Source organism: Trifolium pratense, linkage group LG7 (genome assembly GCF_020283565.1).
Source record: "Trifolium pratense cultivar HEN17-A07 linkage group LG7, ARS_RC_1.1, whole genome shotgun sequence".
In the NCBI taxonomy this organism is placed as follows: Eukaryota; Viridiplantae; Streptophyta; class Magnoliopsida; order Fabales; family Fabaceae; genus Trifolium; species Trifolium pratense.
In genome coordinates, this window is record NC_060065.1 from 3,961,815 (window position 1) to 4,031,816 (window position 70,002).

The 70,002-nt window shown below is 34.5% G+C and overlaps 11 protein-coding genes across 15 annotated transcripts in view; 7 read left to right on the forward strand and 4 right to left on the reverse strand.

Annotated features, from left to right (window-relative positions):
* Window positions 1–1,118: 1,118 nt before the first annotated feature.
* LOC123893951 lies at window positions 1,119–2,317 on the reverse strand. The gene is made up of 2 exons (XM_045943792.1): window positions 2,291–2,317; window positions 1,119–1,679 (listed from the first exon to the last, which is right to left on the reverse strand). Exon 2 carries the CDS (start codon window positions 1,671–1,673, stop codon window positions 1,119–1,121), a length of 555 nt encoding a protein of 184 aa, XP_045799748.1. The 5' UTR covers window positions 1,674–1,679; window positions 2,291–2,317.
* A 1,662-nt stretch (window positions 2,318–3,979) lies between these two features.
* LOC123893952 lies at window positions 3,980–4,815 on the forward strand. Its single transcript, XM_045943793.1, has 3 exons — window positions 3,980–4,104; window positions 4,240–4,678; window positions 4,771–4,815. Exons 1-3 carry the CDS (start codon window positions 3,980–3,982, stop codon window positions 4,813–4,815), a joined length of 609 nt encoding a protein of 202 aa, XP_045799749.1.
* An 8,876-nt stretch (window positions 4,816–13,691) lies between these two features.
* Window positions 13,692–14,918, forward strand: LOC123893993 (BURP domain protein RD22-like; the record flags this gene model as incomplete). The annotated part of the gene is made up of 1 exon (XM_045943848.1): window positions 13,692–14,918. A coding segment is annotated over one exon (969 nt), but the record flags the coding sequence as incomplete, so codon positions are not given.
* Window positions 14,919–16,435: 1,517 nt separating this feature from the next.
* LOC123898232 (protein ANTI-SILENCING 1) lies at window positions 16,436–28,546 on the forward strand. Its single transcript, XM_045949133.1, has 11 exons — window positions 16,436–17,244; window positions 18,963–19,131; window positions 19,651–20,543; window positions 24,979–25,005; window positions 25,103–25,195; window positions 25,868–25,946; window positions 26,098–26,188; window positions 26,974–27,070; window positions 27,178–27,294; window positions 27,380–27,464; window positions 28,220–28,546. The coding sequence occupies exons 1-10, from the start codon at window positions 16,900–16,902 to the stop codon at window positions 27,431–27,433; spliced, it is 1,965 nt and encodes a 654-aa protein (XP_045805089.1). The 5' UTR covers window positions 16,436–16,899; the 3' UTR covers window positions 27,434–27,464; window positions 28,220–28,546.
* A 5,368-nt stretch (window positions 28,547–33,914) lies between these two features.
* Window positions 33,915–37,213, forward strand: LOC123899352 (protein ALTERED PHOSPHATE STARVATION RESPONSE 1-like). The gene is made up of 4 exons (XM_045950463.1): window positions 33,915–35,129; window positions 35,379–35,554; window positions 35,656–35,879; window positions 36,279–37,213. The coding sequence occupies exons 1-4, from the start codon at window positions 34,199–34,201 to the stop codon at window positions 37,060–37,062; spliced, it is 2,115 nt and encodes a 704-aa protein (XP_045806419.1). The 5' UTR covers window positions 33,915–34,198; the 3' UTR covers window positions 37,063–37,213.
* A 1,204-nt stretch (window positions 37,214–38,417) lies between these two features.
* Window positions 38,418–39,321, forward strand: LOC123898140. Its single transcript, XM_045949030.1, has one exon. The coding sequence runs from the start codon at window positions 38,661–38,663 to the stop codon at window positions 39,012–39,014; it is 354 nt and encodes a 117-aa protein (XP_045804986.1). The 5' UTR covers window positions 38,418–38,660; the 3' UTR covers window positions 39,015–39,321.
* Window positions 39,322–44,187: 4,866 nt separating this feature from the next.
* LOC123898068 (two-on-two hemoglobin-3-like) lies at window positions 44,188–45,630 on the reverse strand. The gene is made up of 4 exons (XM_045948919.1): window positions 45,370–45,630; window positions 45,144–45,274; window positions 44,530–44,674; window positions 44,188–44,436 (listed from the first exon to the last, which is right to left on the reverse strand). The coding sequence occupies exons 1-4, from the start codon at window positions 45,588–45,590 to the stop codon at window positions 44,337–44,339; spliced, it is 597 nt and encodes a 198-aa protein (XP_045804875.1). The 5' UTR covers window positions 45,591–45,630; the 3' UTR covers window positions 44,188–44,336.
* A 6,375-nt stretch (window positions 45,631–52,005) lies between these two features.
* Window positions 52,006–53,775, reverse strand: LOC123898589 (glycine-rich cell wall structural protein-like). Its single transcript, XM_045949581.1, has one exon. It carries the CDS (start codon window positions 53,436–53,438, stop codon window positions 52,272–52,274), a length of 1,167 nt encoding a protein of 388 aa, XP_045805537.1. The 5' UTR covers window positions 53,439–53,775; the 3' UTR covers window positions 52,006–52,271.
* A 4,732-nt stretch (window positions 53,776–58,507) lies between these two features.
* Window positions 58,508–62,738, forward strand: LOC123898486 (serine/threonine-protein kinase AFC3). 2 transcript variants are annotated; one of them, XM_045949456.1, is made up of 12 exons: window positions 58,508–58,880; window positions 58,961–59,087; window positions 59,642–59,668; window positions 59,755–59,908; window positions 60,002–60,050; window positions 60,466–60,580; window positions 60,755–60,846; window positions 60,936–61,083; window positions 61,596–61,660; window positions 61,746–61,843; window positions 62,020–62,122; window positions 62,221–62,738. In XM_045949456.1, exons 1-12 carry the CDS (start codon window positions 58,791–58,793, stop codon window positions 62,356–62,358), a joined length of 1,206 nt encoding a protein of 401 aa, XP_045805412.1. In that variant the 5' UTR covers window positions 58,508–58,790; the 3' UTR covers window positions 62,359–62,738. The 2 variants fall into 2 exon arrangements, with proteins under 2 accessions (XP_045805412.1, XP_045805413.1); XM_045949457.1 differs by lacking the exons at window positions 58,508–58,880; window positions 58,961–59,087; window positions 59,642–59,668; window positions 60,466–60,580 and having other exon boundaries at window positions 59,670–59,908.
* A 1,424-nt stretch (window positions 62,739–64,162) lies between these two features.
* On the forward strand, window positions 64,163–68,043 carry LOC123893729 (pentatricopeptide repeat-containing protein At2g20540). Of its 2 annotated transcripts, none has more exons than XM_045943529.1 (3): window positions 64,163–66,313; window positions 67,509–67,595; window positions 67,703–68,043. In XM_045943529.1, the coding sequence occupies exon 1, from the start codon at window positions 64,459–64,461 to the stop codon at window positions 66,037–66,039; it is 1,581 nt and encodes a 526-aa protein (XP_045799485.1). In that variant the 5' UTR covers window positions 64,163–64,458; the 3' UTR covers window positions 66,040–66,313; window positions 67,509–67,595; window positions 67,703–68,043. The 2 variants fall into 2 exon arrangements, with proteins under 2 accessions (XP_045799485.1, XP_045799486.1); XM_045943530.1 differs by having other exon boundaries at window positions 67,512–67,595.
* A 1,025-nt stretch (window positions 68,044–69,068) lies between these two features.
* LOC123897772 (tRNA (guanine-N(7)-)-methyltransferase) overlaps window positions 69,069–70,002 on the reverse strand; it is a 1,540-nt gene continuing 606 nt past the window's right edge. For all 3 annotated transcript variants that reach the window (XM_045948550.1, XM_045948548.1, XM_045948549.1), the window contains exon 2: window positions 69,069–70,002. This exon is cut by the window's right edge. In XM_045948550.1, the coding sequence (XP_045804506.1) occupies window positions 69,315–70,002 (688 nt within the window). In that variant the 3' untranslated portion in view covers window positions 69,069–69,314.

Here is a 70,002-nt window from a genome sequence, read left to right on the forward strand (position 1 = left end):
ACCGGTTTGCTAACTGCAAGAATGAAAAAATTATCTTTTATTTTTTTTGAAACAATGAAAAAATGATCTTGGAAATTTAGATACGTAGATATAGATAAATCCATGGTGCACATGTGAAATAAATCTTTTATCATACACAAGTTTATTTTGACCATTTTTGGATCAATTAAATCTCGTCATCTTGGTTCAAAGGAGATGTGACATGACATATTGATCCAATAATGAAACAAACTTGTGCACTTGTCTCACTTGTGCATATTAGATAAAGCAATATTAGATAAAACTGGTAAGTTAGAGTATCAGGGGACATGAAATGCAACATCAAATGAATCACATTTCTATTGCACAAAGTAGGTCCACAAAGTAATGTAGTTATAGAGTATCAGGGGAAATGTATATAGCAGAGCTTCAAGCTCGTAAAAAACAACTCATACTGAACAAAATTAGTAATATCAAATCATACTAAAAAAAATCATACTAAACAAAATATACTGCATATCAAATATATCTCTAAAATATGAACAAACCAGTTACCAAAATATCCCTAAAAAAAATATTAACAACTAGTTTCCAACACAGTTCTGCACATCTCCCTTAATGAATCTCAACTAAATCAAAAGCAACAACTCAAGGGAAATGTAAATAGCAGAGCTTCAAGCTCTTGAAGAACAACTCATTCTGAACATCAATTATATGGCTAAAATATGAACAGACCAGTTACCAATTATATCCCTAAATGTATATAGCAGAGCTTCAAGCTCTTGAAGAACAACTCATTCTGACCATCAAATATATGGCTAAAAATATGAACAAACCAGTTACCAATTATATCCCTAAATGTATATAGCAGAGCTTCAAGCTCTTGAAGTGCAACTCATTCTTAACATCAAATATATCGCTAAAATATGAAGAAACCAGTTCCCAATTATATCCCTAAAAAATATTAACAACCTGTGCCAATTCTTCATATCATTTTCCATGAATTCCCAGAACAGTTCTACACATCTTCCTTAAGTCCCTCAAGTACCTGCTTCACAATTAACGGGACAGCAGCCGCAACGATTCTGGGGACAGCTATATCCGCCATTCTGTTGGCCATTAGTTGAGCTGCATCTGGTTCAACAGGTGGATCCACCTGCATTTTGCTGAGCATGTGGACCAACATTATGCTGTTGAGCATTGTCCAGCTGAGGAACATAAACCCTGCCTTCCTTTACCAATTTACTATACTTAGTAGCAAGCGCTTTCCAGGACCGATGAGTAAAAGTATTAGAAAACTGTTCATCCAGTTTTATGGTTTCAAACCTCAGCTGAACCGATTGAATGTATTGGTAGTGATTGGCAGCAGTTAAAAGGAGGTTTTCTTCCCTAGTTGTCCAATTTTGTGGACGAATTCGAGGCTGGTTTGGAACATTAACAACAAGTTGGTTTGGAACATTAACAGCAAGTTGGTTTGGAACATTAACCACAGGTTGAGGATGGTTTGGAACATTAACAGCAAGTTGGTTTGGAACATTAACCACAGGTTGAGGATGGTTTGGAACATTAACAACAGGTTGAGGCTGGTTTTGAACAACTACTGGAGCTAGGTCCTGAATATTATGAGCCTGACCTTGGTTTGGAACATTAGCATTTCTGGCCATGGCCAATGCTGCTCCATAAGGAAGCGTCATGTAGTCCTATATAATCATCGATCAACATCAATTAGATTCGCTTGAACAGGAAAAAAAATAAATAAATGCTGTGTATAATTAAACTAAACCTAAAATAAATAATTCACAAAAACTGCAATTAACAATGAGCGATTCACTTATTAATATACACAGTTACTAAAATCAATGATTCAATTCACGATTTAGAAAAACTTAACCTAAATTAGTAACAACAATTCCTAAACATGCATGTCTGATCTAAACATTTCAAAACAATTTTGTTACTTCAGAGATATCAAAATCCGAAACTACAAAAATGAGCGAAGTTCACAAAAACTGCAATTAACAAAGAGCGATTCACTTATTAATATACACCGTTACTAGAATCAATGATTCAATTCACAATTTAGGAAAACTTAACCTAAATCAGTAACAACAATTCCTAAACATGTATGTCTGAATCTAAACATTTCAAAACAATTTTGTTACTTCAGAGATATCAAAAACCGAAACTAAAAAAATGAGCGAAGTTCACAGATACACAAATTGACCTAAAAATCAATAACTCATAACATAAATTCAAGAACTCAAATTCAACCGATTAAATGTGAAAGTAAATGAACAAGTTTCAACTATACCTGAGTGAGGGAGAGGGAAAAAGAGTAGCGAGAAAACGGAGAAGTAGCGAGAAAACGGAGAGAGTAGCGAGAAGACGGAGGAGAGAAAGAATTGAGCGCCAACTGTTATAATTTTGGTTTGATTACGAACGGTGAAGTGTTATTTATAAAGCGGGCAATGGGCCGGGTTAGAAGCTTTGGGTCCAAAAACGCCACCCGGCCCAAAACTACAGAAAAGTCCATCTCAAAAATTTGTCTCGTACCGTATGTTATAGCATATTTTTATTGGCTATTTTTTTTACTATCACCATAAGTTTAATCTGGTTCGGGTATCAGTTATGAGTTATGACATCAAATGGTTTCTGCCTCCTCCCGATCAAAGTTGTGGGGATCGGATCGTGATCCTACCTACCAAATTTAGTGTCAATCAGTCAATCATCACTGAACCAACTAACGATTGATATTGGCTATTTTTATTTAGTACATTTTAACTTTTTTTTTCCATTTTATTTAGCATTTATGTTAATTATTTTGAATTTTTTTATCGATTATAATTTGTCCAGTCAGTTTTTTTTTTTTTTTTTTTACAATTTGTCCTGTATATGATAACATACTTTATGCGGCGTATGATTTATTTAATACACTATAATTAATTTTTTTCCTATTTAAATTGAAAGCATGTATTCAATCTAAATGCGAGTAGAATGGAAATTCCTACATTTGATAATTTTGAATTAGATCATTAATTTAATAAATAAGTGAACATTTTTTAATGCTTCAAAAAAAAAGTGAACATTTTTTAAAAGAAATCATTTTTCTTATCATTAAAAAATTGTAATAACCAAATAGTACTATTTTTTTATCAAAGATTTAATTGATATGCACTGACGATGTAAAATAATTTTATACTGTCAACCAATATCAACCACGTTTTCCGTCACATCACCTCACTTTCTTGATATGACATGGCAAAATAATGGTTGTTTATTGGACGATTGTGTAAAACTATTTTACACTGTCGGTGCATATCAATTAAACTCTTTATCAAAACTGTCAAAAATATAAAATTTGATATTTTTAAGTTTTTATTCCTCATAATAGTCAATTTTGAATATTTTTATGAACAAATATTAAAAAATTAGTGTAATGCTTACAAAAAAATGAAATTGTGTTTTTTCTTATGATATCTTTAAAATACAATAATCGGCTAATACTTTTTCAATTCATAAAAATAATCGATAATTTATCAATTTAATGATTTAATGTACTGGTACATCTAAATTATTCAAATGTACCGTAAAATCATCGAATGCATCAACTTTGTTTCAACAAACTGTTGTTATATTTGAGACAATTTATTTCATATATGATAGTTATTTTAAAATTTATATAAGTTATTTTGACTCAAATGTCAATAAGTGCATTGGTGAAGCCATAAATTTTATTGAGCCTAGGCAAAAATTTAATGGAGGTTTGGGGGTTAGACAGTTGAGGGAGTTTAACCTAGCGTTGTTGGGTAAGTGGTGTTGGAGGCTGTTGGTGGATAGAGAGGGTTTGTGGTATAGAGTTTTGGTAGCTCGGTATGGGGTTGAGGGCGGTAGACTTAGGGAGGGTGGTCAGAGAGGTTCGGTGTGGTGGAGGGAGGTAGTGCGTATTAGGGAGGGTGTGGGTGAGTCAGGAGGTAGTTGGTTCGGGGAGCATGTTTTGAGGATGGTGGGGGACGGTTCTGATACTCTATTTTGGACTGATCCCTGGTTGGATGGGGTATCGTTGAGGGAGAGGTTTGGGCGTCTTTTTATGTTGGCAGAGACCAAATTTCTCTCGGTTGCAGAGATGTATGCTTTAGGTTGGGGGATAGGCGGAGAGGCGTGGAAGTGGCGGAGGCAGTTGAGGGCGTGGGAGGAGGAGTTGTTGGGGGAGTGTCAGACTTTACTTCTTGACATTTCTTTGCAGGATCAGACTTTGGATAGGTGGCAGTGGCGCCCAGATCCAGACACAGGTTATACTGTCAGGGGAGCTTATCAGATTTTGACTTCTCAGGCTTCAGTTACGTTGCATGTTGCGGAGAATCTTATATGGCATCCTCAGGTTCCGTTGAAGGTGTCCATTTTTGCTTGGCGTTTATTGCGGGATAGATTGCCCACGAGAGCCAACCTGGTCAATCGTGGTGTTTTATCTTCTACAGCTGACACATGTGTTTTTGGTTGCGGAGTGGCTGAGTCGGCACATCATTTATTTCTTTCATGTAGCTTCGCTGGATCTCTATGGGACTTAGTTCGCGGTTGGGTTGACTTTTCTCCAGTGGTTTCTACTACTTTGCGTGATCATTTTGCCCAGTTTACAGCTTCTGCAGGTGTATCTCGAGCGCGGCGGTCCTTTATGCAGCTTCTTTGGCTCGCTTGTGCTTGGGTGATATGGACAGAGAGAAATCATCGATTATTCAAAGGCTCAACAAACACATCTCATCTTTTATTGGACAAGATCAAGCTTTTCTCTTTTAGGTGGTTGAGGATGACGAGTATCACGTTAGCTTTAAACTACCATAGCTGGTTGTCTAGTCCATTGTTGTGTTTGGGTTTTGTTTGATCTGATTGTGATTGCATCTATTTAACTCTATTGTAAACTTGTTGTAGTCTACTTCGGTACGCCTTGTGCTGGGGAGGCTGTTTGTGTTAATATATTCCATTTTAGTTTCTTAAAAAAAAAAAAATTAATCTAACAAAAAATTCCCAATTTTGAACTAAATTTTTTTATATTTTGGAATGGAAGAGGGCCGAAGCCCAAAAGAAAAAGATTACATCATCATCAAAACAGCCTTAATAAATTACGGGCAAACATCACAAAACTGTAAGTCCTCTGACAAGGTGAAAGCCAATTCAGCTAGTCCAGCACATCTATTGGTTTCCACGTAGCTGTGGCTTCTGTTAACTTCCCAATTAAGCTCCAGCAATTGTTTTATACACTGTATCAGCCTATACCCCATTGCATTGCCTCCATCTCCATTCTTGATACTATTGATGACAGCATGAGAATGAACACAAATTTCTACCTTTTCAAAGCCTTTAGCTTGTGCCAGCTTCAAGCCTTCAAAAACACCCCATAATTCTGCAACAAAGGCACTGCATTGTCCTATATATTTGGAGAAGCCTCTAGCCATTCTTTATTTTCACCTATAATCAATCCCCCACAAGGCCACAACCAGCTCTGCCATCTTGTCTTCATGCTCCATCTCCATCCGTATTAATTTTGACCCAACCCGAGTTGGGAGGAGTCCAGCCAATATTCACAAGAGATTTGCATCCCCTATTCATGTTTCTTCCCTCCTGCACAGCCATATTGTAATCGCATGCAATTTTTCGGATCCATTGCCACAGTTCCGGCGGCCTTGAGACATATTATTGTCATGACTCTCCTTGTTTCGCCACATCCAAAGAGTATGACATGTTACTGCCCACAAAGAACTCCACTTGATTTGATCTTTATCCACCACACTACCCTAAGAGTTTTAGTTTATCTCATTATTGAACAAAAAAATTTAATTTATTCCTAAACTAACCCCTAAAAATCTTATTTTTGCTCTAGTATTGACCGCTAGTATTGATAACTATTTTATTCGTAAACTAAAAGTTAATTAAGATTACTATTGCAAATATATATATATATAACACAAAATAAATAAAATAAAAAATTATAAGAAAAATACAAACTTTTTATAAATACTAGCGGTTAGATATGCGCGTTCCGCATGCAAACGTATGGAAAAAAAAAAAGCCTTATGTTATGGTGAGTTGTTAATAAAAGATATTTGCTGTTAAAATAAAAAAATATCTTATGTTATGGTGAATTTGTTAATAAAAGATTTTTGCCGCTAAAAAAAAAGTCAAGGATATTGTTGGTATTATGAAAAGTCCACACCAAAATTTTGTGTATCCTCTTTATATATAGGTATAAATAATCACCGAGGTAAGATTTTTTTTTATACACCAAGGTAAAATAATTTAAAATAATATATTTGTGAACCTTTAATTTAGGCTATTTTTTGGTAACAAATTTAAAATAAAAAACTTTTTTTAGTAGGCTTAAATAATCAATTTGTCCATGTAAATTCGTGAGTTTTTGATTTTCATCCCTCTATCTTTTTTATTTTTAAAAACAACCCTTGAAAGAGCAAATATTTTTGGTTTTGGTCCCTAGAGTCAAAGTTTGTTAAGAAAAAACGCATATGCGGCAAACAGATGCTGACGTGCTAACATGTGACATGACAAGTTAGGATGACGTGTCAAAAATTATGCCCAGTCATCAATTTATAGAGACCAAATCCAATAATAAAATTACAAAGATGGACCAAATCTAAAAAAACGAAATTAAACAATTTTTTTTTCATATTCTTATTTCTTTAAACCATTAAATTGACACATATTTCTCTAAATCCGTTAACCTACATCTCGTATCAATATTTCACTCCAACCAACATTCACAACTTGTTTTTACAATCAATATAATGAATATTTATAATCTATATCTTATTGTCTCGTTTTTACCTGTGATACTAAAAATAAAATCACAGAAGTGTTTTTGATAGGGAACCAATTTCTAATAGGCAAGATCGAGAGTGGATCTCTCGAGTCTAATCTAGGAATGACAATTGGTAGGGTATGAGTAGGGTACTATAGTATCCATCCTCATACCCGCAGTTTGAAAAAATACCTGTACCCATCCCTATACTCCGTGGGTAACAACCTTTGTACCCGTCCTCATACCCTATGGGTACCTAGGTACCCATACCCGTTCCCGTTACCCGCAATTTTACTAAAAATAAATTGATCAATTATAAAATATTATATCGTTTTAATAAATTAATTTTTTTAAAAGATTTTAATGTTGACTCGTCAAAATTATAAACAAAATTTTTACTAACCTCATGTAAAGTTCATTTTCTTCTTGACATATTCACATTGTGTTTGTATTATGTTTTTTTTTTTTTTTTTTTTTTTTTTGGTCAGGTAGCCTAGTGGCTTGAAATTCCACCTTTAAAGATGGATAAGTGGAGTGTCCAGGGTTCGAACCCTGGCTCCTGCATATAAAATGCTGATGTCCCAACCAATTGAGCTAAGCTCATGGGGACTGTGTTTGTATTATGTTATAAATAAATTTTTTTATTAAAAATTTGTAATAGTTTAATAGTGTTGTATTTTTTACAATTGATATACATATGTAATTATATAATAATATATATAAAATAAATAAATATATATTATGCGGTTATGGGGCGGGGTGGGTACTAAGGTATGTATATATGTACCCGCACCCATACCCGTTGTTTTTTGCGGGTAATTATCCATATCCGTGTCCGTACCCAAAATGCGGATTTTTATCTTACTCATTGTGGGTATTTTTTTGTGGATGCCCACCGGGTATGGGTCAAATTGACTCTAATCTTAAATGGAGGCTGTCAGTATTGATCTGTACCTTCCAATTTTTTTTTAATGATATGAACTGTAACTTAAAAAAAAGGACTGGAGGGCTGATACGTCATAGGAGGAAAACTTGACGAGAGGGAATATGCTCTCATGCAAGATCTATCTAATTGAAAAAATAAAATAGTAATTTGTAAAGATGACATCTAATTGTGGAAATTATTGGAAGCTTATTTGAAAAAAATAAAAGTGTTTGATAAAAAAAATTCTCACGAGCTTATAGTTTTTTACAGTTTTTTTCATTTTTAATCTTTAATTATTATTTTTTATAAAATAAAAAACTACCTAATAAAACAAAAAAAATCGCGAATATTGGACGAGTTGATTATTTAAATCTTTACCTATATATAGAGATATACAAAAAAAAAATTGGTATGAACTTTTCATAATACCAACAATACCATTGATTATTATTATTTTTTGAGCAGCAAAAATCGTTTATTAAAAAACTCATCATAAACATGTATTTTTTTTTTAGCAAAAATCTTTTATTAACAAATTCACCATAATATAATACATGTATTTTATTTCAAAAATCTTTTATTAACAAATTCACCGTAAAATAAGATATGTTTTTTTTTTAATATTTTTTTTACATAAATTTACATAATAGACACGCGTTAAAATTTGAGATCGATCAATCGAGTATAGTACCTTGTTTTTCTTCTTCCTCCTTGAATCCTGCCTGCGGATGCAACATATTTCCTGAATATGGAAAGGAAGAGAACAAAAGCAACAAATTGTGTGAAATTTAGTGTTTATTTACCCGATGAGTGTTGGGAACTTGTATTCAAACACTTGATGGATGATGAAAACTGCTACTCTCTCTCCCTCGTCTCGAAACAGTTTCTCTCCATCACTAACCGTTTCCGATTCTCTCTCACTATCAAATACTATCAAACAACAGAACAAGTTCTCTACTTGATCCGAAGATTCCCCAACCTCACTTCCCTCCATCTCTGTGGTCAGTGTTGTGGCGATATCGATAACATTCTCCACCAAATATCTACTCTCACATTCAATCTCACATCACTCAAACTCTCAAACCTAACAACCATGCCTACTAATGGCTTACTTGATTTCTATCACAATTATAGAACTTTAAACAATCTCCCTTGTTTCTTAACCTCTTTCACTTGTTCCTACACAGATTATCTTAGCGCCACTCACATCTTCCTCATTATTGATTGTTTCCCGAATTTGCAACTCCTTGATTTGAATCGTTGTGATCACATATCTAATCAAGGTATTTATTATGTTTTACAGAGATGTCTTAACATTACACATCTCAACTTATCCGGCTGTTCGGGTTTGAAGCTACATACAATGGTGAACTTTCAACTTCCTAAATTGGAGGTGTTGAACTTGTCACGTTCAACCGTTGACGATCAAACACTCAATGTTATTTCAAATAGTTGTCGTGGGATTTTGCAACTATTACTTAAATATTGTCATTATGTCACACACAATGGAGTTGACTGCGTGCTACAAAATTGCACACAACTCAGAGAGATCAATTTGAACGGTGGTGTTAAAGATAACATGGTTCATTTAAATTTTGACTCAATGGTATTTTTAAGGCCATCGTTGACAAAGATAACTCTTCCAACTGGGTTGTGTTGGGTTCGATAGCTCAATTTACAGATGTGTATTTTTCTCTTTTGTCTATGCGGATATATAATTGCCCAATTTTTTGTATAACATATTTTATATAATGCACAATACTATAATTTAAGCAGATTGCTGTTATATGCAGTTCTAAATTGTATTGCTTTTGCCTTGAAACAAATATGTATGTGCAAGATTTGTCTTAAAAGTCGAAACAAATGAGGTCACAAATCTTTTACAATTTTTTTCCATCACATTAGGATAGACTCAAATAAAGGGTGTCATGTTGCAAAAACTTCATGTCTCTATTTTCAGACAATAGTTCCAACTTAATTATGGATCTTATTATGCAAATACAAAGTTGGGGTTTCGTTATTAGTGATATTTATTCATGATCTACTGTACTAATCTAGCCATGATGGTTTCCCTTACTGATTTTTAGATAGGTTTTATGTTGAATTTAAGATTTATTACATTGTAAGAACTAAAGTGAGATTCAATTTATTTTAGAACTGACATTTGTTACACATGGAATTTATTTTTTGCTTGGTATAAAATAAAGCCGTGTGGAGTATGCAACTATGCTTCAAAATATTGCATAACATGTGGAGTATGCAACTATGCATGAGCGAGTACTTTGGTTTATTTTTGGAAAGTTTCAGGTCCTGCTCTAAGCCAGTGACAAACTTCGAAGTATGTATGTGTAGGATCCGAACCGTCGATTAATTATACTATAATGTTGACCTTTAACATTTGATGAAAATCAAAGGTCTGAGGATCTAAACCCGTATGTAACTGTAAAGAGAATGAGAAACCTGGATTTTGGATTGGTTCCTCAAAATCAGGTGAGACTTATCCATGAAATCATCTTATTTTGGTTCAGCTTTTAGGTTTAAGGGAAATTGTGAAAAAGGATACAATACAAGACAGTTAATATTGCTCTAAAGCCTAATTGAGTGAACAAGCTAATTGTATTGGATTTTGCCTAATGTAGTGTGTAGAGTCAAAAAAAATAAATAATTGGTTATGACACGAGAAGCAATATGATTCAAGGCAAGGCAATAAAAAGCAATACAATTTAGAATTAGAACTGCATATAACAGTAAACTGCTTAAATTATATAAAATATAATATACAATGCATATAGAAAAACATGTTAAATTTCGAAATTGAAATGTCAGCCAGCAAACAAGGCATCCTTGACATGAAAAGAGTTCCATCTCTCTGTCCTTCAAACCTCTCATTCCTTTTACCTCCCTTAGCTCGAACCAATTGACCTATCGAACCCAACACAGCCCACATGGAAAAGTTATATTTCCCAATGATGGCCTTAATGATACCATTGAGGCAACATTAAAATGAACTGTGTTAGGTTTAACACCGTTCAAATTGATCTCTGTGAGTTGTGTGCAGTTTTGTAACACAGAATTGACTCCGTTGTGTGTGACATAATCACAATATTTAAGTAATAGTTGCAAAATCCCACGACAAATGTTTGAAATAACATTGAGTGATTGATCGTCAACAGTTGAATATGACAAGTTCAACACCTCCAATTTAGGAACTTGAAAGTTCATCATTGTAGGTAGAAAGATAGAGCATCCGGCTAAGTTGAGATGTGTAATGTTAATACATCTCTGTAAAACATAATAAATACCTTGATCAGATATGTCATCACAACGATTCAAATCAAGGAGTTGCAAACTTGGGAAACAATCAGTAATGAGGAACATGTGAGTGGTAGAAAGATAATCAGTGTAGGAACATGTGAGAGAAGTTAAAGTTTTAATATTTTGAGAGAAATAAAGTAATCCATTAGCGGGCATGGTGCGTAGGTTGGAGAGTTTGAGTGATGTGAGATTGATTAATGAGAGTGTAGAGATTTGGCGGAGAAGGTTATCGAGGTCACCATGGCCGCCACAGAGATGGAGGGAAGTGAGGTTGGGGAATCTTCGGACGAGTTTGAGAGCTTGTTGGGTTGTTTGATAGTATTTGATAGTAAGAGAGAATCGGAGACGGTTAGTGATGGAGAGAAACTGTTTCGAGACGAGGGAGAGAGAGTTGTAGTCTTGATCATCTACGAGAAACTTTTTGAATATGAGTTCCCAAAACTTTCTTGTTGTTCTCTTCCTTTTCATCAATTTCATATTGTAACCGCCGGTAGGATACTATAGGAATCAAGGGAGGAAAGAAGAAAAATAAGCTAATACTCGATCGATGGATCTCAAATTCTTTTTTTTTTGATTTATAGTACTAGTATTTATTTGTGGTTACAAAAAAAAAACCTTCTTTTGCGTAAAAAAAAAATAAAAAATCTTTTCTTTTAAGTTCGTTACGAAAAAATAGGCTAAATTAAAATATATATATATATATTTTAAATTATTTTACCTTGGTGCATAAAAATAAAATATATCTTACCTTGGTTAATATATTTATCAAATTTATGTAATTTGGCTTAATTATGATTTGTTTCTTCCGGCACATTCTATATATATTTTTTTTTTATAATTGGTAAACTTAATTTATTTTATTAATCAAATGATTATTAATTAAAGAGGAATTGCTTAATAAAAATATAACTATTAGACATAAAATATTTGTAAAAAAAAAAAAACGATTAGATATAGAATAGATGGCCTTACAAAAAAAATGAGTACCGATATTTATTTATGATTTGACAAACCTAACATAAAAGTTAGAAACTGGAAATAATGACTTACTATGAGATATGAGATTTTTTTTTGAACTAATGAAATATGAGATATTAAAATACTAAAAGATATTAAAATATTAAACTCAGATATTAAAATAGCAATAAATTCAGATGTAAAATTTGAAAGGTTAAAACAAAACTGTATTTTAAGTCTAAATATAAAAAAGTGATAAATTAAATTAAGAATTCTAACTCCAATTACTCGATCAACCAAATTATTTGTCCACATAAACTTAGCTCATTATAAATATTGCACTAATGCACATGATTTGAGTTTAAACTTCGGACAAATCACTTATTCAAGTGGATTTTTTGATCACTAAATTACTTAAAAAAATATTTAATTCACATATTGTTTTTTTTTTTTTGACAAATTAATTCACATATTGTTAGTGTACTTACAATTATTCGTAACTGACTAAGTGTATGTTTGTTTCGGCGGTGAGAAGCTCCAAACGTGATTCTACAGCCTTGAAACGCGATTTCATCATTTTTTTGACTGTTTGGGACAAATTAAAGATCAAATTTCTCGTGTATTATTTCAGTAGTTAGAATACGAACCTATACACTTTCGTATTACAAAATCCAAATTTATTTCAAGGACAAAATGGTCAAGACGGGGGCCTGAGAGTAATATAGGGGGTCTAAAAAGCAATTGTCCATGTTAAATGGGCTACTAATTTAATTAAGGCCAGACAAGTTCTCCACTAAAAACTTTTTTATTTTAGCTATATTATTTTTTTATAAACTAAAATATTTTCATGCACAATTGTATAAACCAATTATGGAGATAATAATTGTGAATTGGTTAATAGGTTGACACTTTTCAAGTTTCATATGACCTAAAAAAAAGTTGACACTTTTCAACAAATTATTTTCTATAAGCACCGATGATCGAACTCTAAATTAAGTGGTTATAAATTTCTCTTTGATCTATATTTTGATGTAACACAAAAATATAATTAGTATTAATAATTTAATTTTTACTTGTTCTTGCTTGAATTGGTTGAGTGAGATCATGTTAACGGTGTATCAAACATTGATCTTAAGAAGTTTTGTGTATTTAGTAAAGAGTGAATGGATGGTCTAATAGAGTTAGTCCTCTTTATATATCCAAATCTCAGGGATATGGTATACCGTTAACATGATCTCAAACCTTATGAGTTCGACATATGGCACACCGTTAGAACAAGAACAAGCAATTTGAGATAGAACTAGGCATATGAGAGTTAGTCCCATAAGCCTAGTTAACTTCTAAGACATTTGAGATATACTTGTCATGGCTTATCCGACATGGGTTCACCCATAAGTAGAGCTGTCAAAAAGGGTCTGGTTATCGGGCCGGCCCATTAGCCCTATCCATTTACACGGGCTGAGCTTCATAAAAAGTGGGCCGACCCCTTAAAGAATTAAAAAAAATATTTTAAAAAAATTTATAATCTTTTTATTGTTATATTTTGGTCTTATTTTTATGCATAAATTCATATTTGTTTCGGTCAAGAGGGGAGAATCCATCCTGTCTGCCCCACAGATTTTTCGACAGAGATTAGTCATCGCTAATGACAATGGAAACTTCGTATCAATATCATGGTAACAAAAAAAATTACAGCTCTAATAAATTAACAAATTGTTTATTTATAATAACTATGCAGATTGGATGGAAGACAAAAGCACAAATGTGAATGTAGGAAAAGGTGGTGTAAGTGTTCATACAAGTAAAGAAAAACACAAAGGAACCTCAGTGAATGTTGGAAAAGGAGGTGTAAATGTCCATGCAGGAAAAGGTACTAATGTCAATGTTGGTGGTGGAGGAGGAGGAGTTTCAGTAAGTGCAGGTCATAAGAGAAAAGAAAAACCAGTAACTGTTACAGTTGGTTCATACTCTCCTTTTGCTTATAGATATGCTGCCACAGAAACCCAAATACATGATGATCACAAAACAACATTATTCTTCTTGGAAAACAATTTACATCCTGGAACAAGAATGCACTTGAACTTCATTAAAAGCTCAAATGAAGCCACATTCATCCCTCGACAAGTTGCGGATGCGACACCATTTTCATCTGACAAATTGAATGATATTTTTAATGAATTTTCTGTTGAACCTGAGTCAGAAGAAGCTCATATCATGAAAAATACTATCAAGGAGTGTGAAGATGCAAGCATTGAAGGTGAGGAAAAGTATTGTGCAACTTCACTTGAATCAATGGTTGATTTTAGTACTTTGAAGCTTGGAAAAAGTGTTAAGGTTGTTTCTACTGTGGTAGAGAAAAAGAATATAGGATTGCAGAAGTACACAGTGAAATCAGGAGTGAAGAAGTTAGCTTCAGGGGACAAAATTGTTGTGTGTCACAAACAAAATTATCCATATGCTATATTTTATTGTCATAAAACAGAGAACACTAGAGCTTATTTTGTTCCATTGGAGACTGATAATGGGATTAGAGTTAAAGCTGTAGTGGTATGTCACACAAATACATCAAAATGGAATCCTAAACATATTGCCTTTCAAGTGCTTAAAATTAAGCCAGGGACTATTCCAATATGCCACTTTCTTCCTGAGGATCACATTGTTTGGGTTCCATGTAATTAGTATATTTGAGTGGCAATAATAATTTTATATCTTCCTTAAATAATGTGCAATGCCTAGTTATGTATTAAGGTATTTCACAATGTTTATATGTGTAGACTTGGAACATGGCTTCATTTGGGTATTTTTACCATGATGCATTATGTGTGTATGATCTGATTAGTACTATTGTTGTGTGATATATACTTGGAGTGATTTTCATGTATTCTTCTTATTTAGATGGGCGAATGTGAAGAAAAATAAATTACATGTTTAATCTTATCTCATCTATTTTTGAATGTTCTATTTTTTATAAGGCGTTGGGCGCAGTTTTTAGTGGTTTGCAGATTCATTTTTTTAAATACAAAGATTGTTTCAATCTCATATATGGTTGAAAACAATTTAGTCAATCTGAAAGGAGAAAAATAATCATATTTTCAAGAATAACGAGGTTACTTTAAAGTTGATTATTGAGCATGTTATTATTAATGTTTAGTGATGATTAAAGTTGCGAAATAAGAGTTTTGTTTTGTCAGTCATTTTAGCAGGTGGTGGACTAATCCATTGAATTGTCTCCAACTAGGTGATTCGTTGTAATTTTTTGTGTTTTTGTTATGTTTTGGTGTAGATTTTTTATTGTATTTTGACACTTCTTATACAAAAATATTTTTTGTTAATAATAAATTTGGTTCTTTTGGTTGATTAAAAAAATAAATAAAAAAGACATCTATGATGTTAGCCACTACTCTATGTGAACATAATTATAAGAAAAAAAAATCTTTTTAGATTCATTGAAAAAATAATGTATCCAGTCTATATTATTGACTAGATACATTACCTTTTCAATGAACCTAAAAAATTATTTTTTCTTATAATTGTGTTCGGATGGAGTATTATTTTTGAAAATTCAAACGAGTCTCACTAAACTTATATAGAATATTTATAACTCAGTAGGATCATTTTGAATTTTAACAAATAAAATAATTTATTGAGAATATTGTATTAGAGAGTGTATTGTACTAATTTATCGATGTTTAAAATCGACCATGTCCTTTAAAATCTTATAAATGCATAAAGTTCATTCAAATCCTCTCGCACAAAGTCTTAAGATATACGTAAATCCTTTGAAATTTAAATTAGAATTTGATTATCTCTAAATTGTTGAGTTGTCATACACTTTTGTGTGGACGGATTGAGTTAGATCAATATTTTCCTAGTTTTTTTTTAATTTATAAGAAAATATAGGCAAAAGATGATGTGAAATCAGCTTTGTTCGTTAATATCTAGTTGCTATTCGTTTATCGAAAAAAAAAAGGATATTACACCATCTTTTAGAATATATTTTAGTTTCTCGTAATTTTATGATGGTTTAATTTAATTTTGAACAAAAATAAAATTCAAATTAATCACCAATATTTTTATACCCATAATAAATTAATCATTGGTTCGCCATAATAAAAAGATTAATTTGTCCCAATGTAACAAGGACTAATTTAAATTTTATTTTTACAAAAAAAAACTAAATTGAACCGTTATTCAACGGTATAACAACAAAATAAAAATTTAATACTCGTCCGTTTGGTTAAGTGGAAAGAAAGAGAAAGGAAAAAAAATTACGCAAACCAATGAATGAACTTAGACTAACTTTAGTCTAAATTCATTCATTGATTTCCGTAATTTTCTTTTCTCCATCTTTCTTTCTACTCAACCAAACGGACCCTAAGAGTTTGGTCCATATTTTGAATTCGGGATATCTGATTTTGAGCTTCACTAATTAGCTAGCTTTAAACTGAAACACCATCTCCGTTCTAAATTTTCCATTTGAAAAAAAAACAATAATATGAAAAATTGGTCTTTTATTGACATTTTTTTTTAGAAAATTTAAATTGTCAAACTTAAATACGACATGCATAATTTTGGGCAAATTGAATCAAATTGATTAAAAAGAGGCAATTTTTTACCTAAAAAAATCAAATAAATAAATTTCCTTTCTTCCTTAACCATTTAAATCTCCAGTTTTCATACCAATGACATAGTTGTCAGTTACTCAGTTATCACTCGTGTCGTCGTGTGTCTTTCTCCTCTCTCTCCCCATCTTCTTATTAGGGTTTTACGGTCTCACCAAACGGTTCAAATTTCTCGTCACCAATGCCATACCCAAAAACCTAACAATCTTCCCAACTCTCAATTTCACCAATTCTCACTATCAAAACTTCCCAAAACCGTTTCGCCGTCTCAATTTCACTTTTCAGTACATCGAATTATGGTAGAAGAGACGAAAGAGAAGGTTCCTGAATTCAAATGGGGGAAAAAGAAAGGGTTTGGTGGTAGAAATAAGGATGTCACTTTTTACGAATCGTTTACTTACGATGGTGTTGATTACAATCTTTATGATTCTGTTTATCTTTACAAGGAAGGTGAAACTGAACCTTTTATTGGTAAACTAATCAAAATTTGGGAAAATGGTGATAAGAGTAAGAAAGTTAAGGTTTTGTGGTTCTTTCGTCCATGTGAGATTGTTAATTTCTTGGAAGGATATGAGGTACTTCAAAATGAGTTGTTTTTGGCTGCTGGTGAAGGATTAGGGCTAACAAATATCAATCCTCTGGTAATTTTCTTTTGATTTTTCGTATTCGAAGTTTTACTAATTAATTTACTTCATTTGCATATGCTATCAAATGTTTATTGTGTAGCTTTATTGAAACCATGTTATGCTGATATTGGATGATTGAGTAATTGGATAATTGTTTGGTAGGAGTGTAGGAGGTGACATGATAATGAACAATAGACACTTGTTATTATTGTTTTGGTTCGAATAATGTCGGTTATGTTGGCTGCAATTGTGGTGGCAATGCAGTTGCAGAAGTCCTAACATCCTTGATGCCATAGGCTTGTGGCTGCAATTGTGGTTGTGGACCTTTTTTATTTAAAACCTTGCATGCTGCTAATATTGTGGTTGCGTCATGCGAGTGTCAAGTATTTAAAATTTAAATTGTTGACAGAATTGAAATTTATAAGTTCGGACATCGTTGTATTTGATATTTTTGGGGCAAGTCGAATTGCCAAACATAAAGCTTTAGTATGAGTTTATCATGGGCATGTTTTTTTTTTTTGTTTTTCTGTGGTACAATTTATGTGTTACTGAAACCTTTGTTGCTATAATTTTAGTGGAGCTATTGTTAGATAAGTAGCTACACAAGATAAGATATAATAAGGTTGTATTGTTGAAAAAGGTGATAGAATTTCATCTAAGGTTGTTTAAGCAATGTGCAGTAGAGAAGACCAACAGAAACATTACTAACGAGGGTATATATGATAGAAGATAGTTCATTAGACAGAAAGAGGAAAAACAACTAGAAGTCGAACCATAAAGTATGATTTGGAGTTTAAGTGGACTGATAGGTTTTGCTAAATGGGTCTGTCCATGATGGCACCAATATGGTGAAATGGTGTGGCTGAATCTTGACAAGATACCATACAAAGGCTATGGTATGGTGACTTCCTTATGGTGTAACATGGCACCTGCTGCATCCGTGGTGGAAAAAGCTGAAAAACATGAAAAGGAGGTAAGTCCCTTGTGTGAAAAACCTAAAGTTTCAACCCCTCAATCCTGCTTTAACAGTTCTGTTTCAACACACACTGCTCTCTCAACCTCTCTTTGTTCATCCATACTCCCCTGCAACCTTCCTCTAGCAAACCATCTACCTGTGTCGTGTTTTTTTAATTCCATCTTTTATCTCCTTTTTTCTTTTCCTTTCCCGTCCATAATTTTTCTGTTCTTTTTCCTTTTTTGTGATGTTATTTTCTTTATCCTTCTTTTGTTTTTTTGGTATTTTCCTCAAGTGTGATAAAACAAATTGTTGAACAGGATTACGACTGTTCAAACAAAACGGTAACACAAATTGTAAGAGAAATGGAGATAATGACCGAATGAAAAACATGCTTAAATTGGTGGAGAATTAGAGGGGGGGGGGGATGCGATAATGGAAAAATAAAAAGCATTACAGAAGTAAACAGAGAATGCATAATGAAAGCAAAGAGGAAACATAAGAAAAGTGAAAACACAATGAAAAAGAGAGATTCTGCCAGCCAAGTTTCTTCATCAGATAACAGTGTCATCTGCCATTTTTATATGGTGTATTGTTTGCTAGCTAACCATAATCTGCTATTTTGATATTCTTCATTTCAGGACCCAAGTTTCAAATTCCACATAGTGGGAAAATACTTCAATTGTTGTTGTTATTGTAGTGTGTTCCCTTTTAATGGATAAAAGTAAGTATGATAATGACCATGTTATGTTTTTGTTCATATTCTATACCACATCAGGAAGCTATTGCTGGAAAATGCAATGTTGTTTGCATTTCAAAGGACGACAGAAATCCACATCCTTCAGACAAAGATCTTCCAAATGCTGACTTTGTATGGCATTGTTTCTTTGATGTTGGGCAGCTTAAAATACTGGACAAGATAGATGATAAGATTGCTGGAGTTGAAGGTATGCCATCTTATTTATTCTAAAAATATTATCTGAAATTCCTGTCAACTTTAAGACGGAAATGCAATTACAAATGTGGCTTGCTTCACTTATCTCATCCTCTGAGAAATCAGCCGAGTCATAATTTTTTTTTCTTTCAAAATAAACAAGGAAACTGACTTCCAGGTTTTGCCTTTTTCTATTATGGGAACTTAAGTTACTTTACACAATTACTGATTGTAATTAAACATACAAATAAATAGAAATCTTCAGATTTTTAGAAACCTGAAGAGTGAACTGCTATCAAAGTCATGTTGAATGATTTTATCTTGCCCAATGGGATTTTTTTTGTTACATGTGCATGCTGTTTTATAATTGAATCTTCAAACTATTTTAATTTTAGTTGTTAAATATTAATGTTTATGTTGGACTAATTTTTATTGGATATGTTATTGACCCTAATCAATATGGAATAAGTGTAATTGTACATGATTTTGAATGACTGAATATGTTTTAAAGTTGTTTCTTTAATTGTTGCAGTTAAAAATATTTTTAACAATTTATATAGTCGAAAGCTTGGTGGTCTTTCGAAACTTGGTTTAGATGAGAAAGAAGTTAGTGTGAAAGTCACGACGAGTAATGAAGCGGTGACTCTTTCAAGTGAAAAAAACAATCAACTTTTGATTGAAAAACTAGATGGCAAGCGTTTTGAAACTGCTGATTCTAAGCCATCATTGGTAGAAAGGCGTACCTCTAGCCTTGGTTTAAAGGATGGTAGTAAATCTAATGGTGGTTTGGTCCCTATTTCCCACGACAAGACCTTGCCTCAAGCTAAAGAGAAAGCGAATGGGGTTTATAAGGCTTCTTTGGCTAAACAAAAATCATCTACTAATGATAAGATCGTTTTGAAGTCTAAGATTGATTCGGAAACGAGTGGATGTGATATTGTTGGTATCTCCGATCGACAAATCAACAAGCGATTAGGTGAGGGCAAGACTTCTGAGAAGGAAAAATATGGCGTTTCTAGTGCAAAGATAACAAATAATGTTCAAAATAGAAGCAACTATGATGATGATGATGATGATAATGTGAAGAACGTCCCTTCAAAAAGGCTAAAGATTGACACAGTGCCAACAAAACTCTCTAGTGACAAGTTTCCTGATAGGCAAATCAACAAGCGAATGAGGGAGAGCAAGGCATATGAAGAGGAAAAACATGGTGTTTCTAGTTCGAAGATATCAAATAATGTACAAAATCGAAGGAGCTATGGTGATGTTGATGCGAAGGAAGTCCCTTCGAAAAATCTAAAGATTGACACAATGCCAGCTAAACTCTCTGGTGACAAGTTGCGGAAAGAATCGTCTACAACTTCTCCAAACTTGGAGCACAAGCTAGATTACCGTGTAATGGAAGTTACTCAAAGACCTGAAGTTGTAAGTTGCAAACCAAGCACTCTCATTTTGTCATGCTAGTTTTTCATCTCTTCACGCCTTATACCTTACCAGTTTAAGTGTTTAACAATATCCCAATGTAGGAGGTTGTCAAAATAGGGTCAACCTATAATGTTAGCCTTTAGCCCAATTGTGTCCTTAAAGCTTGACTTGAAAAATCATATCGTTATGCTAGTAGTTTACAACATTTGGCCTTGTCAAGGGATTGGACAATGTTGTCAAATTATCGGCAATAACGCTATAGTGTAGTAGAATTTGAACAAATCCCTATTGTTCCACAATGTGCTATTTAGTGCAAAGTGTTTAATAAGCAAAAGTTATTTTTCAGACCAAACATCAATTATTCAATGAATCTGAAAAAGAAATATTTGCTTATCAATAATGGTTTACTTCATATCTGGTCTATATTATAAACCAAATACATCAATGAATTTGGTCTATATTATTAAATGAATCAATTATTCAATGTATCTAGTCTATATTATAGACCAGATACATCAGTTATTCAATAAAAATAAATCAAATCAAAGAGCCCTTATGCTTTTACCAATCTAGGTCTCAAATCTCAACAGTGGTTTCTGTTAAGAAGACCCACGTTGATTGCGAGATGGCCTGAACATGTGTTTATAAAGTGAGGCCAATCCTCACTTTACGACCCGATTTTGTAAGGATGAGTTAGACCCAACACCCAATGTTAAGATGGTATCAGAGCCTATCCACGATTTGCTGGGCCGCCTGCTAACGGGTTTCCAATCAGGCCATCCACCATTTATATTTGCACTCCAAGACCATAGCACTGGGCGCGAGGGTGTGTGTTAAGAAGTCCCACATCGGTTGCGAGATGGCCTGAATATGTGTTTATAAAGCGAGGACAATCCTCAACTTACAAGCCGATTTTGTAAGGATGAGTTAGGCTCAACACCCAATTTTAAGAGTTTTCACGAAAAAGTCTTTTCTAGTGTTAAACCCAAGTCTCATGTAGGATAAAAATAAGACCTGGAATGAGTTTATAAAGAGTGGCACCGACCCCTCACCTTACAAGTCCGTTTTGAAAGGATGTGCCCAACCTAATATGGTATTAAAGCCTATTGATTCGAGACACTCATCAAATTCAGTAGTGCTGGGCGTGAGAGAGTGTATTGGGAAAAACCCTAGTTCCACACAGGATAAAGACAAAACCTGAAATGAGTTTATAAAAGGTGGCACCTCTCACTCACCTTACAAGTCAGTTTCGTAAAGATGAGTTGATTCTAATATAAAATCTTCATATATATATATATATATATATATATATATTAAACTTATAATGAAGGTGAAATGTTTGTGATGTGTTAAATACAAAATATTATTCAATGTTTATGTTTGAACTTTGCACGCTAATTTGTTGTGAAAGTAAAACAAACATAGTGTTGAACTTTTATAATGATGGTTCAAAGTGAATTTGGTTGTGAACTTTTATGGTGATTAATTCATTAAAATTTTAAGTTAAAATGGTTTTTCCTTTGATGGGTAATGTGGATTTGAACATATTGCAATGATTTAAGATATACCAACAATAAAGTCAAACCTTTATAATGTAGGTTGGGTCAAAGCATTTGACAATTTTAAAACAACTTCCGAATTTGAAATGGTTTGTGGGATTCAATGCTTAAATTTTAATTTTGTAATCTTTCATGACGGTGTTTCCACTTCATAGAATTGGAAGTTTGACCTAACTTAACCCTACTCTTAGAAATTTGGTATTGGGTCTAACTCAACCCTACAAAACCAGCTTGTAAGGTGAGGATTGCCTCTTACTTATAAGCACACATTCAGGCCATCTCGCAACTGATGTGAGACTTCTTAACACATCCCTTCACGTCCAACACTATTTGGGCTTGGTGCGTGGATATAAATGGTAGGTGACCCGATAGCGGAACAGGTGGCCCAACGGATCGTGGAGAGCCTCTGATACCATATTAGATTTTATATTGGGCCTAACTCAACCCTACAAAACCGGCTTGTAAGGTGAGGATTGTCCTCACTTTTTAAACACATAGTCAGGCCATCTCTCAACCGATGTGAGACTTCTTAACACACCCCCTCGCGTCGAGCGCTATTTGGGCTTGGAACGCAGATATAAATGGTGGATGGCCCGATTGGATACTCGGAAGCAGGCGGCCCAGCTGATCGTGGAGAGACTATGATACCATCTTAGGAATTTGGTATTGGGCCTAACTCAACCCTACAAAACCAGCTTGTAAGGTGAGAATTGCCTCTTACTTATAAACACATAGTCAGGCCATCTCTCAACCGATTTGAGACTTCTTAACACACCCCTTCGCGTCCAGCGTTATTTGGGCTTGGAACGCGGATATAAATGGTGGATGACCCGATCGGATACCCGGAACCAGGCGGCCTAGGTGATCGTGGAGAGACTCTGATACCATGTTAGAAATTTGGTATTGGGTCTAACTCAACCCTACAAAACCAGCTTGTAAGGTGAGGATTGCCTCTTACTTATAAACCCACATTCAGGCCATCTCGCAACCGGTTTTGGACTTCTTTACACCTACAAAACCGGCTTGTAAGGTGAAAATTTGTTCATACTTATAAACACATGTTCAGGCAAACTCACATCTGATGTGAGACGTTTAACACACCCTCTCACGCCCAACACTATTGGGCTTGGTGCGTGGATTTAAATGGTGGGTGGCCCATCGGATCGCAAAGGAGGCTCTGATACCATCTTAGAATTGAAAGTTTGACCTAACTTAACCCTACAAAATTGACTTGTAAGGTGAGGATTTTCTCTTACTTATAAAACACATGTTCAGGCTAACTCACATTCGATGTGGGACTTTTAACAAAAACACAAGGAATTTTTCTTTCCTCTAGGGTTGACTTTACCAAATCTTTAGAAAATGGAAGAGTCCAAGAAGGAACACTGTTCTCCACTGATATAATAATTGGTAGGGAACACCCTTTTCGAAATAGTTTTAATTTGTAGAAGATGCAATTTTAGTTGCAAAGTTGAGAGAATAAATAATATTGAAAGTTAGAGGTATGCGGAAAAAATTGGGAAGAAAGTTAGGAAAAAACGAAGTATATGGACTGCAAACTTGATTTGAATGAGGTACACAAATTTGATTTGAGAGGCGAAATTTGGAGAACATATTCTAAGACAAATCTCAGACTTTTATGTATCTTGGGTTTATAATCTGCAAATATGTGGAAATATAGGGTTTGGTGAAATGAAAGAATGTTGTGAGTTTGATTTGTGATAGAAACGACCACTCGAGCTCAGAGGAATATTATAATGTATGGAATTAAATGTCTGGAGACAAGAATGTTCCTAGGATGAGTGGTCATTCAAGAGAAGGCTAGATTAGGCATATCGTACGTGGAAAATACTGATAGAAATGCCAAGTTTTGACGATATGAACGATAGTACAACAAATAAAGGTAGTGGCATATGGAAGACACAGTCCATCAATTAGAGGTAGTGGCATATGGAAGATAGTCCAACAATTAGAGGTAGTGGTAGACAAAGTAATGTTATAAACCAATTCGTTGAAAGAGATTTGGATTTATATTTTGTATTATTAGAAACAATTCACAAGAGGGTGTTATGGCATCATTTGACCTATCACCTATGTATTCAACCCTACTTTTCGAGTAACGACACAAGTTGGTTAAATTCTTGGCAACTATAACGGGGAATGGGCAACATTGGTTTAAGCCTTTTTTGCCTTGTTTTCCAACATAGAATTAGCACTATTGATTTGCCTTGTGGGCTATTGGCATGCTAAGGTTGATACTTTTTTGTGCACCGGAACAATTGATACCTGTGTTGTTTTGGGAAAGTTGTCTCCATATGAATATTTATTTTTTCTTCATATTGCTCCAATTGGTCAAACTTATTAAGCGGATAAAGATGATAACTTTCATGACATTGGAGTCTATAGATTGTTTCATATTGCCTCTGACTGTGGCATATATTAACAGGGAGGAATTAGTCTGTTAGGATCCCACAAACCTAACCTTCAAAGATTAGGGAAATGAGATTTTTCTCCCATGAGTTTATAGATTTGAAAGAAATTTGGTACACAAAGAAGCTATTCTGCCCTCAACTAGAGCATTCTCTAGTTTAGGACTTTCACAAAATAATTTCCTAACTAACTAAACGTAGGTTAGTCCTATTAGTAACTCATAGGACTAACAGCAACAACAAACTAAAATCACAGAAAGTCTACTGTCTACACCTATACTATTCTAACTAACAACAAGCACAACTAACAATCACTTAACATATTGTATTTAGTAAATCAAAGTACTTAGTTTTGTCAACTTTGAATTGTTTAGTTGTTTTGATGCATGATGCTTTTTAACATTGATTTGTAGTTTTCTTATACATGTTTTTTTCACTTGGTGACAGGATAGAAGCAAATGGTTTAAGCCAATGGTAAGTTTTCTTTCATTCTATTCTCTTTTAACATCTTTATTTAATTGATTCTTGTAGAATGTAATGAACTACTTATAACCTTAAAGTTGCTTTTCAGCCTTGGGAGGAAAGTATGAAAGATGCTTATAAGCAAGGGAGACTTGTGCTGCTTGAAAATTTGGATCCTTCTTTAACTTCATCAGAAGTACAGGTAATAATCATTCCAAAACCAGCATTTTCAGATTATGGTGAGAATTATAATGAAAACTATCATTCTGTAATATGACCGACTACATTACCAGTATGTTGAATCTGTCAATAGGTTTAATGTCTTAATGGCAAATTCAAATGCTATGCATTTGTAACTGTTATTTTGACAATAGTAACTACTATTAATTAGTATATATTGTATAATAAATGTAGATATGACAGCTACAGAAGTAGTGGGCTGATTCAAATGTAATTACATTGTATTTATATGAGACTTCTCTTTGAGGAGAAAATACAGATCAAAACTTCTATGAGTCTAACATTCTTTGAGTTAACAGAATCCTGTGTAGACTGTAGAGTAGTTAATTTGTGGGCTAAATAGCCTCGTTAATTGCTACTCCTTGTATTTCTTTGTAGTTGTGTTTTATTTGGAATAAAAGTAGCTTTATTTGCATTTGTATCATTTATTTGTGCGGTGATTCACTTTTAAGGGTGTGAGCATTAGTATTATAGATGCAGTATTCAAGCTGCTGCGTGATGTTATTTTTTTTTTTAATTTTTTTTTTAGTTTTTTTATGTAGGACTAGCCTACACTTAATGTTTCATCTGGTTTGTTGTTATTGTAATAACCTGCTTATCTCTAATATGTTTGACGTACTACTCTCAATCACAGGATATTATTTGGCATGGCTTTAAAGAAAGATGTACTGCAAAGATGATCCAGAAAACCACATATTCTAGTCCTCATTCTGGTTAGAAACTGCGTCTTTGTTCATATTATATTCTACAACAAGTTAGTCTGGATGAGTTGATCATATGCTTGGATATGTTTACAGGCAAATACTATTTTCAGAGCGCCCATATGCAAACTTACTGTGTTTCAATATTTTATTTATGATATAGGTCAAGCTTTTGTTATATTCAAAAGAAAGGAAGCAGCAGAGTCGGTTATTAGAAAATTAGAGGAGGGCTGTTTCTTGATGTCAAATGGGCGGTATGTACTCAGCTGTATATGCATGATAACTGCACTTTAAATCCCTCTATGATATTAATCATGCAAAACACATTAATGACGCATGGTGTGCGTACTCTAAATATTTTTTTATTGATTATTTATCGCCTCATGATTGTATAATGGTTTTCTCACCTCACCTAGAGTTGGGATGTTGGTTGCAAGATTGTCAAAATCGAGATTTTATTTAGGTTTGGGGAGGGGAGTCAATGTCATAAATTGTGGGAGAACATAGACGAGAAGAGGTAGAGGGGACTCAATTTTAACACACAAGAGAAAAGCTTACATGAGAGATGTGTGAAAACCCATAATCAGTCCAACGTGTAATAGAAACTAATCTACTGTGTGAAAGAAGAGGAAAGTGCAGAGAAAGTAAAGGAAGGTTCTGGAATGATTTCGTAGAGGGGACTCAAAATTTAACCCACAACAAAATAGCTTACATGAGAGATGTTTGAAATCCCATAATCAGTCCAAAGTGTAATAGAAACTAATCTACTGTGAAAGAAGAGGAAAGTTCTGGAATGATTTCATTGATCAAAAGATGAATGATACAGTTACTTCAATGGTATTTATATGAATACCATCTATCTAAATCACATTCAAACTGAATCTCTTCAATTAGTTACAACTGACTCTAGTTGGTTTACACCGGCATAATCATATACCCTCTATGCTGAAGCTTACTGCTTAAATATTTGTAATTTTGCTTCCTATTGTGTGCTCTTTTGTATTGCTTCCTTGTAATATTTAATTTTATTGCTTGGTAGCCCACTTGTGGGAAGCTTTGGACTCCCTTGCTTTCCGGAAAAGAAGCGAACATTTTATGGTCATTATGCTATTGATCAACCTCGACAACGTGAGATGGTATGATCAGATTAACTTTTGTTTGAATTCTTGTCCTAATTGTAGAAGTATTTGTCAACAAATTTGTTCATTTTCTTTTATTTGTCAATCTAATTTTGGTTGAACAGAAAGACGCAGTATCGACTTCACATTGTTCTCAGGCCAACAACATTGAATATGATATGGCTGTAGAGTGGTGTTTACTACAAGAAAGAGTAGACAAAACTTGGAGAAAATTGTATCAGGTATATAATTTTTGAATTGTGTCGATAATCATTCAGTTCCACTTTGTTTTAAGCGACATTGATATTTGGTTATAACATTTTTAAGCGACAAAGCGAGGAGTTAAGCAAACTCAAAGCCAAGTTGAAGTCTAAAATCTAAACGATCTCCATTGACCCTTCTATTTTTGTTGGTAAGTTCTCTTTTCAAAAAGATTCAGTTGTGATGTTGGCTTCTCTGTCTCTTTCATGCAGCGTGGTTGCAAAGGATGAGATCATTTTATACCGTAACCATTTTTATTTTTTCACTTTTGGTTGCTATTGTTAACGAAATTGAAAGTTTTTTGCTTCTAGTAAGTACATGTTTAGACTGATCTAAGCATTGTATTTTTTGCTTCTAGTAAGTACATGTTTGTCTCATTTTTTGTATCTTCATTGAACACGGTAGTGAGATAGGTCGTCTGTTATTTTTATTGAATTGGTTCTGTTTGATCGTTTAAAAAAAACATCATCAGATGATTTTCAAAGTTATATCCAAAGTCTCAGATTTTATATTGGGCCTAACTCATCCCTACAAAACCGGCTTGTAAGGTGAGGATTGCCTCTAGTATATAAACACTACACAGGCCATATCTCTTAGCAATGTGGGACTAAATCCACCCCTTCACACCCAACACAATGAAGGTGTTGGAGGCTGCAATGAAGGCAACCCAAATGCCGCAATTAGGCGGACGGGGGCGGACCGCAATGAAGGCGGAATATCCAACACAAAGTATTGAAACTCGAAAGTTATGTCTATGGTGCTAGTTTTGAGATTATGACATTTATATGCTCTTATCAGTTTTCTAATTTAGAATGAGTCCTCTGATCAGAAGCCAGAGCTGTAGTTGGCTTTCATTGGGTTGTGGAGTTTTTATATCTGATTAAGCTTTTTTTACCCTCTCTGCAGAATGTAAAACTGACTTTGTTCACCGCGGTTGTGGCATAACTGGCAATTGTTTTGGGTTCAGCAGTTGTAGATATGATATTCTTGGGGGTTCTTTGTATACAGCAACTCCCTGGAAAGCTGTTGAAAGTTTTATTGCCTTGTCCCATTTCGCTGCTGTTGTACTATACATAGTTTCCTGTCTTTTGATGTATACCCCATTTGTAGTGTAGACAATAAACTCAATTTTTTGTTATCATGTAATTTTAGTTCTTGTTAGTATAATCGTTTCAACTTTCTTCCTGTCATCTTATCATACATAATATGAAAATTAGCATGAAGCTATTTCAAGATAAATTCTCTTCCAAACCCCTGTGATTCTTTTTAACCCCCCAAAATTCTAATTTTGCCCTTGCAGAAAAATTCGGTACGTTGAAGTCGAGTTTTTTATAGTGCAAATTTAGAAAAAATTCGGTAAATTGAACCCGATTTTTTTTTTTCAAGGCAAAAAAAATTCGATAAACAGATACCGAATATTTTATAGGACAAAACTGAAATCCAAAGGTGAAAAAGAAACATGGAGGTGCAAAGAGAATTTATCCTATTTAAAAAGTACATAGTTAAGGGGTCCATTTTAATAAGTGCACTCCACTAATTGATTACACTCATTTTTCACTTGTCTCAATCAATATGGGATTTAGATTTCCCAATAATAGATTTGGCCGGTTTCAATTTATTAGTATTGTTTTTTTTTTTGTCAAGTAGTTTTGATGGCTAAAAAATTCACCTTAAAGGTAAATAAGTGGAGTATCTTGTACATATAGTCAATGTTCCTACCAACTGAACTAAGCCTACAGAGATTAATTGATATTGTTTTAATTGAGAAACAATTTTCAATCTAAACCGTCTCATTTAAGATTGACGGTTGATATTAAAAACTTTATAACTGTGTGCATTAATTTTGGGTTTTTTTAAGGGGAAATAGTCATTTTAGGAGTTCAGATCCACTCCATTGCCTTATCCTCCATTTCCCTCCAGTCCATTGTTAGATTTGTGACATGTGGCAAAAAGAAATCTAAAGGCTGAAATTAAAGAAGGCGTTTCTTCTTTCTCTCTGATACGCTTCCTTCCTTTTCTTCTTCGTGCATCAAAATTCATCTCTCTGCCGCATCCGCCGCCCATTCTCTCGCCGTCTGTGTTCTCCGTCCATTACTTTGATCAAAGCGGCAAAGCTCTCCCTAACATCTTCTTCCTTCATAAAGCAGAAGAAACCACAGTTCCACAACATCACTTACACAATCCAAGTTACAAAACAGAAAATGCTAGATATCACCGTCGTCGTGTTCTCGGTGGTGCAAAATTTTGTCTCTTTTCATCTCTTGCCGTCGTCTCCAACACACCTCTTCGTCGCCTCGTTCTCCGAGATCCAAAACATCGTCACAAATGGAACAGATCTTCGCCGTGCTCTTCAACCCCGGCCGGCAGTGGCGGCGAATAATTTTCTAAGCTGTGTTAGCATCGCGGTTGTAACTCATGATTTTAATTGACAATTACTCCCTAAATTGAAAAAGGGAAGCTGTAGTGGACTTGAGAAGCTAATTTAACAATTAAATCAAAACAGTGATGCAGCGGTGACGGTAACACAGTGTGGCGGCGACGTTGGGGTAGTTCATTACGGTGGTGGCAAGAAGGCAAACAGACAGAGATATGGCGGTGAAGATAGAAACCACGTTGTTGTTAGTTCACACAAGTGTTTCTATGTGATTTTTAATCACAGCCATTAAAATTCTTAATTGCCATGTGTCCTTAATCAGTAGAAAAACTGGAAGGAAATGGAAGATAAGGTAATGGAGTGGATCTGAACTCTCATTTTAGTCCCCGAATGTACAACTCGCTGTCATTTTAGTCCCTGACCGAAGAAAAAATACAAAATAGTCCCTGATTCTGCAATCTGTTAGTCACTTTAGTCCCTGACGTTAAAAATGATTGTTAACTTTACAAAAAAGCTGATGTGGCATCTTTTTGGGGACACGTGGCACGCTGAGTAGGCATAAATTGGACAAGTGATCTGATGATATGGCTAGGGACGAAAATGACAATACAAGGGACCAAAATGACAATATTTTTTTTTTTCTTTCATTTCTTCATCTTCTTTCTCTCACTCCTTCTTCGTACATTTATCAATAAAATCCATAATTTTAAACCCAAATTTTTTAAAAAATCATCAACAAAAATTGGGTGTAGTTGAGAGCATAAACAATTGGCTCTAATCATGTTAGTTTTACGAGTGACCAAAGATAATTCCAACTTTGCCACCAAATCCTAATTTTTTTTCCTACCATTGCTTAATTTTGAGCCTTTGCTTTCATGAATTTGAGTAGCTTCTACAGCTAAAGGTAAAGGTGAACATTTTGAAGAAGTGAAAAAAAATATATTGTCATTTTGGTCCCTCGTATTGTCGTTTTGGTCCCTCGCCATATCATCAGTCCACTTGTTCAACTAATGCCTAGTCAACATGCCACGTGTCCCAAAAAAAATGTTACATCAGCTTTTTTGTAAAGTTAACGGTCATTTATAACGTCAAGGACTAAAATGACTAACAGATTGCAGAATCAGGGACTATTTTGTATTTTTTCTTCGGTCAGGGACTAGAATGACAGCGAGTTGCACATTCGGGGACTAAAATGACTATTTCCCCGAATTTTTATTATAAAAATCCCAAAATTTAGAACCAATCCATAATAATAATATTGTTTGTCAAAGAAACTCTTAATCCTCTTGGGTTTGGGGAGAATAAGAGCAAGTTGAAAAACACTGCATGCAATCCCCTCCTGGTGGCACCTCATCAAAATGATTGCATGGGGCCAAGTCCTTCCAATTTTTCTAGTTAATAAACTAACCATCTGTATTCGACATTTTACTGTTCAGAGTGCTTATGATTTGCAACGGGAGAATGTTCACCATATAGAAGGGGACTGGACAGGGATTTGGAATTGGAAAGGACCACACAGAATTCAAACTTTTATGTGGTTGGCCGCTCATGATCGCCTTCTGACTAACTACCGCAGGAGCAGATGGGGAGTGGGAATTTCGCCCATTTGTCATATATGTGGAAATGAAGACGAAACGGTCATCCATACTTTGAGGGATTGCATATATGCAACTCAAATATGGATCAAATTAGTTGCATCTAACCATATTACTAATTTCTTCTCTTTTAATTGTAGGGACTGGTGCTTCAAGAATCTTAGCAACGAGTATGGAGCGCAAAAAGAAGGGTGGACATCCATTTTCATGGTGGCATGCTGGTATATGTGGAAGTGGCGAAACAAAACAATTTTCGATGAAAACTTTCGACGACCATCAAATCATATTCATGTGATCCTCAAGATGGCTAGAGATATTGACAGTTGCAAGCATAATCACATTAGTAGAGGGCAACGGAAAAAGGACACCATTTTCATTGGTTGGAAGCACCCACCTGAAGGTTGGATAAAGCTTAATTGTGACGGGACTTATAAAGAGTCAGTAGATCTTGCAGGGTGTGGCGGTTTACTTCGAGACTCAAATGGTCAATGGATTCAGGGATACACACAAAAGATTGGTGCATGTGATGCTCTACATGCTGAAATGTGGGGTATGTATACGGGAATGAATTTGGCTCGAAGACAAGGAGTTACCCATCTCATTGTTGAAAGTGACTCCAAAGTACTAATTGACATGGTTACAAGGAGATGCAATTTTAATGGGGCCACCCCCATATTGATCCGTAGAATCCAGGAGCTCATAAACTTAGATTGGCACATCCAGTTTAAGCATACGTGGCGAGAAGGCAACAGAAGCGCTGATTGGCTAGCTAATCATAGTTTAGCACATAGTTCTTTTGATGTAATATCTTTGGAGAGTCCTCCTAGAGAGCTCCAGAGTATCCTCTTTGATGATTTTTCCGGGGCTTGCATGCCTAGGAATGTGTGTTTAGTTCCTTAATTTATTTTTCTTTTGGGCTTTTGCCCTCTTCATGTACCAAAAAAAAAAAACTAACCATCTGTATCCAAAAAACTGCGGTTCATGCATTTAATTTATAATTTAAACTTGATTAACTATCCTTAATCCAGTTGTTAAAATATAACAGTATTTAGATAAATATTTTAGAATAGATTCTCCTCGTACTATTTGTCCAAAGATCAATATATACAACAATTTAAAATAAAGTTAATTTAACTCAGCATCAATTATCAATCCGTACTCTTGTGGCCTTTTGTGAATATGATGAGTTCTTTGTTGAATCCGGATCTAACGCATGCAGTACAGCCCATCAGACTTTAATAATTTAACTTGAGCTGTTCTTTTGCTGAATAGAGTGAAAATAGTGTTACCTATATAAATGTTATATACTTTATTTTATATAAAATTTTCTAAATATTTAAAGTTAACTTAACTGGATTATTTTGTCAAATAAAAAACTTAACTGGATAATTAAAACTCGAATCTACCGGGTATTTATTTAGTAGATTTGAGCAATATATGGTATCCTCTCATAGTCCCATTTGGAACTTACCTGTCAAGATATAAACATTCATAAGGACTTGATATCTCTCACAAATGCTCATTAATGCTTACATGAAGTAATAATTTTGATATTTGGCTTCTGTGTGGGGAAAAATTTAGTTGAGAGAAAAAAAATCTTGTGTTCTAAAAGATGGTAACAACTTTTAAAAAAATAAATAAACGCATGAATGTAATTTAAGAGTTTGTTGAAAGATTCTACATTAAAGGTCTGTTTGATATGATGGAAAATGGAAAGGAATTTTCTTTCCTCCCAATTTCTTTCCATCATACCAAACAAAAAGAGATGTAAAAATATAATTAAAAAAATGTTAACTAGTGCCTGTAGTAGTTATAGAAATCAAATATAGCAAGACTTTTTTGTAACTTGTGTAGTTAATCTCTTAAAAATATATATAAAAAAGAGTATCATGACTCATATAAATTATGATACAAACGAAACGGGTATTACAGCGAGTTTAAAGTGTATAACAATGTCCCTATTACTGTGTAAAAAAAAAAAGCCCCTATTACCGACTCACCCAATCTTTTGAAATTGAGGAAAATAAAAATCCAAACTCAATCAATTCAAATTTTCTCCATCAAAATTAAAACGAGTTTGAATAAATACCTACGAATACGAGTTTTGTTGTCATGCCTACCTATATCTTGAGAAGTCTTTGCATTGCCACAATGTTTGGAGATAATATTTAACCACACATAAAAAATATATATAAATTTAAATATCTTATATTTCAAAATAATTAAACGATATATGTCTACAAATTCAAACTCAACTAACAGAAATGTCGAAATCGATAGTATCGGACGTTATGACCGGGATTTGAACCCCGGTCATTTCACTTTGTATATGTGAGTTTTCAATGACTTTGTCATTTCGTCTATCAACAAAAAAATTAAACGATATATAATTTAATACATGTGATCAACTAAATTTCATCTGATGTTATGACCAAACAAGTATTTCTCCGAGACAATAAAAAGGAAAAAAATTAACCAATGAAGTAATTAATTAATTTATCATTTAAAAAAGAAAATTGGAATATATATTTTAGAAAATACAATAAAAGGAAATATGAATATCCTCCACTCTCAAAAATATGACCGTTGTTTAGTTTTAAAATAGAGTAGACAAAATTAAACTCCTTTTCTTAGCACCGAATAAACTTAAAACAAAACAAAACAAATCATCTCTGTTGTATGTCACTCACTCACTCTGCACTTTCTCTCTGCTATTCAACTTTCTTCACTCTCTCTCTCTTTCTGTACTCTCTCACCATTCTCATTCTTCTCAAACCCTTTCTCTTCGATTCGACGTCGTTTTACTTCCAAACTTAAATCCAACACACACATTCCATTTTCTAACTAACTTTTTCAAGCTTCAATTATTTTCTTTCCAAAAACAAAAAACCCCAAATAATAATTTAATTTCCCAAAATGGGTTGCGCACAATCAAGAATAGATAACGAAGAATCAGTTGCACGTTGCAAAGATCGTAAAAACTTAATGAGAGAAGCTGTTCTTGCTCGTAACGCTTTCGCCGCCGGTCACTCCGGTTACTCCATGGCTCTCAAAAACACCGGTGCCGCACTCTCCGATTACGCTCACGGCGAAACTCATCTCGACGACATTCAACTTCACGCGCCACCGCCTCTTCATTCTTCTCCTAAACCTCCACCGCCACCTCCACCGCCTATGGAAGAAACCCTCCCTCCTCCACCTCTTCCACCTGATTTCTCACCGGCTTCACTCAAACGCTCTGTCACATTGCCTCCTGTGGCTTTACAGCACCGGAAGTCCGTCGGCGGTGGAGGAATCGCTGTTGTCGAGGAAAACGGTGCGAAAAACGAGGAAGATAAGGGATTGGGATTAGGATTAGTTCACGCGCCGCCTTCTCCTCCTGGAGGTAAAGCGATGCCGCCACCGCCTTTGCCGGATTCGAAGAACAACATGGCTTGGGATTATTTCTTTATGGATATGAACATGGCAAGAGCTTCTTTGAATGAAGAAGATGAGATTGAAAATGAAGAAGGTGAAATTGAAGGTGAGAATGTTGATGATAATGGAGGACATGTTGAGGATGAGATTGAACCGAAAACACCGGAGAAAGTTGAGGTTGATGTGTATAACAAGGAGCATGATCATGAAGATGATGATGTGATAAGAGAAGCTACACACATTGAACATTCTAAAACTGCTCCTGCTGAGTTTAGAAGAGCAATTAAGGTGGTTCCAACTGTTACTCTTATGCAGATTCTTGGTTCACTTGATGATCATTTTCTTAAAGCTTCTGAGACTGCTCAACAAGTTTCCAAGATGCTTGAAGCTACTAGGTTGCATTATCATTCTAATTTCGCTGATAATCGGGGTAATGTATTTTGTATTAGATCTGTTTCCTTTTATTGCATTCAATTTAAGTTGATGTTTGTATTTCTGACCAAGGTTGTAGTTTTTTATATTGCTGAAAATCGTAGTCAAATGTAGTCTCAATTGCGAGGACACATCAAAAACCTCGATGTCACGGACCAAATTGTGATCCTAAACCTTTGTTTAAGGTTTTTAGTTGGTTCTTAGTTTGGAATATATGGTTGAGGCTAATTTGCAGTGATATGAACAGGTCACATTGATCATTCTGCTAGAGTCATGCGTGTCATAACATGGAATAGGTCTTTCAAAGGTGTATCTAATGGGGAGGGTGGAAAAGATGATTTTGATTCAGAAGATTACGAAACACATGCCACTGTTTTGGACAAGTTGTTGGCATGGGAAAAGAAGCTCTATGAAGAGGTTAAGGTAGATGTCATCTTCCATTTTTGACATTTTGACTTAAATTGTTATTGCTAAATTTTCACTGCTGATGATAATCGTTTTAAATATTTAATCATTGTTGACAGCAAGGTGAGCTTATGAAGTTTGAATATCAAAGGAAAGTGGCAATTCTGAACAAGCAGAAGAAGCGTGGTGCCAGTGTTGAATCATTAGGAAAAACTAAAGCGGCCGTAAGTCATTTACACACAAGATATATTGTTGATATGCAGTCAATGGACTCAACAGTTTCTGAAGTGGACCATATACGCGATGCTCAGTTGTATCCAAAACTTGTTTCTCTTGTTTCCGAGTAAGTATTACCAATGGGAAAACAAAGAGATGTAATTGATTATCCTGTGGTATTTTATATCTTAGTGATACTAGTGAGTATCTATGCTTGATTGAAGATTAGTGGAACAAGCTCAAGTCATTATGAACTTTATTTAACCATCCCAATCTAAATGCATTTTAATGTTATAGATGACATTAGTAAATATCATAATAATCATGTGGCTTTACATGTTTGGTTTTCAATATTTCAATTTGCTTTGGTATTTGACTGCTACTTAATCCAAAAATTTGTGTGTATACGGGTAATACGGCGTGATAGTTTGATCTTGCTATTATATCAACCATGTTTCTATTCTTTGCTTCACAAATGGATCTTTATCTTAATCATGGTTCATGAATCTACTTAATTTCTTTTCAGGATGGCCAATATGTGGGGGAATATGTTCATGCATCATGACAGCCAGCTAAAAATAGTTACAGACCTCAAATCTCTTGACATTTCTCAAGATCATAAGGAAACAACCAAACATCATTATGACCGCACCGTGCAGCTTTGGAATGTAATCCAAGAATGGCAGTCACAATTTGAGAAGCTCGTGACTCAACAGAAGCATTATATCCAAGCTCTTAATAGCTGGCTGAAGTTAAATCTCATTCCCATCGAAAGCAACCTAAAAGAGAAAATCTCATCCCCGCCAAGAGCCCAACATCCACCGATTCAAGCCCTTCTACATGCATGGCACGATTATCTTGACAAGCTTCCCGATGAGCTAGCAAAATCTGCTATTTCCTCCTTTGCCGCAGTGATAAAGACGATCATACTTCAGCAGGAGGAAGAGATGAAGTTAAAGGAGAAATGTGAGGAAACTAGAAAGGAATTTTTGAAAAAAAACCAAGCTTTTGAGGAATGGTACCAGAAGCATTTATATAAAAGGGGACCAGATGAAGCAGATGAAGTGAATACAAACAATCCGGTCTCGGAGAAGCAGTTTGTCGTTGAGAGCTTGAAGAAGAAATTAGAGGAAGAAACTGAAGCTCACAAAAAATTGTGCGTTCAGGTAAGAGAGAAATCACTCCAAAGTCTCAAAACTCGCTTGCCTGAACTCTTCCGTGCACTGTCGGATTATACCCATGCGTGTTCTGATGCTTATGAGAAACTGAAGTTGATTGCTGCACACTCTCAGGCCAACGGTGCGGCATGACATGCTTTCATGTCCTTTCTCTTTTGAGAAAGTTTCTTTGTGTGTATTTTTAATTAAACCTAAGGTCTGCTGCATCCTCACACAAGAAAGCAGCATACATGTTTTAGCTTAACATGCTTATTTATCAATCTTGTGTGAAAATTTTGCCATAGCTTTGTAGTTCTAAGTTCTAACCATCCTTAATGATGGCAACACATTTGCACAAGTGTTTAATTATGTGCCTTAAGTCTTAAGATAGTGTTGTGTAGGGTAATTAATGTTAATTATTCAAGTTCAAAAATTCAAAAGCTGATATCAACTTTATCTTTGAGATAGGGGAGGGGATCCTCTCATGTGACATTTTGTCATGTGGAATCTCATCCACTCATCTTTTTTCACAATAAGCATTTTTAATTATTAAAATGGTAATAGAGGGTTGAGATGGAAACTTGAGAGAATCCAGGGAAATCTCCACCGGAGACAATCCATTCCCGAGATAGTATTAGTCATATGCTATGACTTATTATATTATTGACATGTCTCTCAATCACAAAGTGCATACATATAGTCAGAGAAATGAGTTCATTACCCTTAACTTATGAAAAGTGAAGATGGACACGGAATCTCAACTTCAGTGGCTGTATCTGGTTTGGCAGCATGTACACTGATAGAATAAGTTAAAATCTCCAATTATGTTCAGAATATTATCCATGTGAAACTGATGAAAGGAAAAGTATTCTATATACAGTACATTAATACATTATAAATATTGAATAGTTAAATACTGATGTGGTGTAATAAGAATCCTATCTTTTGTAGAATTAGAAAGAGCAATGATATTTCGACATCAAAATTTGACACCGTATGTCGGACAGACATGCTAAAATATACTGATTCGGATTATGTGCAGTCGGAAAGAGATGTATGCACTGCAATTGGTTTTATTTGGACCGCTAGATTAAGATCAAACGGTCGAATTTTTTAGCTTGAATTTTATATTTAAAACTAGTTAAAATATCAGACGGTTCAGATATCCTGCATGCTCAGTGTGACTTCGTGCAATCCAATTCCAAACTATATACACTCAGAACTGTTTTAAAATACAGCATTAATGTTGACTTTTGTGTCGACATATATTTTCTGATAAAATAATACTCAAGCTTAAATTTCCAAATTTGGCGGCTGCTAGTGTAAAACAATGACTCGTTCAGCAGTTGTATAATTTTGACACTTAAATAAAACTCTATCTTTTATTGCTCTCTAATCCAATGGCTGTTTTACATTGAATGAGACTTCTAGAATTCAAAACTGTCTAAATCACCTGGTTGTTACTACTTGCTATGGTTGGCGGTCCAATCCTAATTTCAGCTTAACACCTATTATAAAAGTGATTAAGGATAAGATTAAGGATAATAGTTTCACACCAACAAAGAGACTTAACTACCTTCAAAAACTTGGTAGTTAGACATTGGAAAATTAGGAAAGCCTACATTTAGAAAAGAAGCCATAACTCATAAGAGTACCGTGCAACAACTGCAGAGGATCCAAATCCATTTTTGCGCACCTTGGCTCCAAAGCTTTAGGTTTGTGAAGGAAAACTTGGGAGTAAAGTAATAGCAATGGATATGAATAAGAAGAACTGGTTTGGTTCAAGAAGAGAAACACGGTTAGGTAGGAGCTATACAAAGCCTCACAATCATAGCAATATTTCACCAAGCAACTATGATGGAAGCAAAAAAACAGTGTGGCAGAAGCTTTGGAGAAAGCTGAAAAGAGATAAGAAGAAAGTCTTCGATTCTCCTTATTCTTCTGGTTCCTTAGTTGATGACGGTGCATATGATGAAGAAACATATTCAATGAACTTTGATCAAGGAACAGGGTGGATGGAAGCAGATAATCTTCCTCGTTCATTCTCAGCTCGGTATGCTGATCCATCTTGGATCTTACCACCTAAATATTTAGTGGGTCGATGAAGATCAGAAATTATGAAGCACGAACAACGAACATGACACAAACACGTTTTGAAAAAATAACACAATTTAATGTAATTACTACAAGTGTTGATAGTCAACATTGACGCGCGTCCGGCATCAGGACATACCTAATTTGAAGAGTGTTTGTGCTTCATAAACAGGTCTTTTTTTCTCTTCTTGATTTCAGAGTCCATTTTTCTACCTCTTCCCCACATTTTTATCTTTGACTTTGAGTATTGAGATGTGATCACATTTATAGCTATGGATAAATATTTGTACTAGTGTTTTGGATAAAAATTTGAATCAACTTGGAGTGTGGAATTTATTATTTATGATTATGTTTCTATTAGAGAAACAAGGCTATATTTACATAATTTTTAAGAGAAATGTTACTATGACCAAAATAAACTAGTTTTATAAAATTATCACAAAAAAAAAACTAGTTTTATAAAATTTGTTTTAGTTAAAATTTAAAAAGTGAGTTGAATGTGAAATGCTTGTTTGTACGCACTTATAAAACATGAATTAATTAGCTTTGAATATCAAAATCATGTTTGAAGTCAAAACTACAAATCCATCAAGTTAGAGTCAATTCTACTAGCAATATAAATTTCAATCAACATCATACAAACATGTTGAAATAAATTTTACATGTTTGAGATCCCTTTCGACTCTCACAAACGATCGCAAAAACAAACACACATTTAAGCTTTATTTGATAAACAAAATTGTTTATTTATTTATATGTTGATCGATAAATATGAGCATCAAAATTCAATTCAATGGCCACCAATGCTATGGCGGCATGACTTCAGAATTCCCTAACCGTAGAGAATTTAGGTTAAAAAATAAGACGATCTAGTTTTTATAAAAAAGATATAAATAGATAAAAAAAATAACTATGTGCATTTGATTGATTCTCTCATGAAGCATTTACTCCTTTATCAGTATCACTTCAAGTTTGAAACTTTATATTTGCACTTGTCGAAGTCCAAATACTCGATACTAAGAGTGTTTGGAAGAAATGATTCGAGTGTCTTTCAACTTAATAAGACGTTTGATTCAAATTTAGCCTTAAGAATATAGCAAATCTTAAACTCTTGAGATAAACTTTTGTTGCCTAATTTTATACAACTTTAATAATTAAACTCTTGAGTTACACACAGTGACATTCAGTTTACACATCGGATCCAATTGCACTCTTTCCTTTCTGAGTTGTGATCTCAACCTGTGGACTTTGTGTTTGTTCTATCTAGCAACGCAATAATGATTTGCTGTTGAGAGTTGACCTGATTGTGGCAATGAAGGAAAACTAGAGCACACCATAATGTTTCAAACTTTTGTGTCTACCTAAGTTAAATGCTTACGGAACAAAAGAATCTTACCGCTGTAAGTGCCTTACAGTAGTACTATGTTTTTTGTGTTCCCGACAAAAGATTTTCACATAACACCATGCTTAAATCTTACCGGTACTAGTGCAAGCCTATTGTTTCAATTTTTTTAGATCGGGTATTTCTGCGTGCAACTGCAGAACTTAAATGAATATTATTTCTAAAAATTTTAACGGTGTTGCATGCTTGCTGTAAAAAAAAAAAAAAAAACGTTGTTGCATGCCTAAATCACATATCGAATCTAGAACATTGGTAAAATTAAAAGAGACTCATTATCTCATCTAAACACTTTTGAATTCATGTTAATTCAATTTAAATACGAGTAGTTAATTTGATATCTACAAAGAATGAATTAAATGGAAGATATTTACAAGATGTGAGTCATGTATATACTCAATAGAAGCAAATTTAGATGGAGATGTGGTGTTAATGTTTCTTAATGTTCATAAGGATTCGTTTGTCAAAAAAAAATGTTCATAAGGATTCCTCAACAAATATATTTATCTTGACATGAACTAATATACGTATCTATGTGAATAATGTTCATGCCATATTTGGAAATTTTATATGTGTAATCTTAACCGTTTAATTTGATATCAACGATTGTGATCTCTTATTGTGACATACTGTGTGGTTCTTTTATAGCAGACAATCCACATACATCCGTACATGAACTAAATTTATACAGTGTATTGAAACTATTTTTTAGCGTGCCTACGAGACGTAACATTTTCTTTAGCAAAAACAATAAGAATTAGTACTTCGGTTTTTACAAGAAAATGTTACTTAAAAATACAATGAACATGAACTAGTTCATGACATGGACTAGATCATCATATTTCTTTGACAACACCGAAAGTTGAAACTACGTTTTAAGTTAAAACAAAAATTAGTTTAATGCTTTAGCCTTTAAGTGACCAATGGGAAAATTGTTGCCATTATTCACCAAATTACCCTAATTCTTTCTCTCATCCTCTCCGCCGTCATGGTTTATCAATTAGAGAGGGGTGGTTTAGGATCAATTTTGATCCGAAATCACCCCCTCTTGATTGTTTTTTGTTTCTTTTTATTTAAATAAGTGATATCCACATACTTTTTAGGTTTTATTCGAGTTTTCTCTCTTGTGATTGTTTTATCTGGTATTGTTTTAATCTCGTGTTAGTGCGGAGTATTTGTTTTGTTTACCCTGTCTTAGTACGGTGTTTGTCCCGTCTTGGTACGGTGTTTGTTCTTTTGTTCAGATTTGCAGGTTTGTTTCGATCCAATTTAAGTGCAGATTCAATGACTTTAGTATCATCAACGTTGCAGAACCGGATACATGATTATTCCGGACATTTGAAGTTTGTCAAATCAATAGTAGGCTTTGTCATTAGGCCATTTTATGCTATTAACTCGGATGTTGTGAGCCTGTTTGCAGATTCATCCTTATTAGTTTTTAGCGAAATTAAATATGTAATGATTTCGATTTCGATTGATGTATTCCCTATGAATTTGAATGAATGAATGAATATTATTGTTTTTGAGTAAAAAAAAAAAAGTGACCAATGGTTTCAACTTTCAAGTCCTTTGACAATTCAAGTTTATAAATACATTTTATTTATGGAAAAGTTTATAAATACTGAAGGTGTGAAAACACAAGAAGGGGGGGGTTGAATTGTGTTTTAGTCAAGTTTAAAACTTTTTCAAGTTCTTAACTTAACCTCAACAGCAGCGGATAAATAACTCAATGAAACAAGTTAAGAGAGAGAGAGAGAAATCACAAAAGCAATTTATACTGGTTCCTCTCACAAAACGAGAGTAGTCCAGTCCCCTTGCACTTCCAAGGGATTTCACTATAATCACACAAGATTACAACTGCTCAAGCACACAAGCAAGAGACTTCACCACAATGCTCAAGCACACAAGCAAGAGACTTCTCAAGTACAAATGAAATGAATAATAGAATGTATACAACAGCTCTTAATCAGAACCTAGAAGAACAAATACTAAATATTTGAACTAAAAGTGCAACAACACAGTTCAGAGGTTCAGAGCTTTGTATGAGGAATTCAGAGTTTGTTCGTGCGTGTTAATAATCCTTGATATCTTATTACAACTGATTCCTTTAGTATATATATGACTAGAAAAGAGTCGTTGCAAAGAAGACCGTTGAAGTAGATAAGCTTTTGTCTTCAAGCAGCCTGTCTTGATGCAGTTTGGTTGTATCTAAAACTGAGTAAGAGTTTCAGGTACTTTGACTACTGCAGAGAAGACTTTCCTTATTCAGCTAACACCACTGATGACCCACGTTCTCAAAAGAGGACAGACAGAAAGAGATTAGCTGTTCTGATCAGGCTTGAAAGGTCCTTTTCTTCATTGGTAGAAGAGTTGACTTGCAAAAGAGAATCTTTACAAACTTCAAGAAGATCATCAGAGTTTGATGAAGCTAAGACCTTAAGAAGTTCTGAAGACTTCATCGTCTGAAGAGTACAACTTCTGAGTCTCACAATCTTCTGATCGCTTACAAACTTCTGAAGTCCTTATCTTCTGATCATTAATCAGAGCTTAATTGAATCTAAGTCCTGCACACTTAAATTAAATTTTTAGTCCTTCCAATTGTTTATTAATACTTTGTTATCATCAAAACCTTAATAGATTTAGGGGCAAACATTTTTAAATCAATTTTGTTCCAACAAATACTACTAGTAGTACTATCCTGTAAAAAAAAAAAAAAAACTACTAGTAGTACTAAATAGTAAATAGAAGAAGAGAAATGATAGCTAACAAGTCTCTTAAGAATATTAATTAAATTTGTCAAAAAAAAAAAGAATATTAATTAAAAATACAAAATATATAAAACATTTATTAATTTTTTTTAAATTTAAAAAGATTAAATACACTTCTATATTTAAGCTGAAATCACATCGATATATAAGCTACAATCGTTAGTTAGTGCAATGGTGATTGACGCGTGATTTGGTATGAATGACCGTTGTTCGATACTCCGTAATTACGATCGGGAGGAGGGTGAAACAACTTGATGACAGAACTGACCCTGAATCAGGTTGGACGGTTCAGTAGGCCAGATACTAATGATGAAAAAAATTATGCTAAACAAACAATTTCTCTTTTGTTATTTTTGGGCACATTTTTTCACGAACCCTATGTCCATTTGTGGCCCAATTTTATTTTTAATTAGGTCCAGACCTATTTCTTGTAGTTGACCAAAAATAGATAACAATATATGAACTCTGAATTGGAGATTTTTTTTAATGTCAAATTGTTAATCGTTAATATATTACAATATTATATTAGTTTTTCTTTTTATTAGGACTTGAGCTCTAGACCTCTATCTCCTTATTCCTTAGCTCAACTAGTTAACCAGTTGAACTACCCATCCCATTCCTCTGATTTAAAGACTAAAAAGATACGGTAATATTTCTCTATGTTCCTTGTTTTCTTGTGTTTTAGAAAGGGTTAATTTAACTTTTTTAGTTTTTATTGCTTCTCTTAATCTCTATTGTTTCATCTCATGAGAGTGTAAAATTTGGGCTAAGCATTTTAAGTTCTATATATACTATACTTTGTATTTAGTCGGCTTATTGTTGGTATAATATTTGCAACATTCGGTTTGAATAAGTTGCTATAGTGGTTCCATAAATGTAGCCCAAATGATAGCTATCAGAAATATTATTGGAGTGACTGGGTTCGAACTTCAAATTTTACATTTAAATGTGTGAATCTAGCCACTATAGCTTATTTGACAAAAAAAAAATTGCGACAGAGACAAATAAATCGGTCGCTAAATAGCAAATTTTGGCATGTCAGTGATGCATTGAAATATGAACAAAGACAGGAACATCAATTTTTCTTGATATATTTGAAAAACTATAGAAATTGTATAATATAGTAATTGATTGCTCATTATTCTCCCTTTTGTGAAAGAAAAATGCTAAAAGTTTGTACATGGGTGCCTTCCAGGTGCATCCTTGCAAGGATGAAGGCTTTGATTCTTTTGCTCAATTCCAGCCAGGAGAAAATATGCAGTGTGCCTAAAAAGTGAAAGCATAAGGTTGTTAATTATGAAGATTATTTATCTTTATGCATGAATTTGCTTTCTGCAATGCTTGAGGGAGATAATAAACCTGAAAAAGTTGATCAACATGATCTTGGAATCATCATCTATATGTGAAGTGTTGTCCAATGCTTGTTGCATGTGATGCAACCACCTCTCGGCAGCTTTGTGTGTTAGATGAAATGGTCGATGTCGAGCAATTAGAGCAGGGTGTCCTGTTATTAGATGTAAAAGTTAGTTACATTAGTTAGTTTTTCTCATTGACTATATAGTATGTTTGCCATATTGTACTTCTTAATGTAATCAACATTCTGATTTTCAATGCAATTTGTACATGACTTCAAAGATTTTGACTTTCAAGTGGGTTTTGTTAGAAGCAACAATTTCTCCCTTTTATGTGATCAATATATTAAACTCTATCCATGCGCGTTTAGATAAGTTTTTTGATTCTTTTGCCTAAAATTTAATTTTCATTTCAACCAGAAAAGTAAACATGACTCAAGCATGTCAATTTTGCAATTTAGAAGGACAAAATAATGAAGATAAGTGGATGGAATAGAAAATGAACTAAGCCACAAATATTAGAGATGTATGACATAAATATAAGTTTTAGAGCTTAGGCAATAGTCACTTATAAACTAATTTTATAGCCAATAATAATAATAATAATGTAAAGAAAGTGACCTCTTCTTTGAGAATACAGAGGAGGGCCTCCCAATCTCTGGACTAGGAATTCGTACTGGTTTTGAATTGCTTTATCTTTATCAGACTTGTCAAATATTGAACGAAACCACTCTTCATCATCATCATACACTCTACACCACAAACAAATAATAATTATCAACAATTCAATATTCAAGAAAATATGGATAAGAATCTTTAATTGACACACACACACACACAGAGTGACCTGTTGTAGAAATTGGTGGAAAGGTTAATGAAAGTTTGAAGACCACCAAGTTTTTGAAACAAATTGGTGTCATCATCTATTGCAAAAGCATCACCTGTATCAACACCACTCCATTCAGAGGCCTTCTCTTGCAGACTCTGCATCTCTTTCTCTAATTCTCTCTCTCTCTCTCTCTCTCTCTCTCTCTCTCTCAGTGTTACTCTGTCAATTCTCGCTTCCATATTATTATTTATATATACAGCTTGTGGGTTTTGCGTGGATTGCACGGTCTTCCATCATGAAAAGGAAGGGGTATATATTATATTACTAGTACATCACACTTCATAATATCATTGGTTAAATAATCGTTTACTCATATTTTTTATTTACTACAACAGTGACATTGAGGTACAATAATCAATATTTTACGAAAAATCAGTGGGCTATGCTTCCATTTTCTCTTTTCTCTAATATTCACATTGTCTATTGTTACACTTGATGTGCTAACTAAGTGATACCAGCTTAGCCTTAAGATGTCAAGTTCGAATTGCCGTCATAAACAGTTATAAAATTGTCGTTAATGTTACACTTGCTTAAGGGTTTTATAAATTTGTAACTACTTGAATCAATTCATTATTGGTACATATTATTGAACGATAACCATTGAATCTTTTTTAATTGTCAAAATAATTTTTGCTAAATTCAAAAAGTGTCCTTGGCGAGTTTTACTACCATTGGAAGAGATTTTCGTGACAAAAAACGTGTAAGGACTAGTTTTTACAAACAATTTGTCTTTAACATAAATAGACACTGATAATGGATCTATCTTATATCAAGCTGACTTTAGAATTGAATTTCTATATCTCATCAAGATTCAAAGCTGAATCTTTGATGGATGATCATTGTAACATCTCTTACATACAACAAATCTTAAGTCGGATCGTGTTGTGGAGGCAAATGGAATCTCTGATGTTATTAGAATAGTCTTAGGCATTATATAGCCAAAGATCAAAGAGTAAAAACGGTTACAACAAACTAACAACAAAGCTAACTAACTAACTTGGCCCACACGCAAGCCACACGCGCGCGCCCAACCTCAGGCCAGCCAAGCCAGGCCTGCCAGCTTAGGCCTACTGCACAACATTCAAGCCTGCACATATACAAGATCAAGCCTACTACCAACATATGTCTAACATTGCCTCTCCTAAACTGAACTTACACAACACAAACACACAATCAAATTCAGTTTACATCCTCAAGTTTGCACAATCCAAGTAGCTCCCTAATTCTGCAGAAATTGTCAAGGCTTAATGCTTTGGTCATTATGTCTCCAATTTGCTCAAAGGATGAGCAATGCTGCAACTGTATCTTACCATCTTTGGTTAGATCTCTGAGGAAATGAAACCTAACATCTATATGTTTGCTTCTTCCATGCATAACTGGGTTTCTTGACAGCTTAATTGATGAGCTATTGTCACAGAAAATGGTGATGCATTCCTTCATATCTGAACTGATGTGAGCAATCAACCTTGACAGCCAGATAGCTTGGCAAGCACAGTTAGCTGCTGCTATGAACTCAGCTTCAGTTGTGGACAGAGTAACAATAGGCTGTTTCTTTGAGGACCATGACACAGCTTTTGATCCAATCATAAAGACATAACCTGATGTGCTCTTCCTGTCATCAAGATCTCCTGCATAATCTGAATCTGACCAACCAATGAGTTCATCCTTCTCTTGTTTCTTGTACCACAAGCCATAACTGATAGTGCCTTTCAAATATCTGAGAATTCTTTTGACTGCAGCAACATGTATTTCTGTAGGCCTCTCCATGAATCTAGCAACCAAGCATACTGAGAAGGCTAGATCAGGCCTAGTGGCAAGCAAATACATCAGACAACCAACCATCTGCTTATAGTTAGTTGCATCACAGGCTGTTCCATTTTCATCTTTCTTTAGTTTGTTCCCAGGTACAATTGGATTACACACACTATTGCAGTTTTCCATCTTGAATCTTTTCAGAATTTCACTAGCATACTTTTGCTGAAACATAAAGATACCTTCCTTTGTCTGCTTTACTTCAACTCCAAGAAAAAATCTCATTTTGCCTAGATCAGTCATAGCAAAGTTCTTTTCCATTGAAGTCTTAAACTTCTCAAACAACTCTTGATCATTACCTGTGAATATCAGATCATCCACATATAGACTTACAATGATTACTTTGTTTCTTGCTTCCTTCTTTACAAACAATGTATGTTCATGAGCACATTTCATGAAGCCTTCACTGCAGAAGTATGCTTCTATTTTACTATACCAAGCTCTGGGAGCTTGCTTCAAACCATAGAGAGATTTCTTCAATCTATACACCATATCTTTCCCTTCCTTCTGGTACCCTAAAGGTTGTTCCACATAGACTTCCTCTTCCAGCTCACCATGTAGGAAAGCACTTTTCACATCAAGCTGATACACATACCAGCTTCTAGCTGCAGCTATTGCTAACATGGTTCTTATGGTGTCCCATCTGGCCACAGGAGCATATACCTCATTATAGTCAATGCCATACTGCTGAGAATATCCTTTAGCAACTAATCTTGCTTTGTATTTATCTATCTTTCCCTGTTCATTGTATTTTGTTTTATAAATCCATTTGACACCTATTTTCTTGGCTCCAGGAGGAAGGCTAGTAAGTTCCCAGGTGTCATTGCTCTCAATGGCTGCAATTTCAGTGTCCATGGCTTGCTTCCATACATCATGTTTGGCTGCCTCATTGTATGAGATGGGGTCATCACTAGGGCTAAAGAAAGCTTGACTGGCACTGCTCTCTCCAACCTCAACATCTCCTGTTTCATAATCATTTAGGTAATTAGGTTTCTTAGACACTCTTTTACCTAAATGATTGCCAATGTGGTATTCTTCATCTTCTGAATCTGGTACACTAAGATCCATCTCTTCACTGTGTGAATTACTTGCCTGATCCTCATTCATGTCCTCATTGATAGTTTCATTTCCAGCTGAAACTGCAGAAGTTTCTATCTCATCACAGTCAACTATCAAATTGGTTTTCTCAGCAGTTTTACTCTCCCAGTTCCATTGTTTAAATTCATCAAACATCACATCCTTGCTGACAATAATCCTTCTTCTAATTGGATCATAGAGTTTATATGCTTTAGACTCCTCACTGAGCCCTAAATGTACACACACTACACTCTTGTCATCTAGCTTTTTCCTCAAGTTATCTGGCACATGTGCATAAGCTATACAGCCAAATATTCTGAAGTGACTTACAGATGGTTTGATTCCACTCCAGGCTTCTTCAGGTGTTATATCTTTCACTGCAAAAGTGGGGCATCTGTTGAGTATGTGCACAGCCCAATTCACTGCTTCAGGCCAAAATGTCTTTGGAATATTCTTTTCATTAATCATACACCTAACCATATTCAGAATAGTTCTATTCTTCCTCTCAGAAACACCATTCTGATGTGGGGTGTATGGTGCTGTAAGCTGTCTCTTTATGCCATGGAGATCACAGAACTCATTGAACTCATTAGAAGTGTACTCTCCCCCTCTATCAGTTCTGAAGCATTGAATCACCTGATTTGATTCATTTTCAACCAATGCTTTGAATCTTTTGAACATGCTCAAGGCCTCAGATTTTTCATTCATAAAATAAGTCCATGTCTTCCTGCTCAAGTCATCTGTGAAAGTAATGAAGTATCTTTTCTTTCCATTTGACTCAGGATTGATTGGTCCACATATATCAGAGTGAACCAATTGCAATTTTGAGCTAGCTCTCCATGAACTTATCTTAGGTGCTGATAGTTTCTGCTGCTTGCCTTTCATACAATTTGAACATTTGTCATCTGGTTCTTTCAATTTTGGTAAGCCAATAACCATTTCTTTCTGATGTAAAGCATTCATACCTTTGAAGCTTAAGTGACCATACCTCTGGTGCCATAGAACAGTGTCACTTGCTTTTGAGGCTTTCATACAATGGGGAACTATTACAGGTGCTTTGATTACAAACATTCTATTCTGAGTCATATGTGTGGCCATGATTAAACCCTTTTCTTCATGATACACCTTGCAGGTATCATTCTTGAAGATGACAGTCAGATTCTTCTGTTGTAATTGACCAATGCTCAACAAATTGTTCTTTAAACCAGGCAAGAAATATACATTTGTAAGAATCTGAGTAAAACCTTCAATGTACAATTTCAGGTTACCTTTTCCTTCAACACTCATCTTTGAATCATCACCCAATTTCACTGAGTCCTTGAATGAATCATCATAGTCAAACAGCCAATTCTTGTTTCCCACCATGTGATTGCTACAGCCTGAATCTAAGAACCACAGTTCAAGCTTTTCACTAGAATCTTGAGACTCATTGATCACTGTATCTTGTGCCATCAGAAGAATTTCTTGCCCTTCATTAAACTCAGCATAATTGACATTGTCTTCATCCCAACTTGGACAATCAGACTGATAATTCCCAAGCTTGTGACATCTGAAGCATTCTACTGATTCTTTATTGATCTTAGCACCTCTTCCACCTCTTCCCCTACCTCTGCCACGACCTCTGGCATTGGAATTGTCTCCTCTACCACCATAACCTCTTCCCCCATTAGACACCTTTAGAATTTGTTCTTGTTCCTCTTTCTGACTTTTCATTCTCTGTTCTTGAACTAGCAAGCTGCTTTGCAGTTCATCAACTGTCATACTAGTTGTATCATTAGATTCCTCTATTGAACAAGCAACATAGTTGAATCTTGATGTCAAAGATCTTAAGATCTTTTCAACAATCATGCTCTGTGTCACAGTCTCACCATGACTACTCATCTTATTAGCAATAGACAAAGTTCTTGAAAAATACTCTTCAATGGACTCACCAATTTTCATATTGAGGGTTTCAAAATCCTTCCTCAATGCTTGAAGCTGTGCTCTCTTCACCTTGGTGGATCCTTGATACTTTTGTCTCATTGATTCCCAAATCTCTTTGGCCGTTCCTCTAGCAAGAATCGTTTCAAGTATGGATCTGTCAATTGCTTGAAACAAAAAGTTTTTAGCTTTCAAATCTTTCAATTTGCTTTCATTTGCAAGTTGAATTTGTTCTTGCGATGCTCCTGCAGGAGCTACAACAATGCCATCTTCTATGAGACTCCAATACTCTTTGGATCTCAGTAAATTCTCCATAAGCATTGACCAGTGATCGTAATGACCATCAAATCGAGGGATTGATGGTTGCAGGTAGTTGCTTGAATCCGCCATGGATGCTTCAAGCAAGAAAGAAAACGAGCGATGAATCTTTTGTAACTAACTTCTGTTACAAACTGAATGGATCGTTTAAACCGGTAACTGATACCAAATGTGGAGGCAAATGGAATCTCTGATGTTATTAGAATAGTCTTAGGCATTATATAGCCAAAGATCAAAGAGTAAAAACGGTTACAACAAACTAACAACAAAGCTAACTAACTAACTTGGCCCACACGCAAGCCACACGCGCGCGCCCAACCTCAGGCCAGCCAAGCCAGGCCTGCCAGCTTAGGCCTACTGCACAACATTCAAGCCTGCACATATACAAGATCAAGCCTACTACCAACATATGTCTAACACGTGTTCCCCAAACATAGAAGGTTCTACTCCGAACTAGGTTAGAAGCAGAACTGCAACTTTTCTTGTAATTTCTGGTTCATATATACTAAATATACTAGTATTCCCTATTAAGTATACTCTAATTTTGATTTATGAACTATTTGAGACAATAATAATATAGATAGCATTTAATTATATTCCACATGGTTATCCAATCTGTAATCATGTGTTCCAGAATCCAGATCAAAGACTTTTCCACTATGACTTGGGCTAATCATATTTTGGCAAATTTTGCTATCTGATTTAGATGACATCCTATCTTAACAAGGCAAGGGAGTCAAGAAATATAACAAACATTTCTAAACACATAGCCATTGAGCAGTTGTATGCAATAAATGAGAGAGCTTAATTATATATAGGACCCTAAGGTAGTGTTGCTCAAGAACCATAAATGTTTGATGCTTGGTACTAGTACTTGTAATTTATTGCATGATGAGATTGAAACATAGCTCTCATGATTCATTTAAGGATGGATCAAAAGAAGGGATCCACCATCTTTCAATTTGTTTTCTTCTATTCATATATAGAAGATCAATAGCAACTAGCATCAAAGAGCAATCAACAAATCACACTGACAGCAATCAAGCCATAGTATGTATAGTCTCTCTCTCTCACATAGTATTTATTTGGTGCTTCAATAATTCAACCTTTGCATCATGTTTTTTGTGACACCACCTAACTGAGAGAGACTCTATTCTCTCATTTACTTCAACATTCAAAATTTTCTAAAATCTTGTATAAATGTACAAAGAATTTATTAAAAAGATTATTATTGTACACAGGAGCAGTATCATGTGCAATAAATGAAAGCTAAATATACATGAAACCATAGATAATGTTGCCTACCAGCCAAGCAATTCTTGACACTTTAGGTGGATCTATTAGTGTTCATCTATTCAAGTTTTGTGATCTCAAATAACAAAATGAGCCGTTTGAAAGAAAAACACAGGAGAAAGCAGTGGTAGACTGGTACTGATACTATATTATATATGCAAATGCAAGCTTACATACACACACCAAAACCATCTGAATATTCATAATAACATTGTGATGACAGAGATCATATTACAGGTTTATAATAATGCTTGGTTTCACATATTATATGACCTATAAAGCATAATTAATACTAGTAGTATTTGAATTACACACCAGAGTGGATTGTAGCTTGAGTACTAAAAATTACTAGGCATATGGATCACAGTTTTGACAGGAATTAAGTAAAACAATATATAATTCACTACTCAGTATCAACATTCAACACTAGTTCATACCGCCTACAAGCCGCCCCCGCCACCAGCTCCCCCACCAAATCCAGCACCACCGCCAACTCCAATGCCAGCACCAACTCCAAAACCGCCTCCTCCACCAAAACCACCCCCTCCCCCAATGCCTCCTCCTTTTCCAAATCCACCACCAGCTCCAACCCCTCCTCCAGCACCTCCACCTACACCACCGCCCCCACCAAAACCGCCTCCTCCACCTATACCACCACCTCCACCAGCTCCACCTCCAACCCCACCACCTGCTCCTGCACCACCTCCTATACCACCTCCACCTCCTGCCCCTCCACCAATTCCACCACCACCTCCTGCCCCTCCACCAATGCCACCACCAATACCATGGCCTAATCCACCTCCACCACCAATGCCGCCACCTCCTCCTGCTCCACCACCAATGCCGCTGCCACCTCCTGCCCCTCCTCCAATGCCACCACCAATACCATGGCCTAATCCACCTCCACCACCAATGCCACCACCTCCTCCTGCTCCACCACCAATGCCACCACCTCCTCCTGCTCCGCCACCAATGCCGCTTCCACCTCCTGCCCCTCCACCAATGCCACCACCAATACCATGACCCAATCCACCTCCACCACCAATGCCGCCACCTCCTCCTACACCTCCACCAATGCCACCTCCAATACCATGACCCAATCCTCCTCCACCACCACCTCCACCTAGTCCACCTCCTCCTCCTAGACCACCACCTCCACCTGCTCCTCCACCAATGCCACCACCAAGACCGTGACCGAGTCCACCTCCACCTCCTAGACCACCACCCGCTCCTCCACCAATGCCACCACCAGCACCAAGTCCACCACCACCTCCTGCTCCTCCACCAATCCCACCACCAAGACCATGTCCAATTCCCCCACCAGCACCAAGTCCTCCACCTGCACCCCCACCAATTCCACCACCAATACCACCACCTCCACCAAAACCACCACCAGCACCACCTCCTATTCCTAAACCTCCACCAAACCTTCTATGTTTGAATCCGTGTGGACCTAACAAATGAGGTGGATGAATCAAATGTTTGTCATCCTTATCCTTATTCTTAACATGTCTACCATCCACCACTTGAAATAAGCCACCACTTACAAGTAGAACATTGAACAGAACAAATGCAACCACAACAAAGTCATTGCAAAAACCTCTCATTGTTGTAAATTACTAGTATAGTATTCAGTTACTGAACTGAATGAATATGTAGTAGTGCTAGTGAATGAGTGAGGTTATTATATATTGTAAGTCCATTGGATTCACTATCAAGTTTCTCAACTGCCACATTTGAAAGAAGTAAATGAGAGACTAGACTCTGTTGTCCTTAGCTGTATGGTGAATTAATATTTTCAACTGTCATCTTTTCTCTCCTCAAACACGGTCTCTCTCTGCTGAATACAGATCTCTAAAAAATGAACTCATGCATGTTTTTCTTTTGGATACGGTAACATGGTTTTGAGACCACTTGGTCCTTTTTCACCTATTGGCCCATTTCCTGTTTCAATCTTATTATTGATCTGCACTGCCCGGTCTAGTAAGCATTTGTCATCTTTATTTATTAATGCCTTCTCTTCTATTGATAATTGATATGCATTAATTCCTCTACCAACCAACTGAAATCCACTGTTGGTGCGAGTATTCTACTCCATGTGATGGATATGTCATGGGATTCTCTCATATTTATGTATTGCTGCAAAACTATAACAAAGATACTGTGTGGTATTCTATTCCAGTCTCTCACAATTTGCTTAAGATGCAATTCAGACAATAAGTTAATCTGTCATATAAGAGACACATTAATTTGGGTCATTCACAATTTACTTGCGGCCCAATCCAGAGTCTAACATTTTTATATATAGATACATTGGTTTAAAGATACTTAGGATCTGTTTGGCCTGACTTTTTTATCGTCTAAAACTTAGTTTTAAGGTAAAGTTAAAAGTAAGAACTTTAAAACTAAAGTTAAGTTGTTTGATAATTTTTATTTATTTTTCATCTTAAAACTATTTTTAAGTTAAAAGTTGTTTGGTAAAAGATTTTTATAAAGATTTTTTTTTTATTATGAAGGATTAAATAAATTTTTTATTTCTATCGATATTTCAAACACCTAAAAGCCGTGACACAAAAAATTTAAGAATTAAATTTTTTTATAGAGACAAAACAAAATTTAAAATACCTGTAAGGACCCAAAAAAAATTTTAACGCTATTACAAATTACTTCCCTTATCCTAAAATAAATACCACAATTACATAAATAATTTGCTACGATAAAATTATTACTTTAAGTTTTTTTTTTTTTGTTATTACTTTAGTTGGTTCAAGAACATTAATGTAAACTTAGTTAAAATTAGTTAAAATTTTTAAAATATACAAGTAAACTTATTTATTTATTTATAAAATTATAATATAGGATATATTAAAAGACTAGTACAAGTCTGCTTATAAAAAGTTGAAATAGAAAATAGGCTTTAACGCACTTTTGGTCCTCATATTTTGAAAAATTTGAACTTTTCATCCTCTTATTTTAAATGCCAACTTTTTGATCCCCTATTTTGAGAAACTTGAACTTTTGATCTCCCTATTTAATTTGGTCAAATTTTTGTTGATGCGTCAAGCTATATGATGATGTGGCAATGTCAATGTGGACAAATCATGTTTCATATCATTAATTTTTTAAAAATTAAATACTATGTTTTTTTATTATTAAAAAATTGCAGATATTTATTTTTAAAAATCATTTTTTAATAAAATTAAACAAATTCAGAATTTTGATGAAGATACTCATCATGTTCATCAATCTTCCCCAGATCTCAAAATAAATAATAACTTAACAATATTCATCTTTCTTCATCATCTTCAACAAAAAAAAAAGTCATACTCAAAATAAAATTCTAACTCCATTATCAGAACACGCAATTTGGTATCCATCTTTCTGACGCGAGTAACAATATCCATGGAATAACCATTATCAACAAAACTCATCTTTCAAGAACAAACAATTTCCAAAACTCTTACTCCATTATCAATAAAGGGATCCCAAAATCTAGAATCAAGAGCAAACAAGATCCAGAATAAAAAAACTGTTTTGGTTGCTGAAATTTGTTTTTCTCTTGTGTCTTGCGTATTGGACATGGAACAACATTTAGTAGGTCTTAAATTTTTGTGGTTTTGAATGAAATTTATAGAAACAAACATGAACACGATGGAAAGCGAGTGGATTGATTGAATGGATTGGATTTTGGAAACATAATAATAATTGAAAAATACCCACTTGGGGTTGGTCGAGTGGTGTTGGTTTGGGCCCTTGGAGTATGCTCCTCTCAAGGTCTCAGGTTCGATTCCCACTTGTGCCAATTTCGGTGGGCTAAGTCCATACAGAGCAAAAAAACTCTGGCTTTAAATGGGGTCCTCGCAAGTGGGCGATGGGATTGGTCCCCTTGGATTAGTCGGTCCTAAGACCGGATACCAAGTTTTCAAAAAAAAAGAAAAGAATAATTGAAAAAGGAATGGATTGATTGAATTGATTGGATTTTTATGATTTTTAATTTATGGGATTTTAGGTTTGAGTTTGTGGGTAGAAGATGAAGATGGAGAGAGAAAACGATGAACATTGTTTGGGTTTTTATTTTTATTTTTTAAAATATAATATTAAAAATCCATAATATTTTTATTTTTACTTTTAAAATATAATATTTGATTTAAAGAAAAACATTAATGACATGTAATATGATATGTTTACATGACCATTGCCACATCATCAATGAGTTTCTCACATAAGCAAAAATTTGACCAAATTGAGTTGGGGGATCAAAAGTTCAAGTTTTTCAAAATAGGGGATCAAAAATTCAAATTTTTTAAAATAGGAGGACCAAAAGTACATTAAAGCCTATAAAATAATAATTGGCAGGCACAAACAATACGATTCCGTGGGAGTGTGGGACTGGGACTAGGAGTATAAGAAAATACTGAAATAATATAAAAAGATGAAAAAAAGTGGCCATCGAGGATCGAAGAGGGGACTATAAAAATTAAGTTCCGTGTTAAGTAGTTCCAAAGTTGGTTTCAACACCTTTTATTCCAAGCTCCTTCTATTCAGTTTTTTCATTCCAAAAAAAAGTTCTTTTTTTATTAAGTACTTAATTTAAAATGTGTTTGGTCTACCTTCTCCTTAAAAATATGGAAAAGTAGAAAAAAAGTCGGGCCAAATAGACCCTTACTCCGTGACAAAATATGAACAAAATTAGTAGCATTTTCCTAATTGATTCCTTAATTATCATGTGCGGTACAAATTAAATTATAGTAGCATTTTCCTTAACTGATTCCTTAATCATCATGTGCGATACCCGCGTCATCTCGTCTAAATACTCTTTAGTGTTTTGATTTTATGTCCCTAATAAGTTCATTAATAAAAAAAAATTTATGCAAGTAAAGTCGTGCTAGTACTTGGAGTTACTAGTTTGTTTAGGTAAGGCGAAAATTATTACTGTATTAGAAAATTTTCTGGTCTTAAAGTTGAAAAATGTTATTTAATAAGAAATTTCTTTACATGACAAATATGAATCTTATGTGACAACATTTAATATTTACAAACTATAACAATTCTCTCTCCTGTGGATGGTTAGCCAATTTCTAATTGGTCAAATTCCTTACTTTTATGGATTTTTCTCTTTTTTACTAAATAGCAATACTCCTTAGAGTTTTATTGATCATGCATACAAGCACCTTGTAGTAAGGCCCGAAAACATGAATATAGGCATGTTAAAAGGGATTTACACCACTTAATCAAAATAAAATCAAAACACCCAAGAGTATTTAAATGAGATGACAAAGATATTGCCTAATCAATGTTTTGAATTCGATTTCTGCTTATGTATGCAACAGTATAAGCTCAATAATCTAACATCAACAACACCTAATTTTGGACCACTAGTGAAGAACTATTTATATATATATATTGTTGAGTCTGAAATGCCGCATCACAAATCCTAAATGATACATATACACGAGTCACAATTTCTTGCCCCACAAAACTAAGCAAAAGAAACCAATAGGACCAACAAAAATACAATTTTTTGGACACAAACATATAATTAAGAGACTAAAATAAAACAAAAATGAATTAAAAGACTAAAATAAAATAAAACATTAATTAAAAGACTATAAAACTAAAGGATTGTACCCCAAAAGAAAAATTAAAACTAAAGAAATAAGCTAAGATAATCTTATTCGTAATGTATCAACACATCTGGTTACCTATTCCAACCAAAATTTAAAATTTATGGGTAGCTTAATTGGTCAAGCGAGTTGAGCTAAGGGTTAAGGAGCAGGAGGTCCAGGGTTCAAGTTCCGGCAAAGGAGAAAAAACTAATATAACATTGTAATACTAACATTGCTTATAAAAAAAAAAATTATTATGGCTATATTTGGTAAGGTCAAATATTGGATTTTTTCCCCAAAATATACCCCATGTCCTTTTAAAATTCTCATAATATCCCTCTCCAAATTTTTTTCCCGTAATATCCCTCCGAGGGGACAAATTTTGCGATTGCAGCAGGGAAAGGAGGTAGCGACATTCAGAATGTCGTCATGAAAGGTAGGTAGTGACATTGGCAGTGTAGCCAACCAACCAACCAATGAATATTATGGGTTATGTCTCATCCATAAATGTTTCTCTACCATATTATCATCAAGAATGAGTATGAGAAAGAACGGGCGGAAAAAAGATAGATTGAGAATCGGAGGATTATTGTTACTAATATATTTTCTATCATCATGGATATTACATGTTCTTGAAAGTCTTTATCATGTGAGAGCATATTTCCAAGATCCTTAAGAATAGATGATTTTCAAGTAAACATGAATGTGAAAACTATAACTTATGCTATAAACTCTGTTTGGTAACAGTTTTTGAAAAAGAGCTTATAGCTTATTTTACTAGCTTATAGCTTATTTTTCAAACGCTATTTTAAGTAGCTTATAGCTTATCATATTTTCTTCCAATTTTATCTCTATCATCTTACTTAAAAAAATTAAATATTAATTAAACATATATTTTTATGTCATTTCATACTTATAAGGTAGCTCAACCACTAATTTTACCAAACACTACAAATTCAATCAGCTAACTTATATAAACTCATCCACTATTTTTTATTGAACAAAGCCTTTGTCACCTTTTGAGAATCTAACATTTTCCACTAGATCGAAAACCCCTCGTTGGTAGGAGCTGAAACATTGAGTAGTCTTATTTATTTATACGGACAAAACGTCATCGTTTGCGAAATTGCAATTATTTTTATCCAATAATAAAAAACAAACCGAACCCTAACTTGTCACGGTTTATTTTGATTTTGCGTTCTTACATTACATTACAGACACAGGAATCTCGTATCTCTCTGCAATTCAATTCTTCATCTTTCTTCAACACAAACTATTTCTCTCAGTTCAAATCTAATTTTTCTTAGAAAATTTCGTCGCAGATATGATTTTCAACTAATTAACTTAATCTGCATGTCAATGGTATCTATCATGGAAAAGGAACGAACTCGTAAACGACCTCGTCTCGCTTGGGATGCAGCTCCACCTCCCTCAATTCCACCGGTAAATTAACCTCCTTCAATTCCTTAATTATTGCTTTTTTTTCTTTCTTCATTTTTTGATTAATAATTTCTTAATTTTAGGCACAGAGAATTTCGGCGGTGGTTGGTCATGAAGGAATCGAAAAAAAGTATGCTTCGCCGCCGAGGAGAGACGATGATCGCGATGGCCATTATGTCTTTAATCTCGGCGAAAATCTCACTCCTAGATGTAAATTATTTTCATTTTGTATAATTATTATTGTCAAAATTATAATTATGATTATAAACCCCTTTTTGCCAATTTAGTGCATGTTTTGTTATTCGGTGACATAAATTGATTTTGAAATAATTGATTCTGGCTAGAAATGAGTTGAATGAAAAATTATTTATGTTTTGATACATTCATGTAAAATTCGGTTGAAAAATAAATTCAAGGTTAAAATTCAATTGTAAATACCAAAAGCTACAAATTTCAGCTTTTGGTTAGAATCAATTTTCGATGCAAAATCAATTCTAGCTGAAAACAGCCGAACATATGATAATCAATTATAGTTCAGCTAAAGGTTAAGGAGCAAGGGGTCCAGTGTTCAGGTCCCGGCAAAAGAGAAAAAACGAACATAACCTTGTAATACTAACAACTAACATTGCTTATAGAAAAAAAAAATTGTTGCTGCTCATGTGCTATAATGATATTTATTTGTTTGTTGTCTTTATTTTTTCTTTCAATTTTGTGTTTTTGAAAGATGCAGTGGTTTGAATTTTTTGTTCATTTTTTATTGACAGATAAAATTCTCAGCAAAATGGGTGAAGGTTAGCGGTCAAGTGCTCTCTGAATACAAGTTTAAATTTTTATTGTGACTGTGGTTGTGTCATTCAGCATATTGCTAGTGCTGTAGGCACCTTTGGTCGAGTTTTGGAATGTTGGGATCGCCAAACAAGAGATTATGTAGCTATCAAGGTAATTAGAAGCATCAAGAAATATCGCGACGCAGCAATGATCGAGGTTGATGTACTTGAACGTCTTACGAAGAGTGATGTGGGATGCTCACGGTATAATACCTGCTAAAATTTGGTTAATATATTTTTTTTTAATATTAAGAGATGTGATATAAATATTTACTCCATCACTATTATTGTTTGCAGCTGTGTACAGATCTTAAATTGGTTTGATTACCGGAATCACATATGCATTGTAAGTAGTCTTATTATATTCTTTCCTGGATTTACATAATTCAGTTAGTTTGTTTTGATAAAATTTGGGTGTTTGTTTTGATAAAATTTGGGTTGAGTTGAAGACCCGTTTAATAATGGGGGGTGGAGTAGGGATTAGTTTTGCATTATTTTGAAAATGGATGCGATGATTGTGATTTTGAAAACAAATTGGTTAATTCTGTTCTCCATTGGCGCATAGTCTTGTTCTTTTGCGCTGCTTGTTTTTTTAGTTCAGGAAGGATAGGTGATTTCACCAATTTATCTTGCAAGTAAATTGACTTGATAAGTTCAGCTATAATAAATTATTATGTATTCATATGTCCATATGGGATTTATTAAAGATCTAGAAACTGAGTGGAAACATTCCTTTCAACGCATTTTAATGGTGTTATCAGGTTTTTGAGAAGCTTGGACCAAGCTTATTTGATTTTCTAAAGAGAAATAAATACTGCCCATTCCCTGTGGATCTTGTTCGTGAATTTGGACGACAGCTTTTGGAATCTGTAGCATGTCTGTGGATTATTCTTGACCTCCAGTTTATTCCTCGTGTTTTATTCTTATACCTCTTGGTTATAAATCAACAACATATTTTTTGTTAGCTTGCTTAGTTTGTCCCAGGATGTATTGTTATTCTTTGTTGTGTATGCTTACTTTAACATACTTTTCTTGCCTTGTCATATTCAGATATGCATGAACTGCGCCTAATCCACACTGACCTGAAGCCTGAAAACATACTTCTTGTTTCATCTGACTATGTAAAAGTTCCTAGTTGTAAGGTACTTAGCATTTTCGGATGAAAAATAACTACATTTGTAGATTTGTTATAATAATAATATATTTAATGAAAAATACTTGATTGGTACAGAGGGTTTTGTCAGATGAAACACAATTTAGGTGCTTGCCCAAGTCTAGTTCTATTAAGCTGATTGATTTTGGAAGTACTGCATTTGCAAATCAGAGCCATAGCTCCATTGTTTCTACAAGGCATTACAGAGCCCCTGAGGTTATCTTAGGTAACGAAATATGTCTTTGGTTGGTGAAAATGTGTTGCTTTTCTTGTTTGTATATTCCTTTGTCCAGAGTAAATGTATAACATCGCATGTGGTGATTGAAGATGAAAATCGTGAATGATGACGAGAAATATTTTGATCTGTTAAAAATGTTTCCAGTAAACGCATCACATCTCTGATTAAACCTTCCAGGAACCATTTTCCATCTTCTCCTATCATCCTGGATCTTTGGTGTTCACTATATTGGTTGTTCTGAGACCTTTGCACTGTAATGACTAATGACTGACATTTTTCCAATTTAGATTGCATTCTCTTGATGAATACCCAATTTTTCTTCTTCTTATACACTTTGGTGGTCGTTTTGTTTTCTCTCTCAAGTTGACGTTATGAAAAAAATATATAGAAACGCCAAATCTACTCCTTGCTGACGACTATGTGAAATTATTAAGACTGTTGGGTTTATCATATAATTTATGGTTGATGTATTCTCACATGCGTCTGAAATGATGTTCCAGGTCTAGGGTGGTCATCCCCATGTGATTTGTGGAGTGTTGGATGTATTCTCATCGAATTATGCACGGTTGGTCTTCTATCTATCAAGATTTAGGCATCATTTGAATCTGGAACAGCTGGTCTTACCGTTCTAACTGTGGAACTTTTGTCAGGGAGGAGCGTTATTTCAGACTCATGAAAATTTGGAGCACCTGGCAATGATGGAGAGAGTTTTGGGACCCTTACCACAGCATATGGTTCAAAGATCTAAGTAATCAATTTACAGCATGTTCTCTAAACTTCTCTAACCGTTAAACTAATTGTTTTGAGATACATCTAGTGTCTTGTAAATTATGACTCGTTGAGTAGATGATTAAATTATAATTGAGTGCACTAAATTTATGTAGTAGCATATTTTAACAACATTTGCTTGACAATATGTTGCAGGGGTGTCGAAAAGTATTTCAAGCGTGGATCACGACTAAGATGGCCTGAAGGAGCTGTTTCAAGAGAGAGCATAAATGCAGTGAAGAAGCTTGGTCATCTCAAGGTTTGTTTTGTTTCTTTTTCTATAGCAGTAGTTTCTGGACTTGATTTTAATACATCAAATAATGTGCATTTTAACTTGCAATCACCAATTATATGCAGGATATTATATCAAGTCATGTCGAATCTTCAAGGTCCTTATTAACTGATTTGTTATATGGCTTATTAACATATGATCCGGCCAAACGTATTACTGCTCGCGAAGCCCTTGATCATCCTTTCTTTAGAATTCCAACTTAAAAGCCAAATGCCTTTTGTGGCGGGATGACTCCCATTTTAATGATTATCAATGCACGGGGTACAATTTTGCTTTAAATGGATTTATCATTTATTGCAGTGGTTTAGTCGCGTTGAAAATATTTTTTTTATCATGATTCGTTTGATTCAACAAACTGTATTTGAAATGGATTGGTGGGATAAGAACTCCATGCTACAGAACATAGTTACTGGATAGAGGTATTATGTTGTGCTCGAGAAGGTGAAGTTTAAAAAGTATCAATAACATAATGCCGAAAATTTGAATGTATCCAAACGTTGAATATTTTGATCATTCAGATGGCACTTTGGTAAGCTTGACTCTCCCGGGCCATCATCATTTGAAAGTTAATTTTTGAGCTATTCTTCACATCTTTTTCAATTTTTGTGTCCCTAGTTTGGATTGATGTCTTGTTTACGAGTTTTCCTTGAATAAAAATAAACTGTACAAGAGTTTAATTTAACATAATGTATACTATATTACTCATTTTAATCTAAGTATGTAATCAAGAGTAAAACTATCAAGTGCCGCAATGTTTACTCAAAAAATTGGGTCGTATTTTTAGTTTTTTTTTGACAAGTAGGTATTCTCTTATGTTTAGTGGCAAATGATTTGGGTTCCCTCCATTTATTATTCCTCTAGTGAATATTAGTGGGACCCACAAATTAGTGGGACTCGCTTTTAATGAGTCTCATTAATCTTTACTTGTGTCTATCTCTCTCTATAAATAAATGGAGAACAAATAGAAGAATAATAAATAATAAATGAAACGAACCTAACCTCGCAAATACAATGCATAAATTGCAAAGAGAACTGGTGGTGGACATGAGAAAGATGTCCAAATTTGCAAATATATATGGTTTGGCTACAACTTATTTATTTTATTTTCTTTCTGTCACATCATATTTATAACCTATAAGTGATTATTTTTATAAAAGTTAAATAACACTACTCATGTCACATGCCATAAACCACCATCACAAAAGAAAAAAAACTTGGGATGACATAGCAGCAATATAGGAACTCTAACACAATTTTTTGTTTTTGCACAAGCCTAGTTTTCTTACCTCGTAAGAAGGATTAGTTTTTCTAGTTGCGTGTCGAAGATATATCTAGTTCAAACCAAAATAAAAATTTGATTTCTTCAGAATTTTTTCGTACGCAGAGGTTAAAATTTGAACCATGAAAAAAATTATTAAAATATTCAAACATTTACCACTTGTGACATCAAAATTTTTTTGGTACAACACTTGTGTCATCATTTATTTTTACTTTCTAAAATATTTCTCATTGGATTGTCTTTAAACTCAACCTATTTATTTGTAACCTCAGATCAAAATGTTTGCAATATTTTGGTACACGTATAATTTTTTTTTAAACGACAAATATATTAATAATCGGGTCTCTGCACAAGATGAACAAAGACCGGTGAAAACAGAATTACATAACAGCGGCGCCGACACTTGAAATAAACATCAAAACACAAAACCCCACCTAAACAAGGTCTTCCTCCTAATTTCATAATCAGGAACAAAACTCCTAAGCCTTCATACCACCAAAGAAGACCACCAACCCAACCCATAAAGATGTCATTGGACTCTAACTCCCGATCTCGAATCAAAAGTGATCGGCCCATCAGAATCCAAACAAATCCAATCAGCAGCTCCATTAGCCAAAATTGATGGGGCAACCCTAGAGTGAAAACTCAGGCAAGTAGGTACATAGATAAATATTGTTGACGATGTTCTTTGAGTTATTAAGACTTTCTCTAAATGAGATATGATCTCTTCTTCCTAAAATTTGATTTCATAAAAACAATACAATGGTAGTACATTGAATTCTAACTTTCCAAGTAGTTCATTATAACTGGGCAATGAGAATAGATAAAAGGATTTGCTAACTCACGAGAAAAAGGAACATGCGCCATTTTGTGATTACAAAGTAGACTTATGTAGCAAGTTACTAGTATATTGGAATTGGATTTTGGCACAATATGCTTACTTTGTACTAGAACACCATGCAGTCATTCAAGTATTGTAATCACTAATCATCATAAGAGAACTCTTCGTTACTAATAATCATCCATGGGAACGATTCTCATAAGACAACTCGAAAATCGTTACATCACCTCGTTGAAAAACTGCTTCAAAATAACAGAACTGAAGAAAATTCACGCTCACATAGTAAAGCTTTCACTCTCACAAAGCAACTTTCTAGTCACAAAAATGTTGAATTCATGCGACAACATGGCCAACGTTGGTTATGCTACCTTACTCTTCCAACAACTCCTTCACCCAAATATCTTCTCCTACAATGCCATCATCAGAACCTACACACACAATCGCCACTATTCCTTAGCAATCACTCGTTTCATTGAAATGCTAACACAATCAACAAAATCAGTTTTTCCAGACCAATTCACGTTCCAGTTTGTGATTAAATCTTGCGCGGGGATTCTTTGTCAGCGTCTTGGTATGCAGGTTCATGGGCTAGCTTTCAAATTTGGGACTGATTCGCATTATATAACGGAGAATGCATTGATTGGTATGTATATGAAATGTGGGGATTTGACGAATGCGTGTAAGGTGTTTGATGAAATGGGTTATAGAGATGTGGTTTCTTGGAATAGTTTGATATTTGGGTATGTGGAATTGGGGCAGATGAAGAGTGCAAGGAAATTGTTTGATGAAATGCCTGTTAGGACAATTGTGTCATGGACAACTATGATAACTGGGTATCGTAGAACAGAGTGCTATGCTGATGCATTGGATGTTTTTCGGGAGATGCAAATGGTGGGTATTGAACCTGATGAGATTAGTATTATAGCTGTTTTGCCAGCTTGTGCACAGCTTGGAGCTCTTGAGGTTGGGAAATGGATTCACAAGTATGCTGCGAAAAACAGGTTTTTGCAGAAGACTGGTATATGCAATGCATTGGTTGAAATGTATGCTAAGTGTGGTTGTATTGATGAAGCTCGGAGCTTGTTTGATCAGTTGGTTGAGAAGGATGTGATTTCTTGGAGTACCATGATTGGAGGGTTAGCTAATCATGGAAAAGGTTACGAGGCAATTCAACTTTTTGAAGAAATGCGGAAGACGAGGGTAGCTCCTAATGAGATAACCTTTCTTGATGTTTTGTTGGCTTGCTCTCATGCAGGCTTGTGGGATGAGGGGTTCAAATATTTTGATGTAATGCGGATGGATTATCATATAGAGCCACAAATTGAGCACTATGGTTGCCTCGTTGATCTACTTGGACGATCGGGTTGCCTTGATCAGGCTCTTGACACAATATTAAAAATGCCAATAAAGCCGGATTCAAGGATATGGAACTCTTTGTTAAGCTCTTGTAGGATTCATCGCAATCTTGAGATTGCTTTAATTGCAATGCAGCAGCTCATGGATCTGGATCCAGAGGAATTTGGGAACTATGTTTTGCTCGCGAACCTATATAAAGAACTTGGCAGGCTGGAAGATGTATCAAATATTAGAATATTCATAAGAAACAAGAGGATGAAGAAAACCCCGGGGAGTAGTTCGATTGAGGTTAACAATATGGTTCAAGAATTTGTATCAGCTGACGTCTCAAAGCCATTTTCACAAGAGGTCTTTCAGATCCTAGAAGGGCTGGCTTTACACCAAACTAGAACCGATGACTTAATGTAACTTATTGAAGATGCTGATAAAAGTTCACCATAAACTGTGGTTGTGCTTGTGTATTTGGCATATTGCTAGTGCTATAGGCACTTTAGGCATGAGTTTGGGAATGTTGGGGGATTCCAAATCAGAGAATATGTTGCTATCAAGGTGACTATAAGCATAAAGGAATACCATGATGTAACAATGCTGAAGGTTGATGTGCTTCGACCTCTAGCATATAATGATGTGGGAAACTAACGGTACAAAATTTGGTTGATTACGAGAATCACATGCATTGTATGTAAGTTTTCTTATAATTTGGATTTACCAGTCACCTTTAGTTTTATTAAATTTTGTATTGAGCTGCATTACTGTGAAAATGGATGTGATGCTTGCATTTATTTTTTTAGAAAAAATGTTAGTTTTTTCTCTTTCTCCATTGGTATGTGCTTGTCTTTATGTTGTTTTAGTATGCTTTTTATCTTTTAATTCAGGAAGGAATGGTGCTTAATCCTCACTTATGTTGCAAGTAAATTGACTTGCCAAGTTCAGTTATAATTGATTTGTATGTAGTATTTTTCCATAGATTCGGTAACCAAGCAGAAACATTCCCATCAACGTATTTTAATGGTGTTATCATGTCTTCGAGAAGCTACAATTGCATCATAAGAATTGCAAAAAAAGGATTCTTTTTTTTTTCTTCATATACTTGAGAGTTATTTTTGCTCATTTTTAGAATTCCTTCAATTAAACGGATTATACCTGGTTGCACCAATACCTCGACGATTTCTGCTAGTTAATACCTAAAGTCCAATAAGTATATCTTGAGTTGGTACGGAAATGGGATCCCCAATAGCCGGAGACAAGAGGTTCGTATGAGAAAACATAAGTAGGGCCAAACTTAATTGATTTTCTAAGGAGAAATAAATACTATAATGTAACATGTCTCTGAATTATTTTTGTTCTTTCTATGTATTCCTCATGTTTTATTCTTATACCTCTTGGTTAAAAATCAACCGAATCTTTTCCCTTGCTTTGTTTGTCCCTGGATGCAGTGTATCTTTGTTGTGTCTGCATACTATAACCTTTTTCTTGCGCTTTATCATCTTCTGATATGCACGAACTACACCTAATCCACACTGACCTGAAGCCAGAAAATACTTGTTTGTGTCTTCAGAAAATACTATAATGACATTTGTGGATTCATTAGAATATCTTTAAGTAAAATCATGTGATTGGTACAGAGGGTTTCATCAGATGAAACACAATTCGGGTGCTTTCACAAGTCTAGTGCTATTGAGCTGGTTGATTCTGCACTGCATTTGATAATCAGAACCATATAGTTCATTGTTTCTACAATGCATTACAACATAGCCGCTAAGATCATCTTAGGATAACTAAACATGAGTCATTGACTAGCTGATTCTTTTCAATTTGTATTATTACTAAATTTATACAGTAACACCTTTTAAATATATTTGGTTGACAATATGTAGCAGGGGTGCAGAAAAATATTTCAAGCTGTGAATTGGGATCACGACTAAGATCGCATAAATGCAAAGAAGAAGCTTGGTTATCTTATGGTTGGTTTGGTTTCTCTTCCCTATCAGTAGTTGCTGGGCTTGATCTAAATAAATCAATGTATGTGTGTATGTTAACTTGTAATGACTAGTTATTATTCTTTATGCAGGGTATTATATCACATCAAGTAGAGTCCTCAAAAGTCCTCCTTTACTGACTTGTTACGTGGCTATTAACATATATGGTTCTGCGGAACGGACTATTACTCGCCAACCCGTTGATCATCCCTTCTATAGGATTCCAGCCTAAGAAGCCAAATGCCTTTTGTAGTAAATGACTCCCATTTAAATGATTATCAGTTCCACAGGCTACAGTTTAGTCTTTATTACTCATTGCAGTTGCTCTATTTTTCCCCTTCTGTTTATTTTATATATAAGTCGTTTTGCTCAGCTGAACTCAATCCGGCTACCTGTGTCGATTGGCATTCCTTTTCTTTTTAATCAATTTCAACTAAACATATTTTAGTATCGAATAGAGAAATTATGATGTGCTAGTGAAGGTTATAGAAGTTAAATAAACTACCTAGAATAAGCATACTAATAAAATTGAATCTATAACCAAATTCATTGAACATTTTGGTGTGCAATGCTCTTTGGGAGATCATTCCTTGACCCCATATATTTTGTAAGGAAAACAAAAAGATTCAAACTATTTTAATTTCTTACTTTTCTTTAAATTTTAGTTACTAACATGGAAATACTACTATTGAGTCTTGATGTTATGTGCATTTTATTGGAAACAACAAAAATGTCAAAATTGTTTATTATTTTTAAAAATATATCATCTCTAACTAACATTTTATCTCATCTTCGTCGCAACGGAATATTTCATAAGCTTTACATCTTATTAGCAAGTTAAAGTGGCCACGCATTTTAGAAAATGAAAATAGAAAATGTTTTTACAATTAAATTAAATGGAGTTTAACTTTTTATATTTTATCATTTCATAATTTACATTTATGTGTAATTCTCTTGTGTCAGCTATCACTTTCTCTGATCTCACAATTCTCTTCCAATTCTCTGTGTTTCAACACTTTCAACAGTTTAGAGTACTTCCAATTCCAGTACAATTTAGGGCAAGTTGATATTCATTACCTAATGCAGATGTTTGTTAATATTACAATGCTGAAATCCATAAAACTAGCGGCATGTTTGATATCATGTTGGATTTATCAAAAAGAGCCATCATGATTTTGTAAAAGTTACACTCCCACCCTGATTTTAACAAATCCACGGCAATGCCAGATATACACTAGAGCTTCTCTGTGAAGACTGGGTTTCTTTCCCAGTTAGTGTGCCTCCAACTTCAATATTTTCTTAATTAATTAAAATTGCTCGCCAAAATGTCTTAAGCTGTTATTGATCAAATCTACTGATACACAGCTTAGATTCACCAGAAGACACAGGCCAGACGAAGAAATATTAAAATGCAGGTTAGAGTGCACCAATAAACATGGAAATTAAGAAGGCATTAACTTTGCAAAAGTGAATAATTCACATTGATGGCAAATATTAATTAACCAAAACAGCCACCGGTGACAAATCAAAAGGGTTGAATTCTGAACTACATTCATAATAATAATTCTGCTTTCACTTTTGAACAGGTTCTATTCAACACTAAAATAAATACATATATAGCAAATAAAAGATGCAAAGACCATATGATTCTTCTGTAACAATAAACTTTTGCATCCTAGCACCTTAGATTAAGCAACCAAAGACTTAAGATATTTGATCAGATGCTGCAATGCGTCTGTATACAGCCTGGAAAGTTTGTCCATCATTTCTAGCAACCTTTTGACCTTCTTCAGTAGCAGAGCTTAAAAGCTTAACAGCTGGATCTGCTTCAAGTTCTTTCTCAGTCAACGGTTCAAACAAAGGGTGATTCTCCAAACAAGTCTTCATCCAGTCCCCAAGTTCTTCGACGTCTGTTATTGTGTATATAATTCCACCAACCTCAAGAACAAAAGCATACTCATCTAGTAAGAATGGGCTGATAACCCGACGACGATGGTTCTTCTCTTTAAAATGAGGATCAGGAAACAGGAAAAACATCTTTGAGAGTTGTGCTTTCTCAAAGTGATTGGGAATGTACTTCATGGAGTTAGTCCGAACCACAGAAATATTTTGGTATTGACCTGGATTTGCTACCCTTAAAGATAAAATCCGTTCCTTGACATACTCGGACACTTTATCTCTAAGTTCCATTCCAATCATCAGTGTTTCTGGGAACAGAGTGGAAAGACTAATGAGCAGCCCTCCAAAACCACAGCCAATATCAGCAAACTTGATCTTTTTGGAACTATCAGCTTGATCAGATGAGGGAAAGAAATGAGGATAATGGAGGGAATAGTCAACATGACTGGGCGACAACGGCACTGGGAAGTGAGAGTCACTGAGTGGGTTGCTG

Coding starts and splice junctions, on each gene's coding strand:
- LOC123893951 (XM_045943792.1), bottom strand. CDS start 1,673: ATGACGCTTCCTTATGGAGCAGCATTGGCCATGGCCAGAAATGCTAAT.
- LOC123893952 (XM_045943793.1), top strand. CDS start 3,980: ATGGTGGGGGACGGTTCTGATACTCTATTTTGGACTGATCCCTGGTTG. Junction 4,105..4,239: donor TTTCTCTCGGTTGCAGAGAT/GTATGCTTTAGG, acceptor GACTTTGGATAG/GTGGCAGTGGCGCCCAGATC. Junction 4,679..4,770: donor TTTGGCTCGCTTGTGCTTGG/GTGATATGGACA, acceptor TTTCTCTTTTAG/GTGGTTGAGGATGACGAGTA.
- LOC123898232 (XM_045949133.1), top strand. CDS start 16,900: ATGGTAGAAGAGACGAAAGAGAAGGTTCCTGAATTCAAATGGGGGAAA. Junction 19,132..19,650: donor TAAGATTGCTGGAGTTGAAG/GTATGCCATCTT, acceptor TAATTGTTGCAG/TTAAAAATATTTTTAACAAT. Junction 25,196..25,867: donor TAACTTCATCAGAAGTACAG/GTAATAATCATT, acceptor TCTCAATCACAG/GATATTATTTGGCATGGCTT.
- LOC123899352 (XM_045950463.1), top strand. CDS start 34,199: ATGGGTTGCGCACAATCAAGAATAGATAACGAAGAATCAGTTGCACGT. Junction 35,130..35,378: donor TAATTTCGCTGATAATCGGG/GTAATGTATTTT, acceptor TGATATGAACAG/GTCACATTGATCATTCTGCT. Junction 35,880..36,278: donor CTTGTTTCTCTTGTTTCCGA/GTAAGTATTACC, acceptor ATTTCTTTTCAG/GATGGCCAATATGTGGGGGA.
- LOC123898140 (XM_045949030.1), top strand. CDS start 38,661: ATGGATATGAATAAGAAGAACTGGTTTGGTTCAAGAAGAGAAACACGG.
- LOC123898068 (XM_045948919.1), bottom strand. CDS start 45,590: ATGGAAGCGAGAATTGACAGAGTAACACTGAGAGAGAGAGAGAGAGAG. Junction 44,675..45,143: donor TCTGTATTCTCAAAGAAGAG/GTCACTTTCTTT, acceptor ATCTAATAACAG/GACACCCTGCTCTAATTGCT. Junction 44,437..44,529: donor ATGTTGATCAACTTTTTCAG/GTTTATTATCTC, acceptor TTCACTTTTTAG/GCACACTGCATATTTTCTCC.
- LOC123898589 (XM_045949581.1), bottom strand. CDS start 53,438: ATGAGAGGTTTTTGCAATGACTTTGTTGTGGTTGCATTTGTTCTGTTC.
- LOC123898486 (XM_045949456.1), top strand. CDS start 58,791: ATGTCAATGGTATCTATCATGGAAAAGGAACGAACTCGTAAACGACCT. Junction 59,088..59,641: donor CGAAAATCTCACTCCTAGAT/GTAAATTATTTT, acceptor TTTTATTGACAG/ATAAAATTCTCAGCAAAATG. Junction 59,909..60,001: donor AGTGATGTGGGATGCTCACG/GTATAATACCTG, acceptor TATTGTTTGCAG/CTGTGTACAGATCTTAAATT.
- LOC123893729 (XM_045943529.1), top strand. CDS start 64,459: ATGGGAACGATTCTCATAAGACAACTCGAAAATCGTTACATCACCTCG.